The 72,089-nt window shown below is 42.7% G+C and overlaps 1 protein-coding gene and 1 pseudogene across 1 annotated transcript; one reads left to right on the plus strand and one right to left on the minus strand.

Annotated features, from left to right (window-relative positions):
* Positions 1-41,867: 41,867 nt before the first annotated feature.
* FGF6 (fibroblast growth factor 6) lies at positions 41,868-53,038 on the minus strand. Its single transcript, XM_030323346.1, has 3 exons — positions 52,693-53,038; positions 51,628-51,731; positions 41,868-42,113 (listed from the first exon to the last, which is right to left on the minus strand). Exons 1-3 carry the CDS (start codon positions 53,036-53,038, stop codon positions 41,937-41,939), a joined length of 627 nt encoding a protein of 208 aa, XP_030179206.1. The 3' UTR covers positions 41,868-41,936.
* Positions 53,039-65,184: 12,146 nt separating this feature from the next.
* Positions 65,185-66,034, plus strand: LOC115519269 (annotated as a pseudogene).
* Positions 66,035-72,089: the final 6,055 nt, after the last annotated feature.

Consider the following 72,089-nt stretch of genomic DNA (forward strand, 5'->3'; position numbering starts at 1 on the left):
CCCACACGCACACACACACACACACACACATAGACACACAGAGTCTGCCTGATTTGATTGGTGCTCAAAGGCTGCCCGGCGGAACCCAGCCCACCCTCGCAGGATGCCTGGGGCTTGTCACGCAGCCCACGTCGGGGAGCAGACATCCTGGTTCCCACTCACCTCTTTTGAGCCTGTGACCCAGGCCAGCCCACCGTGTTTGGGACTTTGCACATCCGGACCTGTGTTATCTCAGGATCCTGGGACTCCTTGGCTCCCCTGCCCTGCCTCCTTCCCTCCCTGTGGACACGTAGCCACCACGCACTTCTCAGAGGGCTATTTCTAGCCGAGGGGCTGTAATTCAGCCCCAGCCTGTCAGGCCAGTCTGTGTGCTGCAGCTGGGACGAGTGGCCTGACACGTTGTGGGTTCAGCAGAACGCAGGATGTTGGGGCTTCCGGAGGCAGGCATCCCCTCAGCCTGCTGGAGGTCATGGTTGCTGAGATGTGGGGGTGGGGGGCAGACAGGATGCTCTGGCTGCCTGATTGGGAGGAGCTGGGTGTGTAGGGGAGAGTGAGCGAGAGCTCAGCCTCACACCTCCAGCCCTTGCTCTCTGTTCTCTGGCCACCACAGCCCGTCCCCTGTCGACAGCAGAGGTGTGGAGCTAAGGCAAGCCCTGGGTTAGACGGCGGGGTCAGGAGCCCAGCTACGCCCCACACCGGGCCTGCCGTTTTTGTTGTTCCTGCACTTTGTGAGGCCTCCATGTCCTCATATGGAAAGAGGAGATAATCATTGTACCTGCCTCATGAGGTCACTGACAGGATTTAATCATATGACACATACAATAATCTCATGTCAAGTGGTCACGTAGCCCTGCTTGGCAATATGGTAAATGTTTACTGTCATTATTATTTCTTTTCCAAACCCCAACCTCCTGCCACAGCATCAGGTAGTTCCTACGTGGCTCTCACTTGCTATCAGAATTCCCTACAGGGGACTTTCGGAGTTACTGTTATTTCTGAGCTATTTCTGATGCCTGGTATATTTTAGGTGTTTAAAAAGTTTTTACTGAATGAAGGAACCAATTCCTCCTCAGCTTGACAATGACCTTGGGATGCAAACAGAAATCAAACAAAAAAACCTGGGTTCAAATCCCAGCCGCAGCCCACTGCTAGCATTGTGACCTGACCAGCTAAGCTTGGACACTCATTCCCCACATCCTCCAGTCCCCTACCTGTCAGTGGGGATAATGGCTCCTGCCCAGTCTCCTTCCCAATGTTGTGGGGACACAACAAAGGGTGTGAAATGGCATCGGAAGCAGCGAGAGGCTGTGCGGTTCCACGCAGATTATTCTTTGTCTCCAGTTATTTCAGATTTCCCACTCCTGGAAGACAGATTTGTTCTACTTAACTCCCTTTTACATTACCATGTTCCCGGAGCTGAGGTTTGCCTTAGCCGTGCCATAGTCTCTCCCTTCCTTTTCCCTTCTGTCTTTCAAAACATGGGACTCCCCTCCTTCAGAACTGGGGCAACTCACCTCATGAAGGAAGCCATCCCCATCAGCCTCATCCACACTCAAGGGCTTCCTTCCACACAGCACTGCAATACTCCCTGTAGAGAGGCATTGGTTAGGACATAGCCTTTTCCTTTGGGCTTGTTCTCATATTTTTGAGGAATTCCTTCATTATGACTTTATGGCAACCATCGAGGTAACACTCACTCCCTTGGTGTCTTTCAAACAAGGCCATATGACCTCACTTTAACTTCATCTCAGCTCTCTCAGCTTTGTGAGGGAGGAGAGACAGGTTATTACCTTCATTTTATAGATGAGAAACTTGAGACCTGAAAAAGACAATTGACTGACTCAAGGTCTCATTGTCAGCCAATGAGTTGTACCCAGTTCTTCAGTCTTCTTAGTATTACAGTGGCGAATCCTGAAGGCAAGGCGGTATTACTGGGGTTCTTCTGATGGGCCATGTGGCATGAGAGCTCTGACTTTATGTCTTATAGACAGGAGGTTTTCAATCTTTGCCTGCCCTGTTACTGGCTGCCATCTTGGACAAGTAACTTGGACTCTCTGTGCTTAGTTAACATGTCTGTAAAATTGGGATATACTATCTACCTCATACGTGAAGTACTTGACCCACAGTTGGTTCTCAACATTCCCTTTAATTCCTTGTATTTCCTCAAAGTATCCAACAGCCTCTGATAAGTGTGTGCATGTTATATTTCTGTTCCTACCCCATAAAGATATGTCAAGGTGAGATGAACTGTATATTTATCCAATTATTCAATGAATATATAGTAAATGCCTTATATAGACATTGTGCTAGATTCGGAGATATATGGGTGAAGAGATATTATCCTTGCCTTTAAGAAGCCCACAGTATAGTAAAGAAAGTCACCTGCTAGAGAGAAAGCTACTGAGTGTGATTTGTGTCATGAAAGAAGTGTGTTCTGGGAGCCAAGAGGAAGATCCTCAAAACTGGCCAGGGGAAGTCAAGTTGGGCTTCACAGAAGGGGCGACAGCTGAGCAGAGTTTTAAAGGAGTAAGAATTAGCCATGTGGGCAAGATGTGATAGAAGGGAGATTATTTTATTTTATTTAAAAAATATTTTAATGTCTATTTATTTTTGAGAGAAAGAGAGAGAGAGGGGGGAGGGTGAGGCAGAGAGAGAGGGAGACACAGAATCTGAAGCAGGCTCCAGGCTCTGAACCGACGCGGTGCTCGAACCCACAAACTGTGAGATCATGACCTGAGCTGAAGTTGGACTCTCAGCCGACTGAACCACCCAGGTGCCCCCAAAGGAGATTATTTTTAAAGGGGAGATCACATTGAAAGGACAGTCATAAAAGAACACAACATCCTTGGGAGCTATGAGAATTGCAATGACCACAACATAAAAGAAGGTGTGAAGTATTGATAAATAAGGCAAAAGGAGGGCACAGTTGGATTACAAATGGACTTTTGTGATGCATTAAAGCATTCTGAGCGTAACTTCAGCCTATGGCGACACTCTGGCAATTTTGGGCAGGGAATCAGCGTAGTCAAACCTGTGTTTCATGATGATCACTCTGGTAGCAGTGTGATGAATAGATTTGAGGGAAACAACTCAACATGTAGGGAGTCAGAAAATTTTCAGAATATTCTAAATGAGAAATGATAACAGGCTGAACTAAGGCAGAGGCCATTTGGGGCTAGACAAAATAAGGTTATGAAAAATGTAGAAAGAAGAACTGAAAGAAATAAATGATTGTACTTGGGGGTCAGAAAAATGAAGGAGCCAAGGATCATCCCAGGTTTTCTGAGTTGAGTGCCTCCAGGGGCTGATGGCACCATCACCAGACTAAGAAAGCACTACAAAGTCTTGGTAGGAGAGATGATGAGTGTGGTCTTGTTGGGTTTGGATACATCAGATGTATGGCTCTAGGGAGAGAGATCAGATGTGGTAGTGGAGAAGTGGGAATTGTTCTGATACAGTGATAGGTGAAACAATATTAGGGATGGATCATCCCCAGAGAACACATGGGCTAACAAAGGAGGGCCCTGGGTATCTGGGGAATATCAACTGAGAAGAGAGTGGAGGAAGAGGAGCCCACAAAGGAGATCAAGAAATGTTACTCATAGGGTTTTAGCTGAGAAGGCTGAGTACCCAATTCCTGGGTAAACTAGCTTTGGTTATAGTGGATTCTGAACAGAGGATGTACAGAAAATGTGACATGTGAATGCACTGTCTTCATTCTGAGGCAGAACTTTTGTGAGCTTCCCCAGGTAGTACATAAGTCCTGAGGGCATCACTAACTTTAACTTGAGATTTTGACCAAACACAGACAAGGCAGCTTCTTCTTGGCCTCTTTCCTCTAAGCCTCCATCCTGCTCTTGATCCTTGGGGTCTTACCTCTCCAATTCCCAAAGGAGGAGACAAATAAAAGTATTACAAAAAAGGGAAGAATTAATGGCTGCTTTCCAAAAGGCTGGAGCAGAGCTGATCTAGTCTCTTCTCCCTCCAGCCCTACCCTGAAGCTTGCTAGGTTTCTAAGGAGCCAAGAGAGAAAGGAAGGAAGAAAAGGGATCTTAGTGGCTGAGCAGTGGGTATGGTTTGATTTATCCCCTACTGCTTCCATGCATAGTTTATTTAATCCCCCTACTAAAAAGTTCCAGGGGCTACTCTCAGGAACTCAGTGTATACCCCTCAAAGGAAGGAGTCCATTTATTTTGGTATGTATATACGTATGTATGTACTTGAAATATAATTAACATGTAATGTTATATTAGTTTCAGGTGTACAATATATTGATTTAATAATTCCATATATTACTCAGTGCTCACTATGATAAGTGTAGTCACCATGTGACCTATTCATTTTATAACTGAAAGTTTGTACCTTTTAATCCCCTTTATCTATTTCACCCATTCCCCCATCCACCTCCTCTCTAGTAATGACCAGTTTGTTCTCTGTATTGAAAAGTTGTTTTTGTTTGCTTTGTCTTTTAGATTCCACATATAAGTGAAATCACCTGATATTTGTCTTTCTCTGTCTGATTTATTTAACTTAGCATAGTAACCTCTAGGTCCATCCATATTGTTCAAATGGCAAGATCTCATTCTTTTTTATGGCTGAGTAGTATTCTATTGTGTACACACACACTGTGTGTGTGTGTGTGTGTGTGTGTGTGTGATATCTTCTTTATTCATTCATCTATGGATGGACACTTGGGTTGGTTCCATATCTTGGCTATTATAAGTAATGCTGTAATAAACATAGGGATGCACATATCTTTTCAAATTAGTGTTTTTTAAAAATGTTTATTTATTTATGAGAGAGAGACAGAGCACAAGCAGGGGAGGGGCAGAGAGGGAGAGAGACACAGAATCTGAAGAAGGCTCCAGGCTCTCAGCTGTTAGCATAGAGCCTGATGCAGGGCTTGGACCCATGAACCATGAGATTATAACCTGAGCCGAAGTTGGACACTCAGCTGACTGAGGCACTCAGGCACCCTACAAATTAGTGTCTTCCCTTTGGTGCAGTAAATACTCAACAGTGGAATTACTGGATCATATGATTATTTTTATTTTTAATTGTTTGAGGAAACTCCTTACTGTTTTCCACAGTAGCTGCACCAATTTATATCTCCACCAACAGTGTATGAGTATGTTTCTTTTTCTCCACATCTTCACCAATATTATTTCTTGTCTTTTTGATTCTAACCATTCTGACAGGTGTAAGGTGATATCTCAAGGAAGTCCATTTTGTTATTGACTTATATCCAAGATTCCATTCCCAAGGGTCGAGTGAAGAGGAAGTCTTAAGTTCCCTGTCAAGATCAGAGTGTGCTAATTATTAAGAATAGGGAAAGAAAAATTGGAGAGTGGGGTCTTAAGGAGGCCAAAGGAAGCAAGATTTCCAGAAAGAGGACATGTCCAATGCTGCAGAAAGGAGACATAAGCTAAGAGACGAGAATTTGCCACTTTTCATTCATGATTTTGCAAAGAGCTGTTTCAAAGGAGTAGGATTGGAGACTAGACTATGTGTCGTAAGGATAGTACAAGGAATAGGAAATGAAAATAGAGAATGTGGATATTTTTAAAGTTCAGAAAGACAATAATAGGAATGGATGTAGGGTGCTGTTCCTGGCTAATTAGTTAAGAAACTCAAAAGGAAAACGATGTGTTTATCAGGTAACAAAGAGAAAAATTTTGAAGGAATATCATCATCAATCCTCATTTGCTCCAATCATAAGGCTTTCAGCTTTAGGAAGACTTATATAGTTAATGTGTAACTGTCTTGTCCAATCAGAAAAATGGGAAATCAGGGGCTACATTTTCAATTTGAAAATTATTGCCTGAAGCAACTTAAATGTCCATCAATAGACAAATGGATAAGGAAGATGTGGTATACACACACACACACACACACACACACACACATATATATATATATATATATTACACAGCCTTAAAAATGAGATTATGCCATTTGTGACAATGTGGATGGGTCTAAAGTGAAATAAGTCAGACTGACAAATCATATGATAATATGATTTCACTCATATATGGAGTCTAAAAAAATGAATAAAAAAACAAAAAGCAAAATAAGACCTATAAATACAGAGAACAAAGTGATGGTTTCTAGGAAGGAGGTGGGTAGAGGGATGGACAAAATGGGTGAAGGGGAGTGGGAGATACAGACTTCCAGGCATGGAATAAATACGTCATGGAATTAAAAGGCACAGCATAGGGAATATAGTCAGGGATATTATAATGGTGTATAGTGACAGATGGTGGCTATGCTTGTAGTGACCACAGCATAATGTATAGAGAAGTTGAATCATTATGTTGTACACTGAAACTAATGGAGCATTGTGTTTCTTTTATACTCAAAAATTTTTAAAAAATTATTTCCTCTGCAAAACTATACAATTCCTAGAAGACAACATAGGAGAAAATTTAGATGACCTTGGGTATGCAATGACTTTTTAGATACAGCACCAGAGGCACGATCCATAAAAGAAATAATTGATAAGCTGTACTTCATTAAAATGAAAACTTCTGCTCTGAGAAAGACAAGGACAAGTAAACTGGGAGAAAATATTTGCCAAAGAACATCTGATAAAGAACTGTTATGCAAAATATACAAAGAGCTCTTAAAACTCTTTAATAAAAAAATAAACAATTTTTAAAATGGGCATAAAACCTGAACATACATATCACCAAAGATGATGGCAAATAGCATTCAAAAACATGTTCCATAAAAGATCTCATCACAAGAAAAAAAATTTTTTTGTTTTAACTAGTCTCCATGCCCACATGGGGCTCAAACTCACAACCTGAGATCAAGACCTGAGTTGAGATCAAGAATTGGATGTTTAACTGACTTAGCCATTCAGGCACCCTAAGAAAAAATTTTTTGTAACAATGTAATGTGATGGATGTTAACTAGAATTATTGTGGTGATAATTTTGTATTACATACAAATATCAAATCAGTATGCTGTATACCTGAAACTAACATAATTATAGATATATATATATATACATACATACATACATATATATATACATACATACATGTATACATGTAGATATGTATATATATGTATATATGTATACATATATATGTATATGTGCATATATATATATATCAATTATACCTCAATTAAAAAAAAGATGCTCCAGATCTTCTATCATCAGGGAAATACAAATTAAAACAACACTGAGATGCCACTACACACCTCTTAGAATGCCCAAAGTTCAGGATACTGATAACACCCAGTGCTGGTGAGAATGTGATGCAACAGGAATTCTCATTTTATGCTGGTGGAGATGCAACATGGCACAGCCACTTTGGAAGACAGTTTGGCAGTTTCTTATGGAACTAAACATACTCTTACCATATGATCCTGAAATCTTGCTCCTTAGTATTTATCCCAAAGAGTTGAAAGCATATGTCCACACAAAAACCTGCACGTGGATGTTTATAGCAGCTTTATTTATAATTGCCAAAACCTGGAAGCAACTGTAGTATAAACTGTAGTATATCTAGACAATGGGCTATTATCCAATGCTAAAAATAAATGTCCTATCAAGGCTTGAAAAGACATAGAGGAACTTTTAAATATATATTAGTAAGTGAAAGAAGCCAATCTGAAAGCTACATACTGTATGATATTCTAGAAAAGGCAAAATTGTGGAGACGGTAAAAAGATCAGTGATTGTCAAGGTTGGGGTGGAAGGTGGGAAGTGAAATGAGTAGGCAGAGCACAGAGAATTTTTAGGGCAGTGAAAATACTCTGTATGATACTGTAATGATGGATATAGGTCATTTGATACATTTGTCCAAATCCACGGCATCTATAACAACACCAAGAGTGAACCCTAATGTAAACTATGGACTTTGGGTGATTGTGATTTGTCAGTGTAGAGTCATCAGTTCTAACAAGTGTTCCAGTCTGGTGGGAGAGAGTAATCATGGGAAAGTCTATGCAAACAACATATGGACTAGCTCTGTGCCTTCCTTTCAATTTTGGTGTGAACCTAACACTGCTCTAAAGAAGAGAAAGTTTTTAAAATAATGATTTCCTCATTAAAATGTCCACGTACCTTACAGCTTGATAAGTTTGGCAAAAGCAAAGCAGTCAATTTAGAATATAAAAAAGCAGTTGCTGTGTGAGGCTGTGGTATTTGCTCTGTGATACAACTTCAGCATGTGAATTTATGTAATATTTATTGGAGTGGCTATGTGTGACACATTAACAGTAAAAAAGTGAAGACGTGGCCTCTGCTCTCAAATGGTTAGTGTTAGCAGGGAAGAAAGATAATTTTATTAGTACAGTATCATCAAAGTGGGATAATGTTACAATAGGCATAGAGCACAGACCCATGAGAAGGAGTGGCAGTGGGTCCCATCCAGGCACGGGGGTCAGTGAATAACCAGGAGGAAGTGACGATGACTATACTGTGATCTGGAAGATGAGCAACTTTGGAAACTATAGCAAAGTATAGAGTTAAAAAATATCCACAGTCTCTCTGAATGTAAATAATTACAGCTTGGTGTACTTTCTTCTGGTTTTTCTTTCTTAAATAATTTTTTTGTTTTGTTTTGTGAAAACAAGTTACTCATAAATATTTAAGAAAATAAAGTCAAAAGAACAAAGTAAAAGAAAACCCACCACTATAAATATCCATCCTTCAGTGAGCATTATTCCAGACATATCTGTAAGAATCTTTATGGACAGAAGAATAGGTAGAAATGTTAGCACAAGAACTTTTATAAAAATGCGATCATTCCAGGGGCGCCTGGTTGGGGCAGTCGGTTAAGCGTCCGACTTCAGCCAGGTCACGATCTCGCGGTCCGTGAGTTCGAGCCCCGCGTCAGGCTCTGGGCTGATGGCTCGGAGCCTGGAGCCTGTTTCCGATTCTGTGTCTCCCTCTCTCTCTGCCCCTCCCCCGTTCATGCTCTGTCTCTCTCTGTCCCAAAAATAAAAATGCGATCATTCCATATATTCTATTTTTTAAGTTTATTTATTTTGAGAGAGCCCGTGTGAGCAGGGGAGATGGAGAGAGGAAGAGAGAGAGAAAGAGAGAGAGAGGGAATGAATCCCAAGCAGGCTCCTCACAGTCAGTGCAGAGCCCAATGTGGGACTTGATCTCATGAACCACGAGATTATAACTTGAGCCAAAATCAAGAGTTGGATGCTTAACCAACTGAGCTACCCAGGCATGCCCATATATTCTGTGTTTTATGCAAAAGTGTTTTAATTAGATATTCCTTGGATTTAACAGAAGAAGAGATGGAGGTGAAACTGGTGAAGATATTGGTAAACTTCAGTTAAATGTATCATTTCCACAAAAGATATTGTTTTGATAAAATCCTTCCACATTTAAGAAAATAGATTATGAAAATATTATGAAAAACATTAAGTGGTTATTATAATTATTGCCTAAATATTTTGGGGGAACTGATTTAAATTAGGCAATTTTGATTGGGTAAATGCTATGAAAAATAAGAAAAATAAGAAATAAAAAAAATTAAATAATAAGAAAATAATTAGTATTTCTCATGTGTCCTCTCTCTCCTTACCACTCCCTAATTTTGTTAAGTATATTGTTAAATTGTCAAAATTTATCAAAAGTGTATCAAAGTTTACAATGTCAAAATTTTTGTGTAATCATAATTTCTACAATTGTTTATAGTCTGTTCAGTATCTAACAGTTTCAGTGCTTACCATCAATACTTTTCCAGCTGTTTCTCCTTTCCTGAATTTTTATTTTGATTAATATTTATATATAAAATTGTATTAAAATAGTCACCCCCGCCCCAAGTGGAGTTCTTGGGTGCTGTCTTCTTAAATTCTTTCAGGTTGCAGAAATTATGAGTTTTGGCCTTTATGTGAAGTGACTTCTTGGTGGTTATAATTTTGGGAACAATTTTCTTTTCCTCAAAACACTGTAAATATTGAGCCACTATTTTCTGGTGTTAAACACTGCTCTCGGAAGTCTGAAGTCAGCTCAACTTTTCCTCCTTAGAGGTGAACTGTTTTTTTATGCCTGGATTTCTTATTTAGAAGGACTTCCCAAGTGTCGGGAACTATTTAGCTATTTTTGATGCTTGTGTTATATTAATGTCACATTTCATATCATTTTCAGGTTGTGTGAGAATTCTTAAAGTTTAATAAGTGAATAGGAGGTATCTTGGTGTTGAAGACTGTGTGTCAGTTTTTCATGAAATCAATGTGGTCTTTCAATCTACAGATTTGACTCTTCCTTCATTTCCGGGAAAATTCTTGTATTATATCTTCATTATTTCTATTCCATTTATTTCCTTCTCTACATCAGGGACACCAAAAATCTTATGTTGAGTTGTCTTTCACCTTCCTTCATATCTCTTATTTTCTAATTGCTGTTGGTTCTTATCTTTGTCTTCTTTATTCACTGGCACCAGCTCAAGCCTTTCCAGTAACAAATTTTCTCATAGGTAGTATATCTGTTCTGTTTCTTATCTATTTATTACTTTTATAATGATCTTGCTTTGTTTCTCTATTTGTTTCCTTGAATCTACAATTTCTCTTCTTTTTTTTTTTTTTGTCTTAGTCTGTTTTTTAAAAAAAAATCTCATCTTTAAGTTCTTGTTTTTATTGAGTTCACATTTTCTTTAGGTTGTTTTTTAGTGTGAAACACTTGTGAAGGATTTTCTTCTTTTCCTGGGGTTGTATTTTATTCAAAACTGGGTTTTTTTTGTCTGTCATTTGCATGCTATGATTATTTTTCTGCTTCTATTTTGCTTTTTTCCCTTTTCCTTTCCCCTTCCCGCCTTCTGTCCTTCCTTCCTTCCTTCCTTCCTTCCTTCCTTCCTTCCTTTCAACTTTTGTAGTATATTTGTTTAATTTCCATGCCATTTCTTTGTACCTTCAACTAATGTTGAACTACATTACCTTCAGCTAATGTTCAAACTACTGAGTTTGAAGATGAGGTGGATAGCTCTGAAATATCTATGTAGGTTTTTTTTACTTAACTCTTCTTTCCATTCTAAGACTTGGTTACATGTTTTGTATTGGGGTTATTTCATCTTCTGGTCTTTTTTCAGTGCATATAAACACATTTTAAAAATTGGGTTAACATTATTGTCATGGATTAAACATGGTTAAATTCTTTGCCATTCCTCTTATTCAGAGGTAGAGCCTATATCTTCTTCCCTGGAATCTGGGCTGGGTCTATGACTTGTTCTGGTCAACAGATTATGGCTGATTGTGTAACTTCCATGGCCTACCCTTAAGAGATGCAGCTTCTGTTTTTGCATTCTTGGAAGGCTTCTGCTTGGAAGCAGCTATCATGTAAAGAGACCACCATGCTCTGAGGAAGCCTAAGCTAGACACATGGTGAGAGAGAGAGTTTGGATGAACACCATGGTGCCAGACATGTGAGTAAAATCTTCTTCGACCTTCTAGTTCAGCACTGCCACCAGCTAAATGCAACTAAGTAAATGACTCCATCTGATGACACCTGGAGCAGAAGAACCAGCCAGCTAATCCCTGTGCAAATTTCTGATATACAGAATGGTGAGAAATAATAAATGATTGTTGTTTAAGCCGCTAAATTCTACAGTTTGTTATTTAAAAATAGATGACCAAACAACTCTATAAGTAGATGTGTTGTGTGTGTGTGTGTTTTACTTTTTTAATCATGTAATGATAAATCATTTCCCGAACTTGTGAATATTCTTGAAAATGTAGTTTTGGGGGGATGGTTACACAATATTTTATTTTTTGGATTATAAATAAGGATTTGATGAATATCTTTGTACATAATTCTTTGAAAATAAAGTTTTGATCTCTAACACTGTAATCATTCTTTTTTAAAAAATGTTTATTTATTTTTGAGAGATGGAGAGAGAGAGAAAACAAGCAGGGGAGGGGCAGAGAGAAAGAGGGGGACAGAGGATCTGAAGCAGGCTCTGTGCTGACAGCAGAGAGTTGGATATGGGGCTCAAACTCTGAAGTCCAGAGATCATGACCTGAGCTGAAATCAGACACTTAATTGACTAAGCCACCCAGGGGCCCTTAACACTGGGCATTCTTAAAGCTCTTGAAACACATTGTACAGAGTTTGAGTTTTAATTCATTCAGCACTGGAGATGGGCTTGCATTGAGACAGTAGCTTTAGTGGTGTATTTAAGGCTGCAGCCAGTTGCCTTTAAATAAGAGGAAAGAAAATGTGTTCATAAGGCTGTTAGTGCATGACTTTGACTTCATCAGCACAGGTCTCTCATTAACAAATCCAGTGAAAACAAAGTTTGTTTCCAATCGCTATTATATTGGAATGGTGCATATGCAGAAGAGCAATCTTGTTTAACTTCATGGCATTCTATCCCAAAGAATACCCTGAATTCTATGAACATATTCTTTCTACTCCTTATAGGTGAAAAGGAGTATGTCCTATTCCATAGAAAAGGAAAGGGGGGTTAAAGAACTCTTTTCAAGGACATTGTTCTCAGTCTTCAGTGAGCATAAAAATTAACTGGTAAGCTTAAAAGATGTAAATTCCCAAGCTCTACAACCAGAGAGTCTGATTCTGAGGATGTGTCTACAAATCTGCATATTAAACAAGGATTACAGGGATTCTGATACAGAATCACAATTTGAAAATATTACCCTAAGAGAAGAGAGCTAACATCTTTTTGTGTGTGGTTGTGGGTGTGGGGAGTAAAGGGGGAGAGTTTTGTTCTCTGGACTAATAACCAGGCAAAAGTGTTATATACTTAATCTCATCACTTCATTTAATCATTTAAATTATTACCCATGTATTTACCCAGATGAGAAGCTGAGGCTCAGAGAGGAACACGAGTACCTCAAGGTCAAACACAGCTAGTAAATGCAGAGTAGCGATTTAAACACAGGTCTGTCTGGATTTCACACTGCTCTGGGACAGCCTGGGCAATGGGACGTAGGAGATATGGCCATCAATGTATGAAGCAAATGCCTGAAGTAATTAAGTATATAGCTAACAACTTGAGTTTACTTGGCATCTTTCTTTTGAAAGTTTCCATTAAAGAATGCCCCTTTTGTAATCCTTTGTGCTTATGTTTTAGACACTACATCATGATGCCCCCTGATATGTACATCAGGAGAGGGCACTCAGCAAAACAGAATTATTTGCCTTTCTCTATAATGAATGAACGCTCTGGAGTCAACAAAAGATAGAAAATAAGAATTAGTTGAGAACTCCACCAGTTTTAGTTCACCTTCTGGTATTAAAAAATGCATTATTTTTAGAAGATGTGGTGTATATACACAATGGAATATTACTCAGCAATCAAAAAGAATGAAATCTTGCCATTTGCAACAACATGGACTAAAAGAAGTCAGTCAGAGAAAGACAAATATCATATGACTTCATTCATATGTGGAATTTAAGAAACAAAGCAGATGGACGTAGGGGAAGGGAAGAAAAAATAAAATAAAAACAGAGAGGGAGGCAAACCATAAGAGACTCTTAAATACAGAGAGCAAACTGAGGGTGGCTGGAGGTGTGTGGGTTAGGGGGATGGGTTAAAATGGAAATGGGTATTAAGGAGGGCACTTGTTGGGATGATCACTGGGTATTATTACAAGTTTTTCAAAATCATAATTATTTTTTATCTGTATTATTTTTATGGTCACCAAAGTAATACATGCTTGCAAAACATTCATGTTTATGAATATTCCGATCTCAAGAGAAAACCACTACAGACAGCCAGCAGCTTTCTCAGAATTTACTTAACTAATCCCATTTTGTTGGACATTCAGGTTGTTTCCATTATTAAAGATAACCTTTTGATGACTATCCTTGCACGTAGATTCCATTCACATTTCTGATCATTTCCTTTGTGTAGATTCCTAGAAGTGGAATTACTGGATTAAAGGGCATAAACACTTTCAAAGCTCCTGATGCATATTGCCAAATCGCTCTCTGGAAAGGGTGTACCATTTATTCAGGGACGAGCATTTCATGAGCATGCCCACCTTGCTCTAACCAGGTTTTCTGAACCTTTCTGCCCTTTTGCAAGAAATCAACGTGGCTTAGCAGAAAGCATAGCTACGGATGTGTAATTCTGACTGGTAAAGTCCTGGTATGTTCTGATTCCAGAAGAACTTGTGTGTGACCTTGGGTGAGCCGTTGCTCTTGTCAGTTTAGTTCAAAAATATTGTGTGCTGTAGTGGCTACTGTTGGTTATCTGCCCAGCAGTTATTTCCTCTTTATTCCTTTCTAACACAACTCTGAATTTTTCACATTTGCATCCCCCTCTGGAGCTTCAGGGGATACTGACCCCATTCCAGCCTTAATGGATGCTGTTTTTTAAGTTTTCTGGTCTCAGGACCCCTTTCCACCATGAAAAAGTATTGATTTCATCTATAATTTATATTTATTTATAAATTTATATTTATTATGTATATAATCTACAATTTCAAAAAAGCTATCATCTATTGATATTTATTGTTTTTGACACAAACTGAGGAATTTAACAACCATTTAAAATTTTTTTAAATTTTATTTTAGAGAGAGAGAAAGTATGAGCAGGGGAGAGGGGCAGAGGAAAAGACAGAGAGAATTTTAAGTAGGCTCCATGCTCAGCATGGAGCCTGACATGGGGCTCCATCCCACAACCCTGGGATCAATCCCACAACCCTTGATTTCTTGCTAAATCAAGAGTTGGATGCTCAACCGAATGAGTCACCCAGACACCCCAGAAAACATTTTGAATTAAAAATAACAATAATGAGCCCATTATATGTTAACCTCATTAGCATATTTTAATAAAAAGAACTGTATTTTCCAAAACCAAGAAAGTTTCGCAGAGTGGCATTGTGTCACATTTTGCAATTCACTTTTTAATGTCTGGTTGGATTCTCATATCTGCTTATGCACTCGGTCCATCATGTGTATCCTATAGCATGGTGTCTCTGTAAAACTCCACTGTGAGAGACTGAGAAAAAGGCGATGCTGTTATGAAAACAGTTTTGGCTTCGTGGGTCCCCTGAAAGGATCCGAGGGACCCCAGGAGACCCGAACCACACTTTGAAAGCTGCCATGGTAGTCCCAATTGCCCTTACCAGGGACATAGCCCAGTATGACCAACGAGGCATTAGGAGAGATTGCTGGCAGGCTTCAGGAAAATTCTTGATCCTAAAGAAAAACAGAGGAAAGATGTAATCATGTCTGTATGTGGCATTAGGAAATGCTACAACTGGGGGTACCTGGGTGGCTCAGTTGGTTGAGTGTCTGACTGCAGCTCATGTCATGATCTCACAGCTCATGAGTTCAGGCCCGAGATGGGCTCTGTGCTGACAGCTCAGCCTGAAGTCTGCTTTAGATTCTGTGTCTCCTTCTCTCTCTCTCTGTACCTCCCTGCTTATGCTCTCTCTCTCAAAAATAAATAAATATTTAATTTTTTTTTAATTTAAAAAAGGAAATGCTACACCTGTTTTCCTACCAGCCTAAGGATGAGGCTGACACATGTCAGATGGCACAGCATGCAGACAAGGCTGGTGTCTCATTGGCCAAGTACAAGACTGCCCTTACTGTGGGAGACAAGCATTGAGTAAGAGAAAGCATAGCAACAGAATGTGGTATGAGGAAAAGGAGGCACCCTGACATGAGGAATGGGTGAGTTAAGGAGGTGTGGTTGCAGACAGCCAGAATCAATATTATTGCCCTTCCAGGCCAGGAAGCTGGAGGCCCTATGTGGCTATGAATTAACTGATACTAACTCTTTTCAGTAGAACCTTGGGATAGTAAGCTCCCACTGAGGGTGTAGTATCAGGGCAAATTCAGAATATTGGTGTATTGGCTATTTTTTGTGGTCTGTAGTAAATCCTATAAGAAAGAGACAAGTTTACTGCTTATTGCCATCTGAAAGCAGAGAAGGAGGTAGGGATCTTATCTTCAGGAGACAGTGAGGCCCAGGACAACCTTCCTGGCCAGTGCTCTCCCAAACACCTTTCTTTGAGCTTCTCCACCTGACAATCTGGATGGGGTGTGGACAAGTTCAGCTTTGTGGTGAAGGCACCCTGCCTGAGGATATTATCTGGATTGCCTTTGGGCAAATGCCTTTAAACTATGTACAAGATGATGGGCAGAGCACAAGGGCCACTGATCAGGCGTCTCAAAAGACTGCATCCAGAGAAACTCTTTGAGCCCATGGCTAATAAGCCATGGAACTGGCCAGAAGAAAATTGATGGAAGTATACCAAATGTTAAGGGAACCATTTCCCCAGAGAAACCCTAATCTTGGCCAAGAAGAGTCATGATCTTTTATTTTTTTAAGTTTATTTATTTATAGTGAGAGACAAAGAGAGCAGGAGCATGGTAGGGGCAGAGAGAAAGAGAGAGAGAGGGAGAGAGAGAATCCCAAGCAGGCTCTGCACTGTCAGCACGGAGCCCTTTGTGGTGCTCGAACTCACAAATCGTGAAATCATGACCTGAGCTGAAACCAAGAGTCAGATGCTCAACCAACTGAGACACCTAGGCACCCTGAGCCATCATCTTTTTAATCTTTGGGGCAATTCCCACACCTCTGATCCTGCAGCTGGAAGCTGTGTATTTTCTCCAGGGGCCATTTTAGATGTGGCCATTGAAAATCCATATTTTCATACCAAGGATCTATCTCTAGCAGACCTCTACAGAAATGTAAATACTCCCAACATATAGCAATAATAATATCTGCTCTCCATGTACCAGATGTTTTACCTATATTACCACATTTAATCCTTACCATAACCATACTAAATTGAGATCATGATTCCTGCTTTGCAGATGAGTAACCTGAAGCTTAGCTTAAGAAACCTACTGGATTATTTCTGACTTTAGAACCTGGTTGTCTTCACTGAATCACTAACCTTAGCAGCTTTGTCTACAGTTTCTCTTAGTTCCAGTGATCCAGACAGCCTACCATGAACTCTGGGGAAACGAAGACAACAATGAAGTCCTCTGATCCCACAGAACCTGGAAGTGAGCTCGCTAAGAGGTAAGTTAAACCCAACACATAGTGATACAAAACGTTGCTTCAAATTTTCTTTTTTGTTTTTTTTTAATTAATTTATTTTTTTTATTTTTGAGAGACAGGGAGAGGCAGAGCATGAGTGAGGGAGGGGCAGAGACAGAGGGAGACACAGAATCCGAAGGAGGCTCCAGGTTTCAAGCTGTCAGCACAGAGCCCAACTCGGGCTAGAACTCACAAACCGCGAGATCATGACCTGAGCCAGAGTTGGACACTTAACCGATTGAGCCACCCAGGTGCTCCACATTGCTTCAAATTTTCTTAAACAAAAATGAAACTATTATCTCATAACAAGAGTTACACAGATAGGACGGTTTTTAGGCATTGTTTTCAGGAGAGGTTTTTTTTTTTTTTTTTTTTTTTTTAAATTTTTTTTCAACGTTTTTTATTTATTTTTGGGACAGAGAGAGACAGAGCATGAACGGGGGAGGGGCCGAGAGAGAGAGAGACACACAGAATCGGAAACAGGCTCCAGGCTCTGAGCCATCAGCCCAGAGCCTGACGCGGGGCTCGAACCCACGGACCGCGAGATCGTGACCTGGCTGAAGTCGGACGCTTAACCGACTGCGCCACCCAGGCGCCCCATATTTTTTGAATGTTTATTTTTGAGAGAGAGAGAGAGACAGCATGAGTTGGGGAGGGATGGAGAGAGAGGGGGACAGAGGATCCAAAGCGGGCTGACAGTAGCAAGCCCGATGCAGGGCTGGAACTTACGAACTGTGAGATCATGACCTGAGCTGAAGTCAGATGTTTAACCGACTGAGCCACTCAGGTGCCCCAGGAAAGGTATTTTTGATTGGAGGAGGGGAGCCCAGAGTAATTTCTGACCCACCCTGAATCACCTCACATTAGTTGCTACATATTCTATTCCTGGGAGATGCTGGTACTCACTGGCTCCAGCCAGTGTCCTGAATGACTGCTGGGGCACATGTTGCTGGACCCACTTTTCATCACCTAGCTCACCTTCCAAAGCTCAGAGAAGATTTATCCCAAAGATCCCCTCCCTGATTAATCCGGGTTCCTCCAACCATTCAGACTCCATAACCTCTCAGGGCTTATATATGTAGAAGCAATCATGAGTGAGCATACAGAAACCCAAATACAGATAACAGATGAATTTGTTACAAAAGAATTTATCATAGGTATCTTTTTTTTTTTTTTAACGTTTTTATTTATTTTTGAGACAGAGAGAGACACAGCATGAACGGGGGAGGGGCAGAGAGAGAGGGAGACACAGAATCGGAAGCAGGCTCCAGGCTCCGGGCCATCATCAGCCCAGAGCCCGACGCGGGGCTCGAACCCACGGACCATGAGATCGTGACCTGAGCTGAAGTCGGACGCTTAACCGACTGCGCCACCCAGGCGCCCCATTTTTTTTTTTTTTTCATAGGTATCTTTTCGGAATGCCAGAATTACCCTGCTGTATCTGACCCATGGGCATTTAGCCCTGTATCCTGTTTTCTCCAGCAGTTCCAAAAGATGGTTTCTCAGAACAGTAGAGAAGGAAGGGAGTTGGCAAACATCCAGTCCAGCCCCTCATTTTTCAGGTGGGCCCAGAGGGGAAATGACTTGTCTACGTTTTCACAGCTGATCAGCGTCACAGCAAGAAGTAGAACCCAGGCCAGGATATATTATTCTTTTGGCTCTTAGCCTCAAATGTCAGGAACCTCAAATATGTTTATATGGTAATTCATGCATTAATGTATCTAAATTTCTTTCCCAATTAAACCAGAATATCTATCTATATTAACATTTGGCAGTAATGTATTCTATAACACTATCATTTGCATAAAAATGATAGCATTTATTTATTTTACAATTTTTCAGAACTTTTATAACTTTTGAGAAAGGAGTTTACATTTTTAATGTTTTGAGATTTGCTATATAAAGTCTATATTTGCCCCAATGACACTGAACTATTTTGCAGGCTTTGATCATATCATATCCCTGCCATTTGTTAAAAAGTCTTTTTAAACTTAGAGCAAGATTTGGGCTGATCTCAAAAAAACATGGAATTTTATTTTTTATTTTTTAAGAATATTTATTTATTTTTGGGAGAGTGCAAGCTGGGGAAGGGCAGACAGAGAGGGACAGAGGATCTGAAGCAGCCTCTGTGCTGACAGGTTGACAGCAGTGAGCCCAGTGTGGGGCTTGAATTCATGAACCACAAGATCGTGACTTGAGATGAAGTTGGATGCTCAACTGACTGAGCCACCCAGGCGCACCAAGAATCATGGAATTTTAAAGCCAGAAAAGACTTTTAGAATTTGATACAACTGTTCTCTAGGATTGGTTAAGTGTCCTTCCTCATAAACTTTAAAAAAGAAAGTTTATTTAGTGTACTTACATTTTTTTGTACAAAAATTATTTTGGATGCACTTTTCATGAAGATAACTACTACATAGGGTGATGTTGGTTTGCATTAAGTTGTCTTCTGGAAATGGTCCTCTTGTATCCCGCCATTTGTGCTGTCTTCCTAGTGAGGCTGATCACCATTAGAAGATGGGACATATTTCTAATAGTTCTTGTTCTGTAGTAACTATATCCCCTCAACAGTATGACACTGGTCTGAGCACATAGAAGGCATGTAATGAATGTTTACTAAATGAATGGATTAAATGAACGGATGTAGTCTAATGAGCGAGAGTGGTCTTTCTTTATGGTAAGGAGAGGACAAGACGTCAATAACATGCTAATTCCGGAAACAGCAACAAGGATACCATTCCAGTAAAGAGTAGAAAAGACTTGTTTCCGGCTAGCATCTGCCAAAGTTGGTCCAGGAAGAAGGACAGCAATGATGATCATTTCTCAGAAAATGTTTTTATCTAGTCACAGATACAATTGTCCTGGGAAACGGAACCATGCAAAGATGCAGAGGCCAGGTGTCCTGCTGACCACCCTCTCTTTCCCTTATCCCAAATTTCTCCTTCTCTTCCCACCCCTACTTGTCAGCACTGTACCCCAAAGTATGGTTCAGATTCCAAGAATCTTTGGAACTCTAGAAGGGCGTGAATAATTAGGACAGAGGAGTGAGAGGCAATACCCAGAGGCCTTGAATGTCACGCTGAGGAGCTTGGCCAGTTATAAATTCTCTATTTCCCTGCTAATGAGGAGAGGCTGATATGGGTCATATGGAAGAAACTTCAGAAATCATGTGTGCAAAAATTTGGCAGTACTTTAAGAAAATCCTAGCAGATACTCTTTGGAGCACACATCCACCGATGTGAAGAGGTTTTCTACAGAAATAAACGTGATGGAGGCAGGCTATCTACAAGAGGTCAACAAAGAGAGTCAATCAGTTCATTTAATTTATTGAGATCTGAGTGAAAGAGAGTCATTTTATTGAAGTTTGGTCAACATGGGCTGTTTGATTTAGTTCTGAATGTTCAGTAAGTTGTCTTCTGTGCATAAGCCATCAATTTGACCATTTTCTCAGAGATTTGATCATCCTGGTCATCTTAAGAACAATCAAGTAAATGTCAGGTAACAATCTGGACTGACTCTACAAAAGCCTCAAATGTAGAACTATGCTATGGTAGACCACACTTCACAGCAACCTTTGGCACTTGGGATGGAATTCGTTGTACCAATTCAGATGGGAAATTTTGGACGTTTGCAATTGATTTGTATTTATAAAATTATGACCGGTGCTAATTCTTTCCTCCCCTGCACTTGAAGAGGGCTTGAGCAACTTAGGGGTAATATTTACTTTGAGGCTGCACGTGGCCGGGGGGTGGGAGGGTGGTGAAAAGGAAGGAGGGAGCCAGTCCTCCTCTAAGTTCAAAGAGAAAGTTTAAGGTCCTTATGAGAATTAGGGAATATTGGGGACAGCCCCAAGATGCTGCCTCCGATGCTCACACATGGGAGCCAAATGTATTTCTTACAAGGTCTAAAAAATCAGTGTTGTCTCCACATAGTTGGTTAGAAGTGACCTCAAGTTATATATCCCTTCTGGGCCCCAGTTTTGTCATCTGTGAAAGGAGGGGGCCAGCTGAGTATGCTTACCTTCTGCCCAGGTATACATTACATCACCTGGTAGCTGTAAAACAGAGCTGCCCAGCCTGTACCCCAGACAAAGAATTCAGAAGTGATTCTGGATGCAGAATCCAGAAATGACTCGGGAACCTAAGCATCAGCATCTTGTAAAAGCCTCACTGGTGATTCTCAGGTGCGGCCCCGCTGGTGACCACAGACCCAGATGATCTCTATGGTCTCGAGCAGCAATAACTTGCAGATTTTAGTGCTTTGACCAGTGTGTAGCTGAATATAGACGGCAATTATTCTTTCTAATTTGTAAGGGAATTCTAAAGGGTTAGTATAGAAATGTTTTAGAACTCAGGATGAACGAAGATGCTCTTTTAAAAAATTTGGAGAACCTCAACTTAAACTTGGGCTATCTGGTGCATAGGTTCTTTACCACATGGGGGATGTTCACATAAATATGTTTCTTATGAGTCTGGGGAGTGGCATGGTCAGAAAAGCATACTCAGCTTTAAAAAGTTTTGGTAAGTGTGCCTGGGTGGCTTAGTTCAGCATTTGACTCGTGATATCAGTTCAGGTCATGATCTTATGGTTTGTGGGTTCAAGCCCCACGTTGGGCTCTATGCTAACAGCATGGAGCCTGGTTGGCATTCTCTCTCTCTCCCTTTCTCTCTGCCTCTCCCTGTTCGCACTCTCTGTCTCTCTCTCTCAAAATAAGTAAACTTAAAAAAAAAAAAAAGGTTTGCTAATTCAATGGTAAACCAAGCAAACAGGGAAGCTTCAGGAAGAATTCTTTAGTCTACCCAATCATCTCTCCAGCCAACAAGCCTTATTGGATGCCCGCTTTTTACAAACGTACTGTGAAACTACTCTGTGGGTGAGCTCTCCAGAGCTCCTGCCAGAGAGATTTTACTGAGCAGAGTAAGCCGAGCTTTAGTGCCGGGGTAGCTTTTCTGCTGCTCTGATATTGTCATTGTTGTCCCAATGAAGGGAGCATGAGCCCGCCTTCTGTACCCACATGGGCACTTCTGCCTCTAGAGGGGCATGAGCAGTAGCAGCTAACATTCATGAAGCACTGACTGTGCCAGGTACCTGCTTTATATGCATCTGCTCATTTTATCCTTCCAGAAACTTGGGAAGCCAGCAGGCTCTGTGGTTAGTTTTATAGGTAAAAAAAGGCTCAGAGAGGTTAGTTCACCTAAAGCCGCACAGTTAAGAACCAAGAGTTGGAATGTCAGCCAGGATGCCGCCGCAAACCCCGTACTTGTATTAGTGCCCACATCCAGAATGGCCTCTAGAATCCTCTGTCTTGTCTCCATCCCGGCCCTGCTTCTCTTTCTGGAGCCAGTTCAAGCCTTGTGTATGCCGTGCGGCATCCCCTGATTGCTCAGAGCCACACTATTTCCCACATGCCCCACGGTACTGGGCCCTCTCCCTTAGTGTACCGTCAGCCAGCCTCATGCCACAGGCTGGTTTTCCTGGAGGGTTTGGACTCAGCTTTGTGCTCCCCACCTCCCTGCACTGTGCCCAGCTCAGAGCTAGACCTTTGTGAAGACTCAGCAAATGCATTAGGATTGATGAAAAAGTGAATAGATTGATAAATATTCCAGGTTCCTGCTTCCAGAGAGAGAATCAACCATAACACCAAATACCCTTCCCGGGTGATTAATTTTGCACCTCCATTGAGCACTTATGCCCAGATGAGAGCTCTCTAAGCATTCTCTGTAAGCATTCCAGCCTTTCATGCTTTTTAAATTTAAGAATTAATTTGTGCAAAAATCGATTCAAATAGATTTTTGACCTCCTGCCATGGCAGTGCCAAAACCAGACTTGTGTGGACTTTGCTGGTTTTGGGGATGACTTATCTTGTCTCCCCAGCTCTGGCCCACCTCATCCTGTGTTCCTATGCCCACCATGGAAAGAACAAGCAGACAGATTTCTCCTGATGGGATTTCCTCCTCTTGTCATTTCTGCTGTGCTCTTGCATGTATGCTAATGATGTGGGAGAATGGACATTATATGTGGAAGTTAGGAGACCAAGCTTTTTTCTCACTGAGATGTGTGGTGTGGGCAAAGTTCCTTCAACATCATTTTCTTCTCTGCAAAATACTGGATCTGTTTTAGATTGATTCTAAGGTTCCTCTCAGCTTCATATCTTTAATTCTAGCAGCACATAATTGCCTCTATCAACTCACATGCTGTTTGTTATTTTATCAAATGAGATAAAGTGTAAAAGCATGCCATGATATAGAATATGCATGAAAGGACATCGTGATGCTGCTTATATGTGTAACACCTTATAGTGCATGTCTGAATTCCCCAAAGTGCTGTAACAATAGCTGATGTGTATGGACTCTTTACTTTGTGCCAAGCACTGTGCTAAGAACTTTGGGTGTATTTACTAGTTTAATTCATAGAACAGCCCTACGAGGAAGGAACTAATGATCACATTCATTTTACAGATAGGGAAACTGAGTCTCAGAGAGGTTAAGTGAGTTGCCCAAGATCCTGTAGCTAGGAAGTGGTGAAGCCAGACTTTGGCCCCAGGTGGTCTGTGTCTAGAGGCTATGCCTCAGCCCCTGGGCTCACTGCTTCTCCTATGGGACAGTGCGTCACACTTCCTGGAGACCTCCCTTGGGGCCTGAGCATGGTGTTGAGCACAGGACAACAGAGTCAGAAAATGACCTGGTGGAGACTGAGCTGAATGGAAAAAGGTACTGGTTGTAAACTGCCTCGCTTGAGAAACTTCCAGAACATGTGACCCGAGGCAGCTATGAGTAATGTCTGAAGACATTTAAGAACTGAGCAAGTACTTCAGGCAAGTGGTCAGTCTCCAGGGGAGATATAGGCTTGTCGCCTCTGTAGGTTTCTTGCAGCCTGAGGAGTCAGTGTTCCACCCAATTCCTAGAACTGTTGGCCAAAAGAGAGATGCTTACGATAAATCACAGCATGGGACTAAAGGTGACAGGAATCACGCATTTGGCTTGATGTTTATCTTGTGGGCCAGCCAGCCACACACGGCCAGTTACTGCATGTGATCAGCGGTGTAGGGCTTTCCCCATAAGCTTCCTTTCCAATTACTCACAGCCCCTGTGAGAGGAGGGAGGAAATGAGGGCACATGGGGGAGGGGATCTCTCCCCAGAGTGCCATCACGGCAGGAAGCCAAGGGGTCTTACAGCTACTGGCTGTTTGCTGGCTGGACTAGAAAACCTGGAGGCCCACTTACCCATGGTCCAGACCCAGAGCCTGGTTAGTAGCACCCGCCAATCCTCCACCTCATTCACGACTGGTTTGCTCTCCCAATAAAGAAGAAAGAACTCACTCGGTGCATGCATCAATACCACTGATGTTCTACCGACTTTTCTAGCCCATCCCGTATACTCAAAGCATATCTATCTGTTCATTTATTCTTTCAACCAACATTTTTAGTGAACACTTACTGTGCGCCAGCAGGGATGGGGTAGGGGTTGGGATATAGAGATGACTAGAGAATCTTTCTCTGCCTTCAGGGAGCAACCAGCCAGTGAGGGGAGTTGGCAAGGTCCAATGTAATAATGGTACAACACAAGAAATGTGTGCAGGCAATAAAGGGAGTGAAGGAGGGCCACCAGGAGACATGGTGATGTTTGAGCTGGGTTGTAAAAATTGCATTAGATGGGAAAGGGCATTCTAGGAGGAGGGTTGCCTCCTGCAATAGGTGGAGACTCAGGAGGTTTAGGTATGGGTGACAGTGAGTTCCTTAAGACACTGGGAGTGGTATATGGGAGTGGGTATGGAAAATCTGCACCAGTTAGACAGTGGCAGGCTTGCAAAGCGAGTCTAGATCTTATTCTACTAGAGATGTGAGCCAAGAAATTTCATCCTAGTGGCAACGTGAAGATGAATTGTGGAGAGACAATGGAGAAGGCTGAGGGACAAGCTGGATAATGATTGCCATGGTCCCCAACACCCACAATGAGGCATGACAAGGCGTAGCAGTGGCTCTGTGATTTTACCAGTTTGACAAAGCAGTAGGGCACACTAGGTGAGAGCCCGAGCTCTGAGTCAGACGTTCCTGGGTTTGCATCGCAGTTCTGCCCCTTTCCCTGTGCGAGTATGGGCCAGTTCCTCTACATCTCTGTCCCCCTGTGCCCCCATCAGTCAACATGGAATGGTCATAGCACCCACCTTAGAAAGATGCTTTGAGAATTAAGTATGCACAATGCTCGGCACACAGTGGGCGCTTTATCATGGTGACTTTTCTTACAATGAAAGGAATGAGAGGAGTGACAGTTGACTGTCTTCATCAGCCAGGGGTGGTGCCATCACTATCCAGAAGAGACCATATTCAAGAGGAGGAGCAGGTTTAGGAGAAGGATGTAGAGAAGGGGAGAGGTATGGGTTGGGTATAGGTCTTGAGGGGACTGGTTCTTTATATCTAAAAAGGCCAACATGAGGCACATCACCTTGTGCCATTCCCCCTATAGTCACTTTCCTGCCACAGGACCTTTGTACTTGCTGTTTCAACTTATTCCAATAACTACTACTTGCAAAAAAAAAAAAAATCATCCCAAAACTTAATGGCTTAAATAGCATAGTCAATTTATTATTACATCTCACAGTTCTGGGTTGACTGGACCCACCTCTTGTTTAAAGTCTCTTATGTGGAGGCAGTCAGACCACGATGGAGCTGGAGACATCTCAAAGTTGTCCTCGCATCCTTGAGGGTAACTCCACACCCAGAATACAGAAATAAATAATATGTGTAAAAGAAACTCACATATGTTATTTCATTTGATTCTTAAATCCACACTGTGCAGCTGGTGCTACTGATATTTATTTCAGACGAGGTAAATCAAGCTCAGAAAGACCAACGGATTTTCTACCAGCTGGTGCGGACTTGAGAGTCAGATGAGGTGCTCTGAGTGTAAATGTCCTATTCTTTTCACTTAGATTCCTACCGCTTGCATCTGTAGGTATAAATGACTGGTATGGGGAAGGAAGAGTAGGAAGGCAAGGGGTTTCCCGCGGATGTGGAGGGTGTTAGGACAAGGCTGCCAGCTAAACTTGAATCGCAGACAAAGGAATGTCATTTTTATGTAGAAGTATGGCCCAAACATTGTGTGGCAACATACTGATACTAGAACATTATTCACTGTTTATCTGAAATTCAGTTTTAACTGATGTATGTGCTTCTATTTGCTAAATATGGCAACCTTACATTCGGAGTATGAAAAGATACACAGTGCTGGAGACCAGGTATCTGAAAATAAACTTTATACCATTTAAAGCATCGTGTCAAGCTAAGTCGGCATCCTTGCCCCCAGTGGACATGTGTGAGAGGATGCATCCTATCCTGGGTGCGGGATAAGTTCCGGGAAGAGGAAGCTTGGAAGGAGGGAGAGAGAGGTTGAAGAATGCAGCCTGATGCCGTAATATGGATGAGCCTTGATGGCATTATGCTGAGTGAAACACCCCAAACACAACGAGCAAGTATGGTATGACTCCACCTATATGAAGTACCTAGAAGAGTCAAGTTCATGGAGACAGAAGTAGACCAGTGGTTACCAGGGGTCGGGGGCAGGGAGGGAGAAGAAGTTATTGTTTAGTGGGTGCAGAATTTCCATTTGAGAGGGTGCAGAGGACGATGAAAATCTGGGGACGGGTGCTGATGGCAGGTGCACCACCATGTGAATGCACTTCATGCAACTAAAACATGGAGTGAAAAACGGTTAAAACGGTACATTTTACGTTATGTCTGTTTTACCACAATTGAAGAAAGAGTTCGGCCTGAGATCCTGCTGTGTCCAGTAAAGAGCTCTGGAGGGCAACTGATACTACAGCATTGCTCACTATTTATCTGAAGTCCAATTGTAACTGGTGTACGTGCTTCTGTTTGCTAAATATGCAGTTCGCTCTCGCCAGGGTTGCTTGGGACATGAAAGGCGGAGACAAAGCTCCAGCTTCTTGCTGCTCAGCATCCAGGCTGCAGGGGCCAGGCGTTTGCTGCCACCCGCCAGGAGGAGGTTTACTTGACCTGATTAAGGTCGCACTGGACAGGGGCTCAGGGAGCCTCTAAAGTGGGCCTCATTCCTCTGCCTTAATGGGAGAGAAGAACACGACGTGCCGCTCTCTCCTCCCTCCATCCCTGCCGCAATGAGCTAATGTCCCAAAAGAGCCTGGAGCTCTTCTCAGAAGGATGCTCTATAAATACAGAATCGTTCTGCCACTGGGAACTCAGGGGCGAAGGACAAATCACCAGAGGGATCCTGATGGGGGAGGCTCCCTGGGGGACTTAAATTTAGCATGGGCAACTCAGCTCAGGTCACTGGCTGAGACAGCCCTGTGCTGTAGAACCATCAGGAGGGCACTGTTCATTCTTTGCAGTTTGGGGGCCTTCCTTGCCCTCAGTCACAGCCTAGGAGCATAATGGCTTTGTATGGAATTTTGGACAGAGGGTGTAAATTTTTATGGGCAACAGTTAGGACATCCCCCACCCTGGTCCTTGCTGTAGGGTGCAAGCCTGCTAAAATCAGACCAGAGTAGCTGCCCAGACAGACCTTACAGGAAGACACAAGGCCAGGGAGGCAAGGGGTGAATAGAGACTGTCCTCAATCTGCCCTAGAGATGGGTCACCAGGGGAATCCGAGAGTTTTATCTTCACCCTCTCTTGTTAAATGAATGAACACAGTAGCTTTCTCTACCCTGTCACATAAAGCAGCACATTTCATAGCAAGTATTTTTTTAAACACTAAAAAAAATGTTTATTTTTGAGAGAGAGAGCGTGAGTGGGGAGGAGCAGAGAGAGAGAGAGGGAGACAGAGGCTCCGAAGCAGGTTCTGCACTGACAGCACAGAGCCCAATGTGGGGCTCGAACCCACAAACCATGAGAGCAGGACCTGAGCTGAAGTCGGACACTCAAACAGCTGAGCCACCCAGGAGCCCCATAGCAAGTATTTTATAACACAGTGTTTCCTATCTTAAAGCGAAATTCACGGTTAATATAAATTATGCACACCACTTTAAGAAAATCACTGGGATGCCTTGCTGCAGGAGAAATGAAAGTAACTTAAAACACTTGGTATTTCAACCTTTAAATGGTTAAGCACAACAACGTGAAAAATCCAAACAAAGAATTCAGTTCCATATGTACTTGTAATGGATAAATGTGGATTTCACTGTGACAGAAAATGTTCTATTAAAAATGAATGTTGGAGCACCTGGGTGGCTTAGTCTGTTAAGCGTCCAGCTTCAGCTCAGGTCACGATCTCACAGTTCCGGGGGTCAAGCCCCTCATCGGGCTCTGTGCTGACAGCACAGAGCCTGCTTCAGATCCTCTGACCCCTCTCTCTCTGCTCCTCTCTTGCTCGTTCTCTCTCTCTCTCTCTCAAAATAAACTTAAAAAGAATTATATGCCTTTTTGACCTCTGAAGTAAGGGTTAAATAAGTATATCTGTGGGGGGAGAGAGAGAGAGAACACTGTGAATGTGGGAGCCACAAACACAGCTGTACCGATAACTCAGTACCACTGGCAGCACCATTATGAGATGGTTTTCCAAAATGGTGACCTGCTCGTGGAAAGTTCCAAACAAAATGAAGTGTGGTCCTCTGTGGCCTTACACCCTTGCCAGGGAGTTCAGTGGTTATGAAGCAGATGGGAAAACACTTCTTGCTTTATGTAAAATAGAGTTTGATTCTAGGCCCAGATTTATGAACAGCTGTTTCATTAAATGACATTTTTTTGAAGTGCATTTATTTATTTTGAGAATGGGGGAGGGGCAGAGAGAGGGAGAGAGAGAGAGAATCCCAAGCAGGTCTCTGTTGTCAGTGCAGAGCCTGACATGGGGCTTGAACTCATGGAATGTGAGATCATGACCTGAGCTGAAACCAAACATCAGACACCCAACTAACTGAGCCACCTGGGTGCCCCACTTACATGACATTTTAAAGTTGAGCAGAGCATGATGAGGGGACCGTCCTGCATGTTGCAGATGTGTCTAACCTGTGGCTTCTGCCCACGAAGGTTGGGAGTGTCCCCAATCATCGTGACAAGGAAACACCCTCCCAGGTTGTCTAGGCGCTCTCACTGATAACCACTGACATTACAGGTCTGAAGGTGGCTGGCATTTAACAGAAATATTTCTTCCCTCCCTCCCTTCCTTTGTCTCTCCGCAGGATTCTAAGAAGTGGGGGCAGCGGTGCAGGAAAGGAGACCCAGACCTGTCTTGCCTGTGGAATGGCTGAGGAGAAGTAGATGATGCAGCCGAAGAGGACCCTGGCACATAGGTCTCACAGATGTCACCAAGAGCCTGTGACCACGAGGAAGAACTGGTGCAAGGACCTTATGTGGTCCTTAGTGAGCTTCATAACATTCCTTCCAGCACCTCATCTCACGTGAATCTACCCACTGACTGCACGGTGGGCAGTGCAGGCTTATCGATGGAATTTAAGGGATGAGGAAGCTGAGACACGGAGTGCTTAAGTGACACAGGCCCCCGAGCTTACCCTCCATTTTAGCCATGTGCTTGTTTCCTTGCCAGCCCTCCCCACAACATGGAATATGGTTGTGGTGGTGACTTAACGGACGGTCTAGTCTCCACTGAGATGAGAGCTCCCAATCGGCAGGAGCCCACTGTCTCCAGCTTACTGATCTCCACAAATGCCAGCATGGAGAGGTGGGGAACACTTTTGCACTGATGGTGGGAATGCAGACTGGTGCAGCCACTCTGGAAAACAGTATGGAAGTTCCTCAAAAAATTAAAAATAGAACTACCCTATGACCCAGCAATTGCACTACTAGGTATTTATCCAAGGGACACAGGTATGCTGTTTTGAAGGGGCACATGCACCCCAGTTTTTATAGCAGCACTATCAATAGTAGCCAAAGTACGGGAAGAGCTAAATGTCCATCGACCGATGAATGGATAAAGAAGGTGTGTTATATACATACGATGGGATATTACTCAGCCATCAAAAAGAATGAAATCTTGCCATCTGCAACAACGCGATGGAGCTAGAGTGTATTATACGAAGTGAAATAAGTCAGTTAGAGAAAGACAAAGATCATGATTTCACTCGTATGTGGCTCGTATGTGGCATTTAAGAAACAAAACCGATGAACATAGGGGAAGGGAAGGAAAAATAAGATAAAAACAGAGAGGGAGGCAAACCGTAAGAGACTCTTAGCTATAGAGAACAAACTGAGGGTTGTTGGAGGAGAGGTGGGCGGGGGATGGGCTAAATGTGTGTGATGGGTATTAAGGAGGTCACTTGTTGGGATGAGCACTGGGTGTTGTATGTAAGTGATGAATCACTAAATTCTACTGAAATCATTATTACACTACATGCATTTAGCGTTAACTAAGTTAACACTTGGATTTAAAGTGGTTAACTTGGAAGTTAACTAACTTGGATTTAAATAAAATTAAAAAAAAATAAAGCTATGGGGCACCTGGGTGGCTCAGTCAGTTAAGCGTTCAACTTTGGCTTAGGTTGATCTTGTGGTCAGTGAGTTCAAGCCCCATGTCGGGCTCTGTGCTGACAGCTCAGAGCCTGGAGTCTGCTTCAGACTCTGTGTCTCCATCTCTCTATGTGCCCCTCCCCCACTAGTGCTCTGTCTCTCTGTCAAAAACAAACATTTAAAAAATTAAAAAAATAAAGTTAGTAGGTTTTAAATAAATATTTGTTTAATAAATGAACTAGTAGTTTTCTTGCTTCCAATCTTTTATCCTTGTCCCAGAAGTGTCCTCTTAAAACAGGATCTCATCACACCACTTCATTGCAAAAGCCTGCAGTGGTGCACCACTGTCTACAATTTTGAGCTCCTTGGCTTGGCATCCAAGATCTGGTGGCAACTTACATTCCCCTCCACACCCACCCATGCCACCCATCCTCTAAAGCACCCTAACTACTTGCCTGTAGCAGCTAACACTTATTGAACCCCCACAGAGGCTGAGCACTGTACAAAGCACTATAGGTATATCATTCTATTTAATCTTGACAAGGACATAGGAGATTGGCACTGGTATTATCCCCATTACCATGGAGGAGGAGACTGAGGCTTAAATAGCTCACCTAAGATCATGGAGCTCTCAAATGGCACAGGTGAGATTTGACCCCCCACCTGTCTGCCACCCAAGTCCATACTCAGCTGAACTTAGCTTGTGCTTTTATATCTTGACAGAGGCCTGTGCTCAGAGGCCTCTTAGTTTAGAGTATCCCTTCCTCTTCTCCATGTGCCTTTCATCATTGCAGCCCCAGCCTCAGTGGCCCTTTCCGTCACTCTGGTGAGTCACTTCCACCTGGTCACTTCTGCCTCTGCAACTTCACGTGTATTCTGACTTAAAGCAGCAGTAGCTGGGCAGGTGACTGTCCTCCACTCAGGACTGTGAGCTCTTTCTAGGCAAAACTATGATCTATTCATTTCTAAAATTAGCATCAGAGTCCCAACTCACAACTGGCATTCAGTGTCTCACTCTTGAACATCTAGGGATGAAATCTAGTGACGAAGTAATCATTACGAAGGAAATAACCACAAGGGGGCGGTACCAAAGAGTCTGAATAAGGCGTGCCCTGACTTTCTTCTGGGAGATAGGTGTTCTGTGTAAGAGACCCTGAGGGACAAGGGAACCAAAGTATAAACTAATTGAAATGTGCTTAGCCGAAAAAGTAAACAACAATGTGAAGGGTCAGAGGAAAATCAGAAAAAGCCAGAAAAAGAACAAATTTTTGGAAGCTTTAAGTTTTCAAGTTTTTTTGACAATTTGGAAAACATGAAGACATGGCTTTTTCTGCTGAGTATTTTTTTTTGTTCTTCTTTATAAAATGAGTATTTTTGCTGTTCTTCTTTATAAATAGTTACATCTTTAGTTTACCAAACAAAATTTTATTAACAAATCAAGAAACACATAATACATTCTATAATGGGAAACATACATTTAGATCTATAAAGAGGGCAAAAAGCATAATTAATGTTATTTTCTATTATTCTATTCCAAATTTTGCTACCTCTCTCCCTCCACCCTCCTAATTGTTGTCTATGGGTTTAAAATATGGGTTGCTTATTTTTTTTAATTTATTTGTAATTTTTGTTTTGCTGGTTGTTCTCAATTAAAAATGAATAGAAGACCATACAAATTTTGAGATATGTTATTTTCCCAACTGTGGGATGTCAGAGGGAACCCACAGCTCACCCAGGAGAAGGATGAGGCAGAGTTGGATAAAGAAGAATGGAGAAGGGCCAAAGAATATTGGGGGCCCGTAGCTCAAGTATTGGTGGAATTTACCCATATCAAGGGCCAGAAAATGAGGTTTTGAGAAGTGGGTTTTTAGGAGGAGACTTTTTAGGAGGGCCTTAGAAAGTTGATGAGATCCCATAGAAGGCTGGATATGTGTCGCCAAAGTTGAGGGACATAATGGATGCTGTGTGATTCTGCCTGGAAAATCTCCAAGGAAGGAGAAAGGAGGGTTCAATGCTGCTTCTGTGGTAAGGGTGAAGGGCAGGTTGCTGCCACTCTGGAGTTTACAGGGGCCAGGGCTGTTTGTGTATTTCCCAGGGACTTGGTGTGGGTCATGTATGGCAGGGGGGATGACTTACAACTTATTTAATATAGCCACCTATAGAGGAAATGGGCTATGACAGAAAGAAGCTGCAGGTGGACTGCTGGCCTTTAAGGGGATAGAACAGGAGTAGGTAAATTCCCCACTCCTCCTCCAGAAGATGAATTCACTGGGTCTTAAATGTTATATGCAAGAGTTCTCCCGAGATGGACAGTCTCTGAAAAATTGAAAGCAGCCCCTAATGAGAGAAAGAGATAGGGGTAGGGAGAGAATGATATTGAGGAAGAGGGGGAAAGAGAGACAGAGAGAGAGAGAGTTTTAGGCATTTACCAGGCCCAGAGAACACAAAGCCTGGTGAGAACTTTGCTGCTCACCTTACCACTCTTTCTGGCCTCCGTTCTGCACCCCAAAAGGGTTAGGAAAAACTGCTAACCAGTCTGTGAGGAGGTACCCAAGGAAGTGAGAAGAAACTGGGTGGAACATACCTTCCTGCATATATCCAACAGCCCTGGCTGGGTTACGGGGAAGAAGTCTTACCTTTGAATGAAGACCGAAGTGCAGATTATTTTGGTGTTATACGTTCTGAATTGTGACTGTGTTTTGCAACTTGAATGGGGAAAAAAAAAAACTTGAAAAAATTGCTTTTGAAATGCATATGGCTTGAAACACCTATGGCTTTGTGTTAGTTATGAGTGGCCAGAAAAGCCTGTGAGTACCTGAGTTTTCCTCCAGGGACACTAGCTCCATGGAGCAAACTGAAAGGGCCAGGAAGAGACAGAAATAGAACTGTTCTGCAATAGCGTCCAGTCATGCTCATGCCCCACATACTACCTTGATTTTACACATGAAATACTGAAGAGGAGTATAACAAAATCTTAAGAGCAGTATTCTTTGGGCTGTGAGATGATGAGTCATGAGGTGGTTTTTCAATTTCCTGAGTTGTCTACATTTTCTACCATGAACATGTTTTAATTGTATAACCTTAAAAAAGTGAAAATAAACTGTGCTTTTTGGTGGGGGGAAAGAAGAAATTAATATTACATAGGTAACAAAAATTTATGACTAAAGTTCTGAAGAAAAACCCTGCGTGGCTGTCATGGGGCCTGGAGGTAGAGCCCCAGTCCAGGTGTGAGAGGGTGCAGGACGATGGTGAGAAAGAGTAAGGGCCTGTTGAGTTTCCTCCCCTTGATCCTAGTCACCTGCCTTTCATGCCACTCTGCTGACCCAGGAATGCCGACTTGACACCTCAGTGTAATGCTTCTCAGTGTCTATCTGCCAACCCTACTCTCTGGACCAGTAGTGAAAACCCACTGCCCTGATCACATTCTTACAAGGACCTCCTGGAGACTGGGTCTGGGTGTAAGGGTTGATAATGGCATCGAAAGCTTCTCTTCCAGCCTTTCCTTCCTAACCCGGGTCTTTGATGAGGGTTAATTTAAGTATATCGGGACAAATGAGAGGTGTGCTCTACTTTAGAGCAGGTTTCTCAACCTCAGCACTATTGATATTTGGGACCGGATCATTCTTCGTGTTAGGAGGCTGTTCTGTACATTGCCTGATGTTAGATAGCATCCCTGACCACTATCCATGAGAGATCAGTAGTGCTACACATTCCACACCCACGAGTTGTGATGATCTGAAGACAATGTCTCCAGATATTGCCAAGCGTACCCTACATGTCCTCCCTACATGTCAAAATCATCCCCAGCTGAAAACCATTACCTTAGAGGTAACTTCCTATTTCACCTACTCAAAAGAATAGGGCCCCCAGATGAGGCCTACTTGTGATTATAGCAGACCACTTGGGGGTCTGGTAAATGGACTGACTGACAATTTCCTTCCTGGAATGTTGTTAGCATGACATAATGTCTGAGGTCAGACTTCCCCAGATGGCAGTGGGGCACTGTTATGGACTGAATTCATATGTTGGAGCCCTAACCCCCAATGTGCCTGTAATTGGAGATAGAGTCTTTACGGAAGTGATTCAAATTAAATGAGGTCATAAGGGCAGACCCGAATCCTATAGGAGGGGTATCCTTATAAAGAGAAGGAGAGACACCAGAGAGATCTCTCTCTCCATGTCCATGCACAGAGGAAAGGCCACATGAGGACACAAAAAGAAGGTGGCTGTCTACCCCTGTGGTCCCTTGGAACTGCAAGTAACTTTGTCTCATGAAGACATATATTGGCCTGTTGGATGGAGAACGCCCCACCAAAACCAGATGGGAGGGCTCTAATGTTCCTTATAGAAATACGTAATGATTAAGCATTGATATTTATAATAAACACTACAACTGGCCAGTCAACTGACCCTTCAGCCTTCCAAAGGGCCACAGTGAATACGCTCCCTTCTCTCTTTCAGGGCAGCTTCAGAAGGAATGCTCAAAGAATGGAATATTTTGGTTGGCTGATTTTTAAAACCGAACATTAAACTTTTGGGGGGATTGTCCAAAGTTTTCTGTTGAAAATTTTTAAAAACATGCATTTATTTTTTGATAAATACATTTGTCAACTGAAGATTTTTCAGATCTTGAACTTTTCACTCTGAGCATCATTTCCTGTTGTATGATGCTGTAGGAGAATATGGTATAGAAGTTTTGACTGGGTGTGGAAATACCAGAATGTCTCTGAGATATTGTTTTCACAACAAATGTTCAACATCTGGTATTAGCTTTTCTTGGCATTTTGGCACTTTTTCTTAAAGCCAGAGGAAAGGAGTGGAAGCAGCCACCCTGGCCAAGCATTATTTGTGAAAGGAGGTTGTAGCATCCCTTTGCCTATGTTCAGAACCATTGCACTGGGCCTCAAGGCCTTGATGATGGACAGAAATACCAGCAGAGGAGCTTCTTGGTTGGCCCATCTAGGGATGAGAGTGCTCATCAGACGAAGAATATGAAATCTCTTGAGATTCACCTCAGAAAATGGTGGGGCCTGCTTCCTATGTTTTAGAATAATCAAGTTCAGCTTATGAAGAGCTCCCTTTGGTCAGGAAGGCTGTGTGAAATGACCAGCCTTTTTTCTACCCACTGTCACCACTCTATTCTGCCATCATCTCCTTAGCCCAGAGCACTCCAAAAGCCTCCAGTGATCCTCCCCATAGAGGGCTCACCTCCTCCATGCCACTCTATACCTGATAGTTCCAGCCATCTTTCTAAAATCCCTGTCTGGTCCTGTTACTTCTTAAACTCTCCAAGGATGGACCTTACATCGTTTTTAGATGAAAATTCAAGCTCCTTCAGTGACAGAAGCCAAACACAAGAAACCACATATTGTGTGATTTCTTTACAAGAAATACCCAGAAAAGGCAAAACTATGGAAACAGAAAGTAGATTAATGGTTGCCTGTGGTGGACATGGTGAAGTGGAGATTAAGGGTACATGTGCACAAAGAATCTAATTGGAGTAAAGAAAATGTTCTAAAACTCACGTATGGTGATGGTTGCACAACTTGGTAACTTTACTTAAGAATCATTGAGTTGTACATTTGAAAAGGGTGAATTATATATGAAAACTTAAAAAATATTCAAGCGCCTTACTATACTTACCAGATAGATGCTCCATGATACATTTCCTAATGGCCTGGTTTGAGACCCCATCTCACCCCTGCCCTCCCTCTGCACACCTGCCTTACTGGCCCTAGTTTAGGTCCTCCAAGGTGCCACGTTCTTCCCCTGGAATCTCACCTGGACCTTTGAACACCTGCTGTAACTTTCCTACCCTGCCTGCTGACCCCCACCCACCTGCCCCAAATGTGGCTGATACCCTTCAGAGCCTACCTGTCTCTGGGATGGATTCCGTTTTCCACCCAGATGAGCTCAGCATCCTGTTCTGTGCCCCCATAGTTCACCTGGGCTTTGTTTCTCATGCCACTCATCACACTTTTCTGTGATTATTTGTTTAATGTCTGTCTTCTTTGCCAATATATAAGCCCACATATAATTGGTCACAATGATATTTCAAGGCACATAGTAGGATCTTAGAAATATCAATTGTGTGGATAAATACAGGAACAAGTTGCAGAGGCCACAGTACCAGGCAGCTCTTCCAAGAGTACAGAGATTTATTCAGAACCCAACATTACTCAACCAAAGGCACATTTTATTCTCTTCCAGAGACTACACAAAGAATAGAAGAGGAACCTGGGTAGGGCTGGCATGATAGCGGCGTGGTCAGGAGATCACAGGTGTGATGATGAAGAGGCGTGGGAAGGGGTAAGTGGGATGTGAGAGAATAAGCTTGTGAGTCATAGGTTCTCATCTGGCTATGTGATCCTGGGTGAGAAACTTAAACTCCCTCTTCTTCTTCTTTTAACCTATGAAAAGATTTTTCATAATTTATAGAGTATCTCTTAATTCAAATATTCTGTAATTCTAGTCATTCTACTAGACTAGGGCTTCTCAATGTCAGAATTGCCTGGGGTGTGTGTTACAAAGGTAGACTCCTGAGCTCCACCCAGGCCTCTGGATCAGTATCTCTGCAAGTGTGGCCAGGGAATCTACATTTTAATATACTCTTGGGTGTTTTTTTTTTAAATGCAAGTTTGTGAGAGGGTGGGAATTGGGTCTACCTCATTCACTCACATTTCCCAAAACTCAACCCAATGCAGCACAGAGATAGGGTGCTCAGTAAGTATTTTCTTGATGGGTGAATAAGTGAATGAGTAAATGGTACAGTAACAGAAATGTGGATATCTTGCTTTGACCAAGGCAGAAGAGGAAGAGGGCTGCTGCCTCACTATGGTCTATGATAGCTTCCTTCCCCTTCGGAGCTGAATTCCACACTTTTAAAATATGGTGGTGGGACTGAGTGACTCACGTGATTTCTCCCTGCCTTAATAATCCATAGCACCATGAACCAATAATATTGACAGCACCATGAATCTATGCTTTCTGTTTCCCTTCGCCTTCCTCCTTGAGAGAAAAAGAATCAAGGTGAAAATCAACCACAACCTGGAGATTTGTTGTGAGTTTTAATAGGAGGGGTGGAGTCAAACAGTTTAGAGGAACGTATAAAAAGACCTTTTACTTTTTGCTGGAACATGATATGGTTTGTGCATAGCACATACATATTAAAAAATAGAAGCATCACATTATACACGCACATGACTGAACAAATTCTGAGGGTTTTCTATTCACTTTACCCAAACTTAAGGACAGCTCTGCATTGGGACCCAGCCTGAGGTACTTAATTGATTTATAGAAAGGAGAAACCATATGAGGACACAGCTGTCTGAATGCTGGAATCTCAGTAGTTCAATGAGGTATACAAGCGTGGTTCTGTGTTGGCTCTCAGCACAACAGACTAGATTCAGGATCTGCTTTGGGCAAAATCACTCCCTCCTCCCATTCTGGGAAGAGGAAACACCAACTCAGATATAAGCTCAGAGTGGATTATTTCTATCTACTCTTCTGGCCTTGTTCCAAACATTCTGGGAGGTAGCAGAATGAGTGGCCATTTCTGGCCAGGAGGAGGGGGGGTGCAGATTTGAGGGACCCACTTCATAGACATGAAAGTGGCAAGCAGCAGAGAATCCCTCCTCAGCGACATCTGAACTGGAGCCTTTGGGGACAGAAAGATGTAGGAGCTTTCCAGCTTCTGTGCACATGAAAAGCAGCAGGAGGGGATAGATGGGAGAGAGAATACCCCCGTGTCTTAGGGCCAGCAATCACCCTTGGTAGATATGTTTTCACCAGTGACCGTGGCACAAAACAGGCAAGGGTAGTGCATATACAAAGTTAGGAGGAAGGATGGGGCACCTGGGTGGCTCAGTTGGTTAAGTGTCCGACTTCAGCTCAGGTCATGATCTCATAGTTCGTGGGTTCGAGCTCCGTGTCAGGCTCTGTGCTGACAGCTTGGAGGCTGGAGTCTGCTTCAGATTCTGTGTCTCCCTCTCTCTCTGCCCCTCCCCCATTTGCACTCTGTCTCTGTCTCTCTCTCAAAAATAAATAATAAAAACATTAAAAAAAAAACCAAAGTTGGGAGGAAGGAAAACTACAACTTGTGGACTCTCATACGTCCTTCTCTCCTAGGATTGCACAGAGTGATAACTTGGAGGCACTGAGGTCTAGGACAAGAAAGGGGCCCAGCACCATCATGAGAAAAATTCCAAGCTTCCCAGCAGAGGGTTAGGTTGGGAGAGACTTTCAGGCCTGGGTTATTGGCCTGGGAAATCCTATGTCTAGAAAGGAGAGAGGTTCATAGCCTAGATCAGATGATAAGAGAAAATATTCTCTTTCCTAAGCCACAGAATGGCCCTCACCAGGGGCTTGGAGTGCGTGTGCTGGACGTGTTGTGGGACATGGCGGCAGAGGTATTAGGCTGTGAAGGGTAATGGTAGGGTATTAATTACAAAATTATATGCTTCTTTCCAAAGGAGGTTCAAAAACGCATGGCAAGTGGGAAGGGAAGTGTTGTTAGAAGGCAGTGAGTGATGAAGTGAATATAATCAACAGTTTCAATGAGGCAGTTGGTTTCTGGTTTCCTCTGAGGTCCATCCATTGCCCTGAGGAAGGTGCAGATTCTACAAGGGGCCTGGAGCTCCCCTATTGGTTCTGACCTCACCTTCCCCAGCTGAGAAGTTCATCTTCAAGGGTGTGCACATATGTTGCTCTCATTTTTATCATTTGTTCTTGAAAAAGGAATAAGGCAGCATCTGGGCTCTTGGAGGCCCAAGTTTGCATGGAGCTGCCAGAGAAGTTTCAAGATAAGAGGGAAGCCAGTGACTACCAAACTCTGTAAACCAGGGTCACAGCTAAGGATCTGGGGGAGAAAGGACCCAAACTGTTTGTAATACATGGCAGCAGGAAGGTGCCATGCTGCCTTTTGGATCCAACAGGGCTGAGAGCTGAGTCCAGGAATCCTTAGATGTGATGATCAGACAGGAGACAACTCTGCATGCCTATGCACAGACACAGTAGCAGGCAAGAAGGGACTGAACTTGCTGGTCTTCCTTTGTTCCTGCCCCTTAACCCACTTCTGTGGATGGACAGTGACTTGTCCTAAGCCACTTACAGGTCAAAGAGAAAGCTCTTGGGAGAGACCTCCTCTAGCAGGAGGAGTTTTAACGAGTCAACGATGCATCCCCCATCCAGGAATATATTCAGAATGTTCAGCAACTGGTGCAACGTAGGCTTTGGTACTGGTTTGAACAGATGCCTGGCTGCTAGTAACCAGTTCCTGTCCAGCAAATGGTGTGCTGGTGCCTCCATGTAGTGACTGAATAGTAAGGCAGCCTGGTCCTAGGCATGTCATAGCATCTCCTTCTCACTCTTAGCATGAAAAATGGGAGTGGACATTTGGGGGAACTCCTTGTCAGTATTTTGGCCCTTTTAGGAGCCTCTAGAGAGATGCAGGAAAGGTCTAGCAATCTGAGGCCTCTCTTTAGAAGTGTGTCCCCTCTCACGCCAAATTGGCTCAGAGATTTAGGAAGAAAGGAGCTAACGCTTTGGGACCTAAAACTTTTCTCCTCACCAGATCATTGTCCGTCCATCCACCCAGCCTTCCTGCACTGCCAGCACATCCCATCAGAAACTGATACGTGCCTTAGGTCCTGAGTGCAACTCAGGTCTGATGTACCCTGTCAAAGAGGCCAGTCAATTACTCTGGACAAGATAATCAGCTTTGTACTCTGCCTCCAAGCAGAACTGCACTTCTAGTATTCTGAATGTTCAAGATGGACCAACTTTCTCCCATTTGACCCAAGACCCCAGCTCCTTCCCGTTGCTTCCGAGGCTTGGCCATGTCCACTCTTGCTCCCAAGCTCTTACTGTCTGTTCAGTCTTTCTGGTTGCTCACCTTGGTGTGGCCTTTTCCTCCTCACCCAGCACACGCCCTCCCTGATGTGTGCCAGGCAGAAAGTAGTCAATATGATGTCTCCCTTGGTTTCCAACCTCCATGTCCATCTCACAGTCGCTCAGCTCAGATCTATCTATAGATGGCCGCATCTGCAAATAGAGAGGTATGTCGAAGATGAAGGTATTTGCAGCAGATGAGGGGTTGTCTTGCAGGGGCCCCTGAAAGCAGCAGGGTGTCAGGTCATTTTGTAACTTGATGGTTCATGTATGCCGAAAATATTTGCACTCTGATATGGCTCTCTCTGGTTTCAGATTTAGGAACATTCCAATGGTTCAGGAATCTGAAGGCTCCAGGCAGACAACATTTATAGTCACTTGGGGAACCTCTGCTTTAAATACTCTCAAAGGACAGGAGGCAAGAAGGCATTGTACAGCAAGGAGCTGTTTCAGTTTGGCTGCTTGATTTCACAGGATTATCACTCTTCTCTTACTGTAGAGGGGCCGGAGGGGGCAAACTCTGGAGGTCATGGTGCCCATTCTACTGCATCCAGGCATCAGCGTGTATGCAAACTGATGATGACCAAGAAGGAAGTGAGAGTATCAGATGAGGACTTGGGTGAGTTTCCTGGACGTAGCTGGAGAGGAATTATCATCTGCAGTCCAAAGCCTCTCTACTTCCTTCATGTCCTATTTTGCATCCCCTCACCCCTCGCCAAACAGGTTGCCATTATTAGGATCCTTGTCATCTGAGGTTAAAATAAGACCCAGTTCAAAGTGAGGAAAAGTTATGGGCAGGCAGCCTGGCCCCAGCTTGTTCTTGGAGCCACACGCAGCACTGAATCCTCCAGGCAGAATGGCACTCCATAGAACATCCAGTCCCTTCCGCTGCTTCCAGCACGCCTTCCCCAACTGCCCGAGACACTGCTCTACCCCTTTTCTCCAAGAAGAGGATCATCCCTTCTCCCAGACAGGGCAGCCCCAGAGCCCTCACAGACAGGAAGTTTGGAACCTGCCCACCTTCTTTCTGGTTTGCAGTTAAACCCTACTTCCTCCCACCCTGCCCTCCCTACCCTTAGAGGACAGCTGTGCCCCACCACCCATGCAACCCATGCATGCACTAAGTGGCCTCTGGATGGAAGAATGATTGGAAAGAGGCAGAACGGGCACACACATCAATCCAGCTGGTTTGACAAGTGACATTCTTGCAGGCAGATTCCTGCAGCAATGATACTGGGAGAAAGAAACCCAATGCTCTGCAATGCCTTTTCTCAGACCATCTACATGAAGATGTATGGATATACATCAACACACACGAATACTCCCACCCTGGCCTTTTCCTGTGCACGTGGTCATATGCCACATGTACCTTCTTTCCTCAGTTGAGGTCACAGCATGCATCCATTGCCATTCTAGGATGTTGGTTGCAACCTCTCTCTTGGGTTGGTTACATACCATGGGGTCCGGTCACCCAGGGAACCAACTCAGGTCTCCTCAAGTACAGGAAAAGCCTGACTGAGGAGTCATGGGGGGTGGGAGGTAAGGGGAATTGTTCATTTGTGCAAAATTCCAAAACAAAAGATGTTGCTTTCAATCTGTGAGCCTTCTTTGAGGGTCCTTATATCCTGGGGAGGAAGTGAGTGACAGTCATGATTGGGGACACTTTGCTGCCCCGCTTTACCCGTCCATATTTGCTCAGTGCGATGTAGGTCCCTCGGTACAGGTCTGACTCGTAGGCATTGTAATTGTTGGGCAGGAGGGTTTCTCTGAACTTGCATTCCTCTTGGAAGCTGGGCTGCGAAAGAAATGGACAAATAACAGAGGCTCAATTATAAATGAGGTGTAGTGGGCCCTCTACCGGGTACACCTCCCTTCCCTTCGTAAGATAGCCAGCAAGGAAACTGAGCCATTCTAGGCCAACCAAATCATGGGAGGGCACAAAGAAAGAGACTTCCAAGCTCTTTTGGACCCCTCTCATGTTCTCCTCTTCATGATAAGCAAATCAAGGCCCAGGGACATGGATGGAGAAAGTCTGTGTCACATGGGGTGGGTCTCCTGATTTTCAGTTCAGGGCACTTTCCACCAAGCACCTAGCTGATAACTTATTCCATCAGAGAAAGAACCATAAAAGGATATAATAGGCTTTTCCCAAGTCCACTGTGAGAGGTGGTCTAGTGGAATGGGTTTGGGACCCCAGGTTCTACTTAGTGGTTTTCTGCTTCCTAGTTGTGTGACCATGGGCAGTCTCCTCTCTCAGCCCTGGTTCCCTTTCCTGCAAGCTGTGTGTCTGGGGAGGAGGTGGGGGGGGGCAGTTAGAGGAGGGGTGGGGACATATGATTCCCTAAGTCCTTTCCAGCGTTATCTGTTGACTATGTTAACCCTTTCTTCTTTCCACTCGTTGCCCCCTCACTCCATCTTTCCCAGTTTACCTCCCAGGTTTGCCACCCCTTAAAGATGCCCATTCTTGGTTTTGACTTTGAGCCCAGAAGATGCCTGGTGCCTCCTAGACATTCATGGCTCTCTAGAAAAGTTCAGGAACAGAGATGGTAAGGAGCAGTGATTTTTATGGAGAAGAGAACCTGGTTCCCTCTGTGGCAGGTGGTGCCATGGAGTCTGGGGCCAGTGCTAATTTGGTAGAGAAGCGTGTGGAGCACCTGTTCTGAAAATGAGCACTAAACTTCCTGCCACACATCAACAAGTTCATTCCCTATGCATCACCCACACCCTCCTTTATTCCTAGAAAAGAAGGCTGTTCCTCCCCGGACTTGCAGGGCCAATGCTGAGGGAGGCTGGGGGGATTTCTGTGTTTTGTATAGGGAGTGGCTCTGTTGAGTCTAGAGGAAGAGAGAGCAAGGTGAGAGCCAGGAGGTCTGAGATTCAATCTTGAAAGAAACACAGAATGAAACAAAAAGAGAGGTGGGGTGTAATTTCTGACTCCTTCCTGCTGACTGAGGCCATTGGCTATAAAAAGCCCACTCAATGGCTGGCCGGCTGTGCCAAAGGTGTCATCTGACCTTCTCCGAAGGAATCGTACTATGAGCACCCTGGGCTGGCTGGAGGCGGGGGATGGACCAGAGCCTCTTCCTGTTATGAACAGAGGGTGATGAGCTAGTTCCCTGGGCTCCCAGACACCCACAGCTCTTTGGACGCACCTCTCAGACAGCATGTACAACAGTGTGTGATCCCTGGGGACAGCTTCTTCTTTCTCAATAGACTCCAAGTTCCCCGAGTCAAGGATTGTGTCTTGTCAGGTATGTGACCCTGAGTGGATGATGACTTAAGAGGGATGCCAGGAGGACAAATGGACACCCATACATGACCGGCTCCTTCAATGTAGCATAAGAGTGAGCAAGGGTGCAGCATGGTGTAAGGAAGGAACATCACACTCACCTTCTGCCCTTCACCTCTCACCCCTTTCCCCACTCAGGGGTCCAGTTTATTGTTTACAAGGCACTTCTACATGTATTAATTTACTTGAGGTGAATGTGAAAGCTTTAGCCAGTCACACCAACTGGCTTCCTAATACCACACTAGGGAGTTTGGGTTTTTACAACCTTTAGTTTCCTTTGTAAGGAACTTTGAGGTTATGCTGATGATGATTCACCTCTTACTTCATTCGCTATGTGAACTTGGGCAAGTGATTTAACCTTCTAAGTCTCAGTTCCCTCATCTGTAAAGTGGGGGCAGTTAGAATAATTATGTCATAGAATTGGAGCATTAATTGAAATAATGTACAGGAAGTCCATGGTGTAACACCTGGCACATAGTAAAATATAAAAAAAATTGGGGGTATCTGAGTGCCTCAGTCAGTTAAGCATCTGACTCTTGATTTCAGCTCAGGTCATGATCTCACAGTTCTTGAGATTAAGTCCCACATTGGGCTCTGTGCTGACAGCGTGGAGTCTGCTTGGGATTCTCTCTCTTCCTTTCTGCCCCTCTCTTGTTCACATGTGCTCTCTCCTCTCTTTCTCTCTCAAAATAAGTAAACTTTTAAAAAATTCTTATTACTATAATTATTCTCTATCATGAACTACTTTGCATTAAAAGCTCTAAAGGACTTTGTCTTACCCTGCACTGCTATTCCTGCAAAACCTGCTGTGGGTTATTGGACATTTCCACTTTTAAGTTCTGCAGTTATTGACTGAATGACTGGGAGACCGTGAACTTGCATGAGAAGAACACAGAACTAGGATACACAGAGGCTGATGCTCTGGCACTGCTCTTTGGGGTCTCTCTGGGCCATGGCCTCTTTACCTGTGCATGAGAGGTAGAAGCAGCCACAGAAGCTGAGACCATTTGAGGGGCAAAGCTCTGAAGCAACACCACTAGGAGAATAGAATCTCAGGATTAACTGTAAAAGGTAAATGAGAAACGAAGCTACATTGATTAAAAGTCTGGTGAAGATTGATGAACAAAATACAGAGTCCAGAAGTAGATCCAAATATATAGCAATATAACATAAAAATGGATTTGAAATTAATATAGAAGTGGGGTTTCAAATCACTGGAGACAGCATGGTGTTGAAACAGCTGGGTAATATCTAATAACAATAATAATTAAAAATAATAATAAAGTTTGACTTATCATTTCATTCCTTACATTAAAATAAATTCTACAAGTAGCAAAGACCTAAATGTAAAAAAAAAGAACCTCATGAGTCCAGAAAAAATTTTTTTTAAATAATCTTGAGTCAGGATGATCTTTTTGATCAGGGCACAAAAAACTAGATGCCATAAAAAAAAGCAAAAGGAATACATTTGACTTCTGCCTGGAAAAAATTACCTTAAACAAAACAAAAATGTAAATGGCAAACTCAGTTAAAAAATAGTTGCATTTGTGTCAGAGAGTACATTTTGTTACTATATTCAGGACCCTTGGACAGTGTTTATGAACAGACCATTCACAGGAAAGGAAATACAGCTAGCATTTGGACATGAGAAAATACGCCTAATGAGAGAAATGTAAGTCCTAACAGTGAGACCACAGTTTTAATTGTTTGATTAAAAGAAATCAGATTTTTGGGCACCTGGGTGGCTCAGTCAGTTAAACGTCTGACTTCAGCTCAGGTTATGATCTCACGGTTTGTGAGTTCAAGCCTCTTGTCAGGCTCTGTGGTGTCAGTACAGAGCCCACTTGTGGTTATCTGTGCCCCCTCTCTCTGCCTTTCTTCTGTGAACACACTCTCTCTCTCAAAAATAAATAAACATTAAAAAAGAAATCAGATGTTTGATAATATTCTTTCATTGGTGAATGCATGAAGACTAGGAATTCTCATTTAATGTCTGTGGGTGTGTATATTGTTATAACCTTTATAAAGAGCAATTTGACGATATCTACTAGAATGAAAAAGGAATATAGCTTTGATTAGTAATTCCACTTGTAGGAATGTATCTAACTAGCACACTCCCACTCATGTACAAGAGTTACTCACTGAAGCATTATTTATAATAGTATAAGACCCAAAACAACAAAGTGTCTATTTGGAGGGGAGTAGTTAATTCAATTATGGCAGATCTACACAACTGAATGCTATTAAGCCATGAAAAAATATGAAACCTTTGCGGGCACTGACTTGAAATGGTCTCAAAGACATACTGTTAAGTGATGAAACAAGGTTCAAAACGATGTGTAGTATGCTCCTATTTGTGTGACCTTTAAAATAACAGTGAGGGTGCACACACAGGGACACAGGGTCTTCCTGGGATGATACACAAAGAGCCAGGACAACATCTTTGTCTGGGGAGGTACTAGTGGCTTCGAAGAGCGTGAGAAGGAGACTAAATTCCCATGGCATATTCTTTTACACCTTTCTCCCCACCTTAAACCATGTTCATGCATTACCTAGTCATCTAAGTAGATTATTTAAAGTGGGAAAGAAATTCAGGATACAAGTTGAGCCAGGAAGTGGAATAAGAAAACATTTCTATAAAAAAAAAAGAAAAGAAAACATTTATATCAAAAACGGGTGGTCCCCCTGTGTCCTGGTAGTCCTAGCCCCTGCCACCTGCCACTTTTCCCTCTGTTCTAACTTGTACATCCCTGGAGAGCAACCCGCCCTCAGTTTCCAGAATTCATTTCTGATCTAGATGGTGGTTAAGGGAGAGGATTTGCGTGTGGTTTGCAAACTCTAGAGAGGAAATCAAACCTTGGGGCCGAGGGTGTGAAGGAGAGGAAGGAAAGGAAGAGGAACTGAATGATTCGGGCAAGAAATTCTGAGAGCATCTGCCCATATCCTCCATTCTAGAACATGTCCAATTTAAGAATCCAGCCTTTCACAGTGTCTGGGTCTCCTCAAACATTGGTTAAATGTGCATCCTGGTGGTTGTACACATTGTGCCTTGTTCTCTGCTCATTGCATTTTCATTATTCAAATTTTCTGCCCTTTAAAACAATTTTTCCCACTTTTGTTTCTGTCCATTTGGTTCCTTTTCTCTAGCCTTGCTCATATTCCTGGCCTTCCCCAGAACTGGGTACAAATCTAAAGTGAAAAAAGAGAAGTGGATGAAGTTTGCTTTCAAAACTCTGTCTTTCCTTTGCCTGTCTCTTTCTGTACCCCTCTGCCCTGTCCTTGGGGTTCAGGTGGCAGGAGGCCAAGACCATTTCCCTGAACCCTTTGAAGCAGCTGATGCTTCAGGCCAGTGGGTATTCCCGCTGCCCAGACTGATGCCTGAGCTGGTATCCAGACCCAGCCTCTTAATCCATGTCTACTGCCTCCTGAGCCCGGTTCTCATGACCCAAGAGTGGTGTCTCCTCAGCTCTGGTGAGAAAAGCACTCATGCCAAGTGAACGTCATGTTAATAAAAGCAGCTACCATATATTATTACTTGAACAAATGAGAATAATTCCTCCAGATCACATTTCCTGGGTTTGCCGGGGCTCAGGCCCCAGTGTGACAACGTCTTAAATTCCATGTAGGTCTAATCAGACTTATGTGGAACCAAACTCCAAAGCGATCAGCTCTTACCATGGAGAAGGGCATTTTGCAGAGGGGCTTTGCAGAGGGCTGTTCTAGCCTGTGACCACTGGCAGAAATGCCCCATGCGGTCTGGGCTGGATGAGACATCCATCCTCTTGTCTTCGGGCAGAGCTAAGTCACCCGGACTGGTGGAAGTGGATGCGTGTCTTTAAAGCTCTTCCTCCCAGGGCTAACCCAGAGCCACTTGCTTCTTCTATTCCTCCTGGTTTGTGAGTGTGCATGGAAGGGGCAAGGGTGGGTGGTGTTTAAGGAGGTGGGAAATGGAGAGAAAAAAAAAAGACTCTTTTTCCTAAGACCCTTTCCTCCTGCAGCCTCTGTTTCTTTTTCTGTCCTTAGCTGAAATGGAGAAATAGATAACATCTCTCAGCTCCAAGAGGTCTGTATATTGTAACCCCCTTTCCTAACACGCAATGGCACTGTCGATGTAGATGTGTTTGAAAAGCTTTTCGGCAGGTATGACTTTCTTGTCAATCCTGTGCAGCTCCTTGTAGCAGGCAGGCCGTGTGTTGGGGAGAGTTGTCTTCAGGGCTCTCGGGTCCCATCCCCCAGTACTTCTACCCAGCAGGCGCTAACATCCCCTCAGGAATCTGTTCTCTGCTGGATGAGCTTTGCTGCCAGCTGAATGAAGGCATGGCTTGGTCCTCCCCTCTCCCAATGTAATGCCCCACAGAATAAGCAAAGGCCTTGATGGATGAAACAAATACTATGTTCTCTGCACGTTGTCATACTACTATTGATTAAAAGGATGTAGACGCAGTTATAAATAGTAAAACTAAAATCATTTAAAAGCATTACTGAATTCCTACTAGCTTTTTGTCAGTATGCATTTTTTTCTTGGCCAAGGGATTCTCGTAGAGTGCCCAAGCCGACCACCAATCGTTAGGTGGGGTTCCTTGATTTTTTTTCAATTTTATTTTTAAAAGCATTAAGGACATTGGAATTCACTGATTTCTGCCTCTGTCTACATGGAGAGAGCAGAGGTCCAGGCCCAGAGAAGGTCAGGGATTTTGCCCCACATATAAGCAGGTAGTGGAGGGTAGGTGGGGCAGGAGCTGGAATTTGGGTCCCAATCTGTACATGAGATGCACTTCTTCTGTGGGCTTCAAGAGCCTTACCTGCAGAGCCCTGAGGCAGGTCTGCACACAGCACTGATTGTGCGAATTTAGAGACCTAGTGTCCCATCTGTGAAGGGAGGATAAAGACCACATGCACCTTCCAGGGCTGCTAGGGGATAATGCTTGGAAAGTACTCCGCAAGATGCCCTACAAACAGTAGGTGCTCAATACCAGGACGGCTATTTATATTGTCTCAGCTGGGAATAGGTATCCTGCCATGGGGCTCTGCACCCCTCTTTCCTAGAAGTGAGACATGCAGGAAGTCACTTTTCCTAGGTGGGTTTTCTCAGCTCTTCTTCTCTGGCCATGAGTAGTCTCCTGTCCCCACTCTGTGCAAGGGTCCCCTCCCCCCATGAGAAATCTCATTTAGCTGCAGGCGGTAGCAGCTGAGCCTGGGGAGATGAGGCAGCTCTAGGGGCTTAAGGGAAATAGTGTGAATGAAATCATCACCCAGCGGGAGTCTTCCTGGCTCCGGGGATCAGTTGGCAATTGTTTTTTTAGACTGTGATAACAGGCCCCTGAGGGGCAGCGGGAGGGGGTAGAGGTGGTTTGGAAGCATCTGGGGCACAGCCACACAAAGCATCAATTGTCCAAGCTTGGGGCATAGTTGGGCCACACTCCTGGGTCCAGCCCCACTCTCCTACACAAGCCTGCCCAGCCCTGGGCTCCAGGGAGGACAACCTCCCACCTTAGAGAAGGTGCTCCCGGACTCAGTGCTCCTGGGGTGTGGGAGGGGGAGGGTAGAGTGTGCAGAATGAGCAAGCCTTCCCTCAGGACAGCCCCCCTTTTCCCTGGACTCTCTCATTTTGTGAACCCTCCAGCTCAGGGGCCCATCTGACCCCCTTTGAAGTCATGTGCCCCGGAGGGAGGGGTGCAGGGGTGTCTCCAACATGAGGAGTCAGTTCACACTTACTTATGGAAGGTGGCTCCTTCCCATTTGCTACTTCATGCTTTACCCCTGTGCAGTGCCTCTGACTGTGATTAAAGCTCTGATTTTTGAATGTCATATAGGTTCTCTTACTGGGGTAATGGATTTCTAGTTGGAAGTGGGTACATTTTCCTATATTTGTGCCCTCTCCTTGCCTCAAAGTTGAAAGCCCTTCCGGTAATGCTTTCTGCACTCTGTCCTTCCTTCCAGGAGATCTACCTGCTAAATGGTCCCTTGCAGAGGGTGCCTTAGTCAACAACCCCAGTTCCTGGCTCTCCAGTCGCCGGGATCCCAGGCACGGTGCAGGCTGGCGAGTAAGGGCTTTTTGGGAAGACTATCTCCACAAGGAGGGGCCCTGCTTCACCCAAACCTAGGCTGGCCCCAGGCTGGCTCCTGTCTTCTCCAGCACCTTTGCACAGAGTGATGTCTGAGAAAGAAAGGGGGTGTCTGAGGATTCCAAACCTCATGCTGGGTTTCACCTGCCCCGCCCTCCAAAGGCTGTGTGGCCTGGTGGTCCCAAGCCTGCCTGTGCTACAGAAACACCAGAGAAGCTTAAAAACAACAACAACAACAAACAAGCAAACAAACAAACTGATCTTTGGTCCCCCATCCCAGCCCTGCCAAATAAGCATCTCTGATGGAGGTCCCTGCAAATCTGTACTTTTAACAAGCTGCCAAGGTAATGGGATGCAAAATGTCCCACACATGTCACTTCTAGGAAAGAAGGGTGCAGAACCCCATGGCAGGGTGCCTCGCCGCATCAGCTGATATGATAGCTGCTCTGTATTGAGTACTCACTGTCTGCAGGGCACCCTGTGGAGTGCTTTCCAAGCATTATCTCCCAGCAGCCCTGGGAGGCACATGTAACTTTATCCTCCCTTTACAGATGGGACACTGGGTTCCTGAAGTCTCCTGTCCTGTCAGGGCAGTGTGCAGACCTGCCTCAGGGCTCTGCAGGTAATGCACGTCACGGCTCTGCAGAAGTGCCCTTGGTGAACAGACCAGGGACTGAATTCTGGTTCATGGTACCACCTAGCCTAGGGCTATTCCTCTTACTTCCAACGCCCACTTTTAATCCACGCCTTGTCTCCTTGACTAAAGGTCACAGGGAGGGACACTTGCGTGGCTCAGTTGGTTATGCATCCAGCTCTTGTTTTGGGCTCAGGTCATGATCTCATGGTTCGTGGGTTATAGCCCTGCATCGGGCTCCTTGCTAATGGTGCAGAGCTTCCTTGGGATTTTCTCTCTCTCTCTCTGTCCCTTCCCCCACTTGCTCTCTCTCCCTTTCTGTCTCTCTCAAAAATAAGTAAGTAAACTTAAAGATCACAGGGAAGAGACCACCTGAGCTCCCCGTTTGGGTATGTAATAGGCCTCTCGTGTAGGTATAGCCTCACCAGAACCAGGCACCAATCCCAGATCTCTACTCACTTCCTGGTGCTCAGTCTGCCTCCAAGGAGAGGTAGAACAGCACTCCACGCCCTCCCCATAAATAACTCTGGTATTCCTTCACAATTGCTCAGCGGTCTACCTTTTTATCCTTCTAATTTCTGTCAAAAGTACTCCCAGTGCCTTCAACTTCATAAGGATGTTGTTCCCCCCCACCCCCCGCCGTAGTTTTGGAATAAGCCAAATCTTAGGAGGAGAGACCCAGGACCCCGGGGGTCAATAAGAGCAGAGGTTTTAGTAAATGCACTTAGAAGCCAACTAGGTTAACCAAAGGGCCGGCATTCACCTTCCCAGGGTGATCTGTGATGGGGAGCGGGCTGGAGGTTGGGTTCCAGCCCAGAGGGTGGAATAAGAGGATGTTTCTCCATCCTACAGGATCAGGGGTCAGAGGGCTTAAAACCATAGAGTAAAACTTCAAGTGCCTTCGTCTCTCCTCCTCATACTGCGCACTAGATGGGGTACCTCTCGGGGTCATGGGGAACAGCACCTGGGCTGAAAGACAGGCTTGCTTCTCCAGGCCTCTCCAGTTCAGGGGGTAAAACCCGACCATAAGGCTGGGTGACAGCTTTATGCCAGGGTGCAGGTCTCCTTCAGAACCAGCAGCCTCCTGACCTACGGTTCCTATTTAATATTACAAAGGCTGGAAGGCTCAGGAAAAACATGGTCCAAAGCAGAAGCCAGTTAACCGTGAAGCACATGAAACACATGAAGCATGAGCTCGCATGCTTCCTTCTTATTCTAGACAAATATTCACTTCTTTATGCAAGCTTTTGTAGCATTTTCTTCAACTGTGTAAGCTGTAGCCCTCAAATAGCCTGGACGTCCCCCAGCCCAGTGGACTCACCGTTGTGTATAATCTCCCTTTACTGTTCATGGCAACGAAGAGGGCACTCTTCACTCCAAAGAGACTCACCACACCCCGCTCCACTGTGGAAATCTCCAGCAGGCCTGACAAAGAAAGGGGGGCCAGGTTACCCAAGGCTTGTGCAGGGCTCAGCGGGACATCAATCTAGAGGCGACACTACAAGGGCACCTCAGCCCATCCCCCAGCTCCTAGAAAGCCAGACCCTTCATCACCTCTATCCCTGATCTCACTTTGGACTCAGCAAGTCCTGCCACTTTACTGTCAAAGATCCACTTCCGCTGGGGAAGTTCTGACATCGGGGTCACGGATTGCAGCCATATCTACATGAGATTAGCTTTTACAGACTTCACATGAAGTCCTTGCCTGGGGTAGAAACATGAATGCTGATTAGCTTTTTAATAAAGTAGATACTCTCCATGCTTCAACAAATTTCAGCTCATCTAATCTTGCAAACACGGCAACCACACGGAAGACTGAAGGCTTGTGTGGATCCTGCAGACCCCGACCCCTCTTGGATGCGGGAACGTACCTATGCAGCAACCCACCAACTTGCAGGACAAGGACCTGGGGACGGAGAGGGCAGGTGGAAATAAAGGGAAAGATGTGCTTCAGTGAGAAATGTTGCAAAATACTTCCTTTCCTTCTTAAAGAGGGAAGCTAAATAAAAATGAGCTTAAGTCGAATCTGGTCCAAAAACCCTTACTTATTTTCACTACTCTTGCCTTAAGGCTTCCTGGCTGGTTCCAGGTGGTCTTATATGGGCACAGATGTGCCTTTAACACTGAACTAATGGATGCCATGGGGGCTCTGTGGGGTGATGGCAAAGGACACCAGAATGCCTGGACCTCAGCATATTAAGCCTGCACCCAGGCAGGGTCAAAGTCAGTCTGGGGGAGGTGGCTCTGCTTATAAGATTCCAAATAGAGAATATGACTTCTGTCCCCTTTATAATAGGCCCCATGCACCAGAGCAAGTCCCCTTCATCTTTTAGCCTTGCTTGCACCCAAGCCCCCAGCTTCCCAACTGGCTGCAGCTTGCACTCACTGTAGGGGTTCTCCTCGTGGGTCCCGCTGATCCGGCCGTCGGGGGGCACCTGGAGGTGAAAGCCGATGCCCACGTTGCAGTAGAGCCTCCTCTGCCGCTTGATCCCCACCAAGTAGCCACTCTCCCAATTCACTCCAGCAATCTCTCCAGCTAGCCCAGCTCGAGACCTTGACAGCAGGGTGCCCCAGCCCCTGGAGTCCAGCAGCGTGCTGTTGGTGCGGGTGCCTGCAGGCGAGGGCACCACCATGCCCACTAGGACGCCTAGGAAGACAAGAGCCCACAGCGTGCCCTGAAGACGTCCTGCTCCCCGGGACATAGTGATGAACAGCCTCTGTCCCAGGGCCATCCACCTTGCCTCTCAGGCACGTGGTCAGAATTAATGGCCCTAAAAATACCGCCCTTCTTGTTTTTCTCCCCTCAGCATGGCGGCAGGGGCTTATTTTTGGAAGGCAGATGAAGGCTGCTGACATGAAACCAAAGCCTGCTTTGGGCACTCGGGTCGGGAGCAGAGGGACCCAGGCTGAGCCGTGGCTGGTAGGGACCATGGCTTGGGGACGGTGTCTAGCTCGCCCGCTTGCTCCGTCCCGAGTCGATTATATTTGATTTGACCTATCTTTATAGTTCAGCAGCCTGGCCCTCCCCTCCACCCATCATCACCCTGACGTCAACTGGCCCAGCTCACTTATCCAAGGCTGTAACATTAATCTGCTGCTGGGCCTGGCTGCCTCCCCAGACCCCCATCACCCTCCCCACACCCCAGGGATTCTGGGAGCCACTGTCATTCCAGCTATGAGGCAGGAATGAAGTGAGCAGGGAGCATCTCTGAGGGAGGGAGGACTTGGCTGGGGGCCCAGGGGAAGAGGGAGGTAAGAGGCCACCCACAACCCAAACTGGGCAAAAGTTCTTGGCCTGGCAGTGCTGGCTTCCTTGTTTAGAGGGCAAAGGGTAAAGATAGTGATAGGGAAAAGCTTGGTGTCAGATGATGACAGTGGCCTATGAGCTACCCTAGAGACCTTTTCATGGAAAGAGTTCATGGTTGAGGGCAAAGTAGGCTCAGGGGACACTGAAAAGCTGACCCCTTTTAACAGGAGAGAACAGAGATTCAGTGGTGAGGGGTGGGGAGGTGGTCCCTAGGATTGTCGAGGAAGAGAGGGCTAGGGTCACGCTTCTGCTCGCTGTTCTGGCCATGGCGTTCACCCAGCCAACGGGGTGGAAGTTGTGCTGGCCCCCAACAAAGCCCACTGGCCATTTTCCTACCTGGGCTCATCCTTGGCATCTATTATTATTCCCATTTTGTAGAGAACTTAAGGGACTTGCCAGAACTTGTAAGCCAGAACCTAGAAAATTGGCTTAAATCCAAAGCCTATGCTTTTAACCCCTGCACGATTGCCTATAGTAGAAGTGAGATTACCTGGCTGGGGCCCACAGAGTCTAGTGAGCTCATTCTATGCTAAGAGTACATCATGGAATTATTTCAATAGCACAAAATGATTCCCCTTCCCACACAGGCTGGAGGTTACAGGCAGCCTGGGGAAACCTCCTAGGATGAGTCTCACTGCCTAGGGACTCTTCTCAGACACCATTCCTCCCCTCTGCTTCCAAGCCTCCTGCTCAGGTCTGGGCTCAAGTCTCCAGTCTCTACTTATCCCTGCCTTCTGCCTTGCTGCCTCATTCATTTGAATTGATGCTTTGGTTAGAATTTCTGTCAAGCCGTGCATTTCAGTTTTGCCCTAGATATGTTCTCTCATATCCCTGGAAGCCCTAACATCTTCTGCCATTATCCTCTGCAGGTAAAATTAATGGGGAGGGATATATGCACCCCTGCTTAGGATCACCCTCACCATCAGGCCCCCCAGCTTCCCAACCATCCTTCCCCTCCGTGTCACCTCCATTGCCTTGTGCCCAGCCTTACAATCACCAGCACCCCCCTCTCCTACAATAAGGAATGGCTAGCACCTGTGGCACAGATTGAGCTTACTATGTAGGCCTTTGTTGGAAAATTATACAAAATAAAAAAAAATCTCTGCAAAGTAGGAGAATCGTGAATAATCCAAAGACAAAATAAAATTACCTTCACCTGGATCTCCAGCTTGATTTCATAAATTTAAGTTTTCATATACATAACAGCAGTGGAGATGCTCTCTTAATGGTGTTCAGTTTGGAACATTGTATTAATCATGCTTGTGGTAGGGAAGAGGCATCCAAGAAGCATGCATGATGGTAAGAAGTTAGTCTGAAATGAACTCTTGCCTTGGATACTTGGGGATGTGCTCATCGCCCTCACCGTGGGATTCTTCTTGGAACCTATCCACTTTAGGGTTGCCTCAGAGGAGAGTCTAAGCTATAATAAGGTCAATACTATATATCAGTGGTAGATCTCTTTAGATCCACCTTTTCTCAGATTCTTCTCTGTGCAGAGATTGTGGGTGGTGTTTTATAAAGCAATGGGCTTTTGGATGGAGGACACCTGAATTTGAATCCCGACTCCACTATTTATTAGCTTTGTGACATTGCAAAAATTTTTGAACCTCATTACTTTCATTTGCAGAATGAGATCATTACTTCATAGGACTGTTAGAGGCATTAGCAATTATATATGCAAAGGGCCCAGTGCAAAGCACAATATAGCTCTCCCTCAGTCCTTTATCTGAAATATATTGGAAATCTATCACCCAATTAAGGGAGGACAAGCCCAAAGTGAGAAGGACTCTGTCTCATCTCAAGGGGTGGGAGAGACACATGGGCTTCCAGTTCTTAATTCCCAACCACCAGAGCATATGTTGTGATGGCTGTTAACATATGTAGAAGCAGGCAGTCTAGATTCCTAAAATATTCTGAAAACCAGTAATAGCATTGGTTATCGTCCCTGTTAAATATAAAACTTAAGTAATTCATTCTATTAAAAAGCCTGAGTCTTATTTTTATCGGGTGATGTGATGAGGCCCTGTTCTAAATGCGCCTCCTGGGCCTGTCTCTATAGCAACTTCACTGTGCTCATATATCCATATATTTCTCCTGAAGGCTAATTAAGTTGACAACTGCTAGGGCTTCTTGGTTTACCAGATTTGCACTTGACCCTTCTCCTGGGGCTTAGGGACCCCTATGGATGTGAAGTGATAGAGAAAAGAGTAACAGGTGGAGGAGGCCTCTCTGTGGACCCCTCTTTCACATAGTTGCCCAGCAGCCTTTGCGGTTGTCAATCACTCTCTCTGGATGAGCCAAGAGTTAGTGGAGGTGAGTAGGAAAAAATGTTAATGTCTGTCTCCTTCCATGACAGGGTCTTTGTCCCTGAGTGCGGTACCACATTGTGTAGATAGCTCAAATTTGGCACATCACCTGCACCGTGGGACCACCTCTGTAACACCAAGTGGGTTGTTTTTTATGACTTCTGTTTATGACATATTAAAACTCAAACACCTCAGAGTGACCATAGGGGTCATGTAGATTGTGAACAGCAGTGTCCATTTGTATCTTTCATATTTGGTTTTGAAAAAGTGATATTAGCCTTTTTCTATAGATAATCTGGAAAATACAGAAGATGATACGGTAGAAAATAAAATAACTTTGTGCTTAGTGTCTTTATAGATTTAGTCTCAGTCTTCCTTTGAGCTACAATGGCACAGAGGCCTGGCCACCTCCATTTGCCTCTCCCTCTTTCTTGCTCAGACAGGCACCTGTGTGTAAAACACACCTGTGCCTGGTGGTTAGGGGTCGAGTGTGCTCAACAGACTTGGGTGTGACCTGGGCGTGTGCAGAGGGGAGGGATTAAGAAGAGCCCCTACCCTGGAGCTGAGGGAAAAGGGTATTTGGGCTCATAAAGCTTACTTCAGGTGGGAGGATTCAAGAGAAAAAGTTTGACCAGAACAAAGATCCTCAGCTTCTGCGGGTAGGAGTCCCATGTGGTCCCGCTAGCTTGTCCGTGGAGGAGTCATACTTCGTTCTTTCCTAGTGGAAGTCAACTTTCCCCAGGCCTCACCCACATAAGTGGGGATCCATTAGCATGATCCAAATTTCCTGAGTTTTTGCCTCTACCAGCTCATGTGGGGAGGGACTTTACCTTACTATAAATTGTCCCTGAGTTATTTCTGGAGCTCCCCAGCATGCCTCACACGTGTTTGTGAGTATGTGACCCTGCTCCTGCCTGGGACTGCCGCAGGGCATCTGCATGGACCACCCTGTCCGTCAGCCTTCCGCCTCCCCCTGGCAGCCATGGCCGTGACATTTCTCACTTCAGCTTACCACCTGAAGGCCGGAGAGGAAGCTTCTTCATGTTCTGCTTCAAAGGAGGAACGAGCATCTTAGTCCCCCTTCTTTATACTTCTGCTCATTAAAGGGTACTACTTGTCCCCTGGTGGTTTATTCCTTTCGATTTTATTTTCAGATTCCCTGCCTGCAGAGGATTCAGTCTTTGTTATGGGACAAGCTTATCCAGTTCGGTTCTTTTTTCCTTCTGGATGGAGCCTCCTCAGCCTTCAGGCAAGTAGACTTCTGCTGGGGCCTGCCCACCAGTGGTCCAGATGTGTCTGAATCACCACCTAAGTTCACAGGGGAGACCCTGCTCCACTCCCTGCAGCCCCTTTCTTGGGGAGCGAGGGAGGCCTGGATGCTCGGGTTTGTGGCCTGATTATTGGAGGATTTGCAGAGTCTGCTGGGAGGAGGTCATGTCTTCCTCTCTACCCCAGAAATTATCTTTTTGATCTATCTTTCAAGCTGAGTCCCCATCTTGCTGTGACTCAGTGTGCTTTCCTGTCTCCCGGCTCTCTGTCGTTCTTCTCTCAGTCTCTCCTGCTCTCTCTCCAGCCCTACTCTCTAGCCTCCCTCCTCTGCTTACTATTCTTCACCATATGCACAAGCCTAGAGGTCTAGCCAACTGCCAAGGAGGCAGCACCTCAGGTCTGGCTGACCACTATGGCAGCACATCTCAGCTGAATTTGCAAAGGGGCAGAGGAGTCAGATAACTTTCTGGAGCCTCAGAACGTAAGGGATTTTGGCTCTGCTCAGACTTTTGCGGTTTCTCAGATTTGCCTTTCATGATCATCATCTAATAATACCTACTGCGTGCTGAGGCGGGCATGCTCTCTGCCAGCCACCATGCAGAGTTATGTAAAAGACTCAGCCCTCAGTGGCAGGCTCCCCAGTGTGGCACGACAGGCCCTTGGTGTCTGACCTCTGCCGGCCTCTTCGGCTTTATCTCCTGCCTCTCCTTCTCTGGGGATTTTTGCTTCATGAACCCCACATGGCCTGCTGTTCTCAGGCACACTCTGTGCTGGTTCTGCCTCCCTGTCTTTGCTCTGACTGTCCTCTCTTTGCCTGGCAAATTGCTTCCCATCTTTAAGGACTCAGCTTAAATGTCACCTCCGGAAGCAATCCCCAGCAACCTTCCACCTGTCTCCAGGCTGGACTTGGTGCCGCCGTCTCTGCTGCCTGCCCCATCCTCACCTCGTTAATGTTTTGCACATACCTCTGTCACTGCCCGGGTCAATATCATAATAATTTTGACAAGGAGATCACACTGAGAGTGGAATCCTTGGGGCAGCAATGGTGCCTTACTGGTTTCTGTATATTCAGAACCAAACACAGTGCCTGCTACATAATAAATATTATAAAATGTCTGAATACATGTTGTTGAATTCAAGGCTTTGAATCCATGGATTTCACTAGGCAAGCGATTCTCGAACAAGGGCTCAGCCCTCTGTGGAGGGGTGATCAGAATTTTGGTGGGGGTGGGGCATAGTCATTAAAAAATACCCACTTTCAATATTACTATTTGCATTTTGTCATTAAAAAAAAGCAGTTACTCTGGAGACTTCTGCTTCTGCCGTTTCTGGGGAAACTTGTACTGGACTTGTGCTCCCACTGTAGACTGTGAGAAAACTGGCAAATGGGTGAAACAATTATTTTTGGACATGGGTAACAGGCAGCACGGGACTGTGATCTCTGGAAGAAAGGGAACAAATGAGATGGATTCTAGCATCACCTTTTCCTTCTCCCTGGAGACACTTCCCAGGCCACAGGGAAGGAAAGCAGAACTCAAGCAGAGCCCAGAGATCACAGAGTAAGGATACAGAGACCAGTGTTTGAGGGACACTGAGGCAGCAAGAACTTGCAGGGTAGAGCACAAAAAAAAAAAAAAAAAAAAAAAAAAAAAAAAGAGGGAATGCATAGAGAAAGAGCTCCAGAAATCTGGATGTGTTTGCCCTCAAGACTGTTGCTCAATACGAAGCCATACAAATGTAGGATGAGCACTATCAGAATGTTGCAAGGTGGGCAATTTCCAGAGCTCACACAACTCTTTGTGTTCAGACCAGCCAGAGTAGAGAGAACTACATTTTCTCAGTAGAGAGCATTCAGTAGAGACCCCAGAAGAGGCCTCTACTAATATGGATAATTAAACCCTGGAATAAGGTGCTGGGCACCCTCTCCCCAACATTTCCAGGATTTCTACTTCTGGCTAAGATGCACTAACAGGTACTGGATTTACCCTCCTGTTCAAAATAACTAAAAAACTGGAAAAGATACATCAAACAACAGTTTTCCAGACATTAGATATCAGGATATAAACAGCAGTGATCCCTGAGAAATGAGAAATTAACAAAGTGAATTCTACGATTGTCCAGTTTACTCCCTTAAGAGAATTCTCAGGCATGGCTCAGGGAGAAGAAAACTAGGTGGAGCCTGTAAACACCTTGAATTGAGCAAATGAAGCTGACTGAGGGAGACTAAGTTAGAGTTTACAGGGCAGAGTAGCAGGCAAGAGAGAGAGATGTACAGAGAGAGAACTCAGAGATATGCAGAGGGGCAATCCCCTGGAGTGGTCATCTGGGTACAGATTAGCACAAGTGTAAGCTCCCTGAGGCTGGGGAGAGAGCTACCCAAAAGGATTGAGACAATAGTACTTGGTACTCACCTCGGAATGGAGACAGTGCTAGTTCCTACCAGACAGATGAAAAAATATAGTCATTCATGGGACATTAGTTTGAGTACTCACAAGGGTCTTACCTTAATAGTGGAGAATAGTTATTTCAAACCAAATGCTGCTCTGGTCCCACCTAACAAATACTAAAAGAAAAACTCAAAAGGATCAATCTGTTTTCAAGTAACTTAAATTCACTCCAAGAAAAAGCTCAAGAATATTCATAAAAACAGAAGAACATGCAGACTCCAACAGGGTAAACTTCACATGTCTGGCATATAATAAAACATGACAAGTCATACAGAGAAGCAGGATAATATGAGCCATTGTAAGAAGAAAAACTTAAAAAGTAGAAACTGATCCATGACTGACCTAAATGTTAGCATAATTAGACAAGGACATTAGCACAGTTATCGTAATTGTATTTTATATGCTCAAAAAGCTAAAGGAAGATTAAACATGGTAAGTAGAGACATAGATGATATAAAAATGACCCAGATGGAACTTCTAGAGATGAAAACCAGAGTGCCTGAAATGGGAAACACACTGGATGGGATACATGACAGATTAGACACTGCAGAAGAAAACATTAGTAAAATCAAAAACATAACAATAGATATTACCCAGACTGAATCACAGAGAGAAAAAATTAATTCAAAGTGTCCAGAGCACCATTCAAGCAACCTAATACATGTGTAATTGGAGTCTCTGATAAAAAGGAAGGACCAAAAAAATTTGAGGAAATAATGGCTAAAAATTTTCCATATTTGAGGAGAACTATAAAGTCAGATCCAAGAAGCTCAATAAATCACAAGCACAAGAAATATAAAGAAAACTAAAACACAGTCATAATCAAATTATAGAAAACAAAAATTTAAAAACAACCAAAGCAAAAAACACTTATTATGTACAGAGAAATAAAGGTAAGGATAACAGCAGATTTTTTGGTAGGAAATACTGCAAATAAGAAGATGGTAAGCCAACATCTTTAAAATACTGAAAGAAAATTCTGTCAATGTAGAATTTTATATTCAGCAAAATATCTTTTTTGTTTTGTTTTATTTTATTTTATTTTTATTAATTTTTTAATGTTTATTTATTTTTGAGAGTTAGAAAGACAGACTGTGAGCAGGGGAGGGGCAGAGAGAGAGAGAGGAAGACATGGAATCTGAAGGAGGCTCCAGGCTCTGAGCTGTCAGTACAGAGCCTGATGTGGGGCTCGAACTCACCAACCATGAGATCATGACCTGAGCCGAAGTTGGATGCTTAACCAACTGAGTCACCCAGGTGACCCATCATTTTTATTTTATTTTATTTTTTAAAATATTTATTTATTTTGATAGAGAGAGCATGCAAGAGTGGTGGGGGGCGGGCAGAGAGAGAGAGATGAAGAAAGAGAATCCTAAGCAGGCTCTGTGCTATCAGTGCAAAGCATAACGTGGGACTTGATCTAAAACTGGAAGATCATGACCTGAGCTGAAATTAAGAGTCAGACACTTAACCAACTGAGCCACCCAGGTGCCCCCAAAATATCTTTTTTTAAGACAAGATACCATTATTTTCAGCCAACAAAGGCCAAAAGAATTTATTGCTAGCAGACTCATGCTACAAGAAATGTTAAAAGAAGCCCTTATGGAAGAGTAAAAATGATACCAGATGGAGGTATGCATCTACCTAAAGGAAGGAAGAACATCAGAAATGACAAATATGTTGATAAATATATGAAATTTTAAAAATTTTTATTTAAATCTCTTTAAAAGATAACTGAGAGATTAAAATAGTAATAATAACAAGAGAGTGCAGAGTTTATAATAAATGAAGAAATAAAATGTATTACAATATCAGAAAGAACAGGAGGAGAGAAATGGCATAAGATTCTTATGCTAGACACAAAATAGTATATATCACTTTAAGGTAGAGCATGTCATGTCAAAAATGTACTCTATAAACCCTAAAGCAACCACTAAAAAATAGAACAAAGAGTTATAGCTAATAAGCTAACAAATGAATTAAAATAGAATCCCCCAAAACATGCAACTAACCCAAAGGAAGGCAAAAAAAAAAAAGCCCCACAAAAAACAAAAACCACAACCAAGAAAGCAAAGACAGTAAATAGCAAGTCACTAGATTTAAAACCAAACTGTGGCAGGGGTGCCTGGGTGGCTCAGTCTGTTAGGTGTCCAATTCTTGGTTTTGGCTCAGGTCATAGTCTCATGGGTTCATGAGTTTGAGCCCCACATGGTGAGTTCTGGCCTCCTTGGGATTCTCTCTCCCTCTCTCTCTGCCCCTACCCTGCTCATCCTCTCTCTCTCTCTTTCAAGATAAATAAACAAACTTAAAAAAAAAACTGTGTCAATAATCACATTAATGCAAATAGTCCAAATATGTAAATTAGCAGGGACAGAGTATCATATTGGATAAAAAAGCATGTTAGCTAATAAGCTAACAAATGAGTTAAAATAGAATCCCCCAAAACATGCAGCTAACCCAAAGGAAGGCAAAAAAAAAACAACCCGCAAAAATACTGCCTAGATTAAAATCATTGTAAATGTACTGATGTAAATACATTAAAAATAAAGTAAAATAACTCTTATATGTTTATATTATTATCAGTCAAATAGACTTTATATCAAAGAATAGAATAAAAAACATTTTAAGTTCATTTCATAATAAAGAAGGGACAATTAAGAGGATATAACTGTCCTAAATAATTATGCATCTGATATTAGAATTTCAGAATACATGAAGCAAAACCTGATATAACTACAAACAGCAATAGATAAATCCACAATTACAGTCAGACATTTTAATTCCTTCTGTCAACAATTCACAGAACAAGGAGACTGAAAATAAGTAAGGATAGAGAAGTCCTGAAGAACATTATCAACCAACTTGACCTAGTTGACATTTGTAAAACTATCCACTCAAAAACAGAATATCCATTCTTTTCCAGGGCACATGGTACATTTACCAAGACAGATTATATTATGGGCCAGAAATCCAATATTGATAGAATTCAAGTAGTATGAAGTATGTTCTTTGACAAAAATAGAATTAAAAATCAATAACAGAAAATATCTGGGAAATCTCCAAATGTTTGAAAATGAAATAACCCACTTCTAAATAATCTGCAGGTAACAGAAGAAACCTAAAGGGAAATAATAAGTATTTTGAACTTTGGACACCTGGATGGCTCAGAGTTAAGTGTCCAACTCTTGCTTTCAGCTCAGGTCATGATCTCACAGTTTGTGAGATTGAGCCCTGCATCAGGCTCTGTGCTTGAGATTCTTTGTCTCCTTATCTCTCTGTTCCTCTTCTGCTCTCTCTCTCTCTCAAAATAAATAAATACACATTTAAAAAATACTTAAAAAATTATTTTGAACTAAATGAAAATTATAATACAACTTAGCAAATTTTGTGAAATGCCACTGAAGTAGTATTTAGAGGAAAATTTATAATTCTAAACATCTATATTAGAAAAGAAGAAAGACGTCAAATGAATGTCCTCAGCTTTGATTTTAAGAAACTAGGAAAAAAAAATGGGGCGCTGGGTGGCTTAGTTGGTTGAGGGTCTGACTCTTGATTTTGGGTCAGGTCATGATCTCATGGTCATGAGATCAAGCCCCATGCTGGGCTTCATGCTGGGCATGGAGACTGCTTAAGATTATCTCTCTCCCTCTCCTCTTCCCCTCACTTCCCCAGTAAATAAATAAATAAATAAATAAATAAATAAATAAATAAATGAAACTAGAAAAAAAGAATAAATTAAACCTAAAGTAAAAGAAATAATAAAGATTAGAGAGATCAATAAAATAAAAAAATGGGGAAAAAAGAGAACATTAATAAAACTAAAAGCTGAATTTTTAAAGAAGGTCAATAAAATTAATGACCTCTAGCCAGACTGATCAGGAAAAGAAATAGAGAAGATGAAAATTACCAATATCAGGAATGAGAGAAGCAACATCCCTACAGACTCTACAGATATCATAATAAAGGACTATTATGAACAACTCTAAGACAATAAATTTGGTGACTTTACCAAATGAATATACTCTGTGAAAGATCCAAACTACTAAAACTCACTCAAGTAGAAATAAATAACCTGAATAGCTACCTATTAAAGAAATTTATAGTTAAAAACTTTCCCAAGGAGAAAACTTCAGACCCAGATGACTTTACTGGTAAGTTCTATTAAGTATTTAAAGAAGATATAATATCCATTCTCCATAAGCTCTTACAGAAAATTGATGAAAGGGAAACTCATTCAATGAGGCCAGCATTACCACTTACCAAAGCCAGATAAAGACATTACAGTAGAAAAAAAGAAAGCTCTGTAGATCAATATCCCCATGAGCATAGATGCAAACACTCTCAAGGACATTTTAGGAAATGAATTACAATATGTAAAAATAGTAACTCATTATGATAGTGTGGAATTTATCCTAAGAATGTAATTTTGGTTTACCACTCAGAAATCAATCAGTGTAATTTAACAAACTAAAAAGGATTATAATTGTCTCAAGCAGAAAAAAATATTTGTCAAAATCAATACCATTTCTGATAAAAATTCAGAAAATCAAGGATAAATTGGAACTTCTTCAAAAGGACATCTATGAAAAAATCTATGAAAACTTTATATTTAATACTGAAAGGCTGAAGGCTTTCACCCTAATATCAGGAACAAGTCAGACATGTTTCTTTTCTCCTTGCAGTGCAAGTGTCAACCAGTACAATTAGGCAAGAAAAAGTAAAGGGCAACCAGGTTGGAAAGGAGAAGTAAAACTGTCTTTATTTGCAGATGACATTATATAACAGAGAGAAAATCCCGAAAAGTTAACAACAAAAAAACTATTAAAACTAATAAATGAGTTCAATAAAGTCAACATCAATATACTAAAATCAATTTTATTTTTAAGTACTAACAATAAACAACCTGAAAATGAAATCAAGAAAATAATTCCATTCACACTAGTATCAAAAATAATTCAGTACTGAGGAATAAATCTACCTAAAGATGTTCAACTGTAGATTATAAAACATTGCTAAAAGAAATTAAAGAAGGTCTAAATAAATGGATAGACAATCCATGTTCATGGATTTCAAGACTCAACATTATTAAAATGGCAATCCTTCTCAAATTCTAGGTAGATTGAATGTAATCTCTATAAAAATTTCAGCTTTTTAGAAATAGAATTAGGCAATAAAATTCTAAAATTTATATGAAAATGAAATGAACCCAAGTAGAAAAAAATGGAGGACTTCTTGATTCTAAAACTAACCATCTTGATTATTAAGATTAAATTTTTAGTAAGTTTTTAATAAATCTTTTACATAAGGATAGAAACACAGAATAATAGAACAGAAATGAGAGTCCAGAAATAAACTTGTACATTTATGATAAGTTTATTTTAGACAAAACTGCAAAGGAATTAAATGGGGCAAAGAATCACTTTTTCAACAAATAGTTCTGAGACAAATGGAAGTCCATATACAAGAACAAGGATTAAGATCGTTGCCTCACACCATACACAAAAATTAACTTTAAAAATTGATACATTAGCTCTTTCCCATCTTGCAAGATGGTGGGCGAAAAATCTGAGAAGATTGATACTAAGGAGAAGAAACTTGAAGCCAAAAAGGCTGATGCTGGTGGCAAGATTATGAAGGGTAAACTCAAGCCTAAAACACCAAAGAAGGGGAAGCCCCACTGCAGCCCAAACCCTGTTCTAGTCAGAGGAATTGGCAGATATTCCCAATCAGCTATGTATTCCAGAAAGGCCACGTACGAGGAAGTGTTCAGCAGCCAAATTCAGGGTTGAAAAGAAAAAGGAGAAGATTCTTGCTACTGTCACAAAACCCATTGGTGGTGAAGAGAATGGTGGTACCAGAGTGATTAAACTTCACAAAATGCCTAGGTATTATCCTATTGAAGATGTGCCTCAAAAGCTATTAAGCCATGGCAAAAAACTTGTCAGTCAGCATGTGAGAAAACGGTGAGCTAGCATCACTCCTGGGACCATTCTGATCATCTTCACTGGGCGCCACAGAGGCAAAAAGGTGGTTTTCCTGAAGCAGCTTAGAAGTGGCTTGTTTCTTGTGACCGGACTGCTGGCCCCCAATTGAGTTCCTCTGCATAGAACATACCAGAAATTCATCATTGCTACTTCCACCAAAATTGATATCAGCAGTGTGAAAATCCCCAAACGTCTTCACTGATGTTTACTTCAAGAAGAAGTTGTGTAAACCTAGACATCAGGACAGTGAGATCTTTGACCCAGAGAAAGAGAAGTATGAGATTATAGAGGTTGATCAGGAAGCTATGGATTCAAAAATTCTGCCAAAAATCAAAGCTGTTCCTTAGCTTCAGGGCTACCTCCACTCTGTGTTTTCTTCACAGATGGAATTTATCCTCACAAATTGGTGTTCTAAATTTCTTATACAGAACCTAATTAAATAACTGATCCACTTCCAAAAACATAAAGCAAACAAATGATAAATAAAAAATTGATAAATTGGACTTCATCAAAATTAAGTGTTTGTGCTTGATTTTGCTTTTATTTTAGAAAGTCAAAGAAGCCACACAATGGAAAAAAATATTTGCAAATCATATATCTGATAACAGACTTATATCCAGAATATACAAAGACCTCTTATGACCCAATTATAAGAAGACAAACAACCCAAGTAAAAAATGGGCAAAATATTTTAATAGACATTTACCAGAGAAGATACATGAGGGGTACCTGGGTGGCCCAGTCAGTTAAGCATCCAACTTCAGGTCAGGTCATGATCTCACAGTTCATGGGTTCAAGCCCTACGTCAGGCTCTGTGCTGACAGCTCAGAGCCTGTAGCCTGCTTCATATTCTGTGTCTCCCTCTCTCTCTCTGCTCCTCCCCCATTCACACTCTGTCTCTCTCTCTCTCTTTCTCTCAAAAATGAATAAACATTAAAAAAATTAAAAAAAAAGATACATGAATAGCCAATAAACAAATGAAAAAGTGCTCAAAATCATTAATCTTAGGGAGATGCAAATTCAATCTAAAAATAAATATGCTTTCACACCCACTAGGATGACTCTATAATCAAAAATACAGACAAAAACAAGGGGGTGTGAAATTATGGAAAAACTGGAACCCTCATACACTGCTGGTAGGAAATGTAAAATGATGCAGCCTCCAAAAATAGTTTGGCAGGTGCTCAAAAAGTTAAAGAAAAATGAAAATGCAGGTCTATACAAATATTTATATATGAATGTGCATGGCAGTATCATTCATAGTTACCCCAAAATGGAAACAAGCAAATGTCCATCAAACTGGACATTTTGCATAAACAAAACGTGGTATATTCTTAAGATAGAATACTTTCTGGCAATGAGCTGTTACAGAGTACTGATACATGGTATAAGATAGAACCTCAAAAACATTATGCTACATGAAAGAACCCAGACAAAAAAGATTGCATATTATGATTCTATTTACCTGAAATGTCCCTAAAAGGCAAATCCACAGAGACAGAAGTAGATTAATCATTTCCTAAGGCTAGGAGTGGAAAAAGAGAGTTACTGAAAATGGATGTAAGACCTTTTTAGGATAATTGAAATGTTCTAAAATTGAATTATGGTAATGGTTGTACAAGTCTGTAAATTACTGAAATTCTTTGAATTTTATGCTTACAATGAATAAATTTTATGGTATGCAAATTTCACCTCAATAAAGCTGTTCAAAAAAAATAAATAAACCAAACCAGGATGGCATTTTATAGAAATTGATGATTTGTCTCTAAAATTTATAGGAAATATAAAAGCCTTAGAACAGTCAGAAAAATTTTTGAAAAAGAACAAAGATAGAAACTTACACTATCTGATTTCAAGATTTCTATAAAGCTACAGAAATCAAGAAGAGGTTATGGTATGGCTTAAGACAGTCAATGGAACTGACTAGAGTCCAGAAATAGATTCATACATATGTAAAAAACAAACAAAACAAAACAAAAACAACAACAACAACAACAACAACAACAACAACAACAAAAGCCTGACTTCAGCAAAGATGCCAAGGTAATTCGACAAATGGTGCTGGAACAGTCCATGAATGTGGTAGGAAGAATAATAACCCTCACCCCCAAAGATGTCCATGCTCTAATCTCTAGAACCTGGGAATATGTTATCTTCCATCTTCCATGGCAAAAGGGACTGAGTGAGAGATTTGAGGAATTGGGGCGTTTACCCTAGGTAGACCCACTGTAATGATAAGTGTCCTTAAACATGGAAGAGAGGCAGAATAGAGTCAGAGAGTGATGTGACGATGAAAGGAAGATACCGTGCAATGCAATGTTGCTGGCTTTGAAGACGGAGAGAGTAGATCCTAAGTCAAGGAATGTGGGTGGCCTTTGTAAGCTAGAAAGACAAGGAAAGAGATTCTCCTTAGATCCCCCCAGACTTTCCTTGAATGCAGCTCTGCCGACATTTTGATTTTAGCCCAGTGAGACCCGTGTTGGACTTTGAATCTACAGAACTGTAAGATAGTAAGTTTGTGTTGTTGTTGATTTAAATGTTTATTTATTTATTTTGAGAGAGAGAGAGCATGAGCAGGAGAGGGGCAGAGAAAGAATCCCAAGGAGGCTCTGTGCTGACAATGCAGAGTCCCATTTGGGGATCCATCTCACAAATTGTGATATCATGACCTGAGCTGATATCAAGAGTGAGATGCTTAGCCGACTGAGCCACCCAGGTGCCCCATGTTTGTGTTGTTTTAAGCTATTAAATACACAGTAATTTCTTATTGCAGCTACTTTGATCCACACCTCATACTATATATAAAAACTACCTCAAAATAGACCTGAATGTAAAATCTAACACTGTAAATCTTCTAGAAGAAAACATATGAAAAAACACTTGTGACTTTGGTTAGGAAATGATTTCTTAAGCATAACACCAAAAGTGGTATCAATAAAAGAAAATAATTTTAAACTGTATCTCATCTAATTAAAAACTTCTCTTCAAAAAGAATGGTAAGAAAATGAAAAGCTAAGCCACCGCACGGGAGGAAATATTTTCAATACACATATCTGAGAAAGGACTAATAATAAGAATGTATAAAGCATTCTCACTCATCAATAATAAGATAAACATTGTGAGTAAGCAAAAGATTTGAACAGACTCTATGTAAAAAAAAAAAAGTACGAAAGGGGTCAATATGCACATGAAAAGGTGCTTTACATCATTATATGTCAGGGAAGGGTAAATTGAACCAGAGTGAGATACCACTTCACACCCAGTAGAATGGTAAAATAAAAAGTATCATAATGCCAAGTGGTGGTGAGAATTAGGTGAGTAACTTAAGACTCTCAAACCTTGCTGGTAGAAATGTAAAATGATACCACCACTTGGTAGTTCTTACAAAGTTCAACATACATTTACTGTTCAACTCAGCAATGTCACTCAAACATCTTTACCCATGAGAAATGAAACCATATTCTGTAAAAAAAATCTATCAACTTGTATGTGAAAACTGTAAACTTACATATGGAAATTCATAGCAGATTTATACATAACTGCCTCAACTGGAAACAACTCAAATGTATATCAACCCAAGAATGATTCACAAACTGGCATATCCGTACAATGGAAAAACACTGAACAATAAGAACTGTTACAACCTGGGTGAATGTCAGAAACAATCTGTGGAGCCCAAGCTAATTTACACAGCAGAGTTTATACTTTATGATTTTATATTTGAAATGAATGCTTTCATAGACAAAAAAAATAATCTAAAATGACAGAAAGCAGATTAGTGGTGCCCTGAACCAGGAGTGATGGGAATTGGCTGCAAAGAGGCATTCAGGAGCTTTTTGGGAAATGGATATCTTGATTGTGATGGTAGAGGTTGCACATTTTCAGAACTTATTAGATGGTATACTTAAGATGATGATATTTTATTCTATGCAAATTCTATTTTAAGAAAGTTTATTCAAATATAACTCAAAAATTTCTAATCATATAAAAGGAAGGTCATAAAATATTTATTCTAAATTAATAGGAGCTCTGACTCAAGACATAAGAAATAAAGTGATATACAATCTCTTACATCGTATCAATTCTGATATTCTATGACTTCATGAAATACACTGAAAGCTCAACAAAAGAAGCTTAATCTTAACATCATGAAGAAATTCACAGTAAATATAGAATCATTGATTTAAAAAAAAAAAAGAATCATTGATTTTGGAGTTAGAAGGGAAATTGGGGGTTGTGTTATGCAAATTTTCCTCCTGTAGAGGAATCCCCATTAGCAAATCGTGTATTGTGTTTGTTGAAAACGTGTTTTGCTTGTCTTGAATTGGAAGTCTCTCTCCTGGGTCTTAGTTATTCAATTTGGGGTTTTACTGTTATGAGCAAATGTCATTTAGGGGAATGTGCCTCTTCTGAAAGTCATTTTAAGGGCAAGAGAAATACCCATCTACATTGATGGTCAAAGCATGCTAAGGCAGGCCTTGATAAAAGACTCCACTAGTGCTTCCAAAGTTCCTGCTACCAGTGAGGGGCTCAGGGACTATCTCCTAAATAGGTTGGCCTCAACTTTTTACATTTATTACAATTCTGCACTTTGACCAGAAGCCTCTGTCATACATTCATGAAGCCCAAGCTATTTTACTACAGTGAAAGGAAATCTTGGTATATGGCAATGTTCCCTGGATCTGATAGAAGGGATGCGAGCATTACATGGGAACTAGACTTAGTCATCGCTAAGATCCTGTGGTTCTAAGAAAGTTACAAGTACACTGTTCATATTACTCAGTTCAGAGGGTCACACCAGTTTTTGTGGCAAGCGGTGTTTGCTGGCTACCCAATAGATATTCCTTTCTTTCTGCTTCCACATGCAACTGTGTAAACATGTAATGTGGGCTGTAGCAACCATTTTGTGACCATGAAGGAAAAGCCAAGAAAACCACAGAAAGGTTGAACAAGAACCTGATATTGTTGAGCTACGGAATTAACTAACCCTGAAAATTCCCAACTGTGGACCCTTTCATAAGTGAAATCAATCCTGTGGTTTAAACAACTTGAAGTTGAGTGTTTTGCTCTGTTTTCTTTCTCTAGCCAGATGCATTCTAACTAATACAAATTCCTAGGCCATCTTAATATGCAGATCCTAGACTGGGATCTGCATCTTTTAGTTCTCTCTGTTATTAGGCGGCAGATGGTCAGTCTCTAAGATGGACCTTATTGATCCCTGCTTCCTGGTATTTGCACCCTGGACTAGCCTTCCCTGACATTTAATCAGGGCTGGTCACTGTGACCAGTGAAGTATGGTAGACATCATGGTGTATGACTTCTGATACTGGGTCATGAAAATATTGCACCTTCTGTCTTGGCCTCTTGGTTTACTTACTCTGGAGGAAGCCAGCTTCCATGTTGTGAGAACACTCAAACATTTCTGTGGAGAGGCCCATATGGAGAAGAACTGAGGACCCTCACCGAACAGCCAATGCCATCTTATATGAGTAAATCAGGTCCTTCGGGTATAGTCAAGCCTTCAGATAATAGCTGTTCTGGCTGACCTGTCTTTATTTTATGAAAAATCATGAGCCGAAACAGCTGGCCAGACTATTCTTGACTTCCTGATCCACAGAAACAATGAGAGTTGATAAATATTTATTTTTGTCTTAAGTCACTAGGTTTGGGGTTAATTTGTTACACAGAAATAGTTAAGTAATACAGGGTGATAGTCCTTTTATATTAGAACCAAAATTCTACTCTTGAGTACTTGGTCACAACTGCTTTCCTTGCCAGTACTTACAGCCCACTTGAAGATTTCCAAAACAAATGGCTTAAAGAGTTTGTTCTTTCCTTTGCACACAGCCCGTAAGTTCAGATGCTCCAAGTTATCTTTATTCTAAAAACAATCATTACCTATTCTTCACCTCTTCCTTTTCTTCCTTTCCTTCTCCATCATTTCTGTCTTTTAGTCTTTACCCTCAAAGTATCGAGATTTTTCTTTTTTTTTCTTTTTTAAATATAATTTATTGTTAAGTTAGCTACAATACAGTGTATACAGTGTGCTGTTGGCTTCAGGAGTAGATTCCCATGATTCATCACTTACATACAACAGCCAGTGCTCGTCCTAACAAGTGCCCTCCTCAATGCCCATCACCCATTATCCCCTCCCCCACCATCAACCCTGTTTGTTCTCTGTATTTAAGAGTCTTTTATGGTTTGCCTCCTTCTCTATTTGAAGCTTTTTCCCCTCTTCCCTTCACCCATGGTCTTCTGTTAAGTTTCTCAATTTTCACATATGAGTGAAAGCATATGATATCTGTCTTTCTCTTACTGACTTATTTCACTTAGCATAAAGGCCTCCAGTTCTATCCACGTTGTTGCAAGTGGTAAGATTTTTCAAAACAAAATCCTCATAGTACTAAATCACTCAGTGCGGGAGTCAGCAAACTACCTCCCACTGGCCAAATCTAGCCGTCTGCTATTTT

Source organism: Lynx canadensis, chromosome B4, assembly GCF_007474595.2.
Source record: "Lynx canadensis isolate LIC74 chromosome B4, mLynCan4.pri.v2, whole genome shotgun sequence".
In the NCBI taxonomy this organism is placed as follows: domain Eukaryota; kingdom Metazoa; phylum Chordata; class Mammalia; order Carnivora; family Felidae; genus Lynx; species Lynx canadensis.

Bases quoted from the DNA above. Each gene is read 5' to 3' on its own strand.
- FGF6 (XM_030323346.1), bottom strand. From the start codon at position 53,038: ATGGCCCTGGGACAGAGGCTGTTCATCACTATGTCCCGGGGAGCAGGA. The intron at 51,732-52,692 runs GTGAGTGCAAGC...TTTCTTTGTCAG, and splicing joins CCACGAGGAGAACCCCTACA to GCCTGCTGGAGATTTCCACA. The intron at 42,114-51,627 runs GTGAGTCCACTG...TTTCTTTCGCAG, and splicing joins AAGGGAGATTATACACAACG to CCCAGCTTCCAAGAGGAATG.